The sequence below is a fragment of the Carassius carassius genome, chromosome 34 (assembly GCF_963082965.1).
Source record: "Carassius carassius chromosome 34, fCarCar2.1, whole genome shotgun sequence".
NCBI lineage: Eukaryota > Metazoa > Chordata > Actinopteri > Cypriniformes > Cyprinidae > Carassius > Carassius carassius.
Genome location: NC_081788.1, coordinates 9000747 through 9068370, shown reverse-complemented (window position 1 = coordinate 9068370; position 67624 = coordinate 9000747). Strand labels below are relative to the sequence as shown.

Sequence of the window (67624 nt, the reverse complement as noted above, 5' to 3'; positions counted from 1 at the left end):
TCAAATGTGCTAGCTATTTGGGAAATGATTGCTTTTCAGACCAGAAGTTTTTGGGTATTTTTTTCCCCGGGAGAGAGTCTACATGCTGCTAGTGTTTTTGCCGTTTGGGCGAAAATGAGCGAAGAGCTAACGATGTTTGTCGTGTGTCTCCAAGCCGCCTGTTTGTTTATGCTAGGCCAGTTCTGCCCAGTGCTGCCTGTAAATAATTACCCACCCTAATTATGGCCTGGAGTTAGCAAGCGCGCTAAATGCTTTTCTGATGAGTACTGCCCTGGGTTAGCAGGTGCTGGGTGGCCCTCCTAGGGACTCAGATTGAAGAGGGGGCCCATATTCCTCCCTCGGGACCCACAGGCGAATGGGTCGTGTCGCTTCGACATACCCCCCGAAGAATAATGTGTTTTATGCAGGGGGGGGCGGTTCTCTGCACGGTGGGGGGCGTTACATTGTGTACAGCTGGCCCCTAGTGTGAGATCCATTATGCTGGCCTTAAGATTGCCTTGTTTTTAAGGACCTTTGTCATTAAGACTTGTCTTGCTGATAGAAATCAAATAAATTGCTGAAATTCTCTGGATGAATCTCATCGGCTCCTAAGACTTGGTGGGGATAATCAGATAACTTGACAGACAGTAATCAATATTTACACTTTTCATTATTATTAAATCTCCCATTATTTTACAATTATTTTTATTATTTAAAAAAAAGCTTTGACATTATTATAATAATTCCTTTTGTGTTTCATGGGAGGGTGAATGGATTTGATTCAATTGGATTCGATTCAATTCAGACTGATTAGTTTTGGATTATGATTCATTTGGGAGTACTTCAGTTAAAATGATCATTTTGCTTATAGAGATTAATTCTCTCTCTGTTAATGCTGTTAATTATACAGGGCGGTGTTTCAGATTAATTTAAACTATTTATTAAATGTACTGGCTCTTTAGATTAAGGCTCGTTCACATCATGGATGTAAATTATTAAAGTTAACTATGAATATTAAACATTAATTATTATCAAAAAAGAAAAAGAAAATATTGGGTGGGGACTTAGTCCCATCCATTGGTATCCAATTGGATTTTGAGCTGTGGGTGTTGTGGGACGGGGTTTAACTGGACTAAATGATTGGAGAAGTGCATATTGTTGTGTTATATTGTTGTCTGCTGGAGTAAATGTTTGAGCTTCTAAGAAAGTCAGGTGGATTCTGACTGACTTTTTTCATTATCATTAAAATTGAGGTAATTGCGACTTTTTATCTCACAATTCTGGCCATTTTTCTTTCTTGCAATTGAAGTCAATTCTGAACTGGAGGGTTTTGCTTCAACCCACAGACTAAAAAAGCAACCTGTGGCAGCAGTATAACAGTGTCACAATTGTTTTTTTTTTTTCAGAACTGCAAAACTGTGAGACATAAACGCAGAATTGCAAGGAAAAAGTCAAAATTGTGAGCTAAAAGTCACAATTCATTTTTTAATCCATGACAGAAATGAGCTAATGTTCTAATAGAGCTACAGTATAATGATTATGAAAACTAATTAATCGCTACAGTCAGTACAGTTATGGTTATAGTTATAGTTATTGGTGTAAATGGGCCTTTATAACCTACTGTTTGTGCAAAAATGTAAAAAATTGCTTTTTTTGCCATGGCTAACTCTAAAAATGGGAGGGGGCACTGCATTAACCACTATGACTTATTTTTGCAATTATCCATGTTTTAAGTATTTGGCAAGCTGAATGTATTAAAAGTTTATTCCAAAAACAACTGCACCACAACTGATAAACCCATGCCGTTAAATCTGAAAATAAATCTTGACGCAAAACCCACAATGGTGTCAAGCACTAAAATACTTTTACAAAGACATGCTGAACTCCGTCTTGGTGGAAGGGTTGGACAGGGGGGCAGCTTGTGTGTGCCATCACGAGTGCTGTGTGTGTCTTGTAGCATGTCGCATCAAACTTTTACCCCCCATGGACCCGCTCAGTCTGTCTCCCAAACTTGCGCAGACTTGCATTATGTCAGCTCGCGCTTTGCCACCCCATTTGCTGTAGCTGTACTGCTGTGCGCGCAGACAGACTTATCAATCAAACCCGGCTTGATGGATTCTTCAGAACGATGGAACAATCGCCTCAGAATAGCTGCCGAGTCTCGGAGCACTTTTTTCTTTGACATAAGGGTATGCAAAGAGTGTAAATGGATGAACGGTTGATTGATTCTCGCCAGCGATGCTGTTGACAGCAGGAAATGTGTTTTGCATTGACTGTGTTTGCATGGGAATTTGCACGGGGCATGAGTTATCGAGCAGGAGTTTGGACCTTAGGCGATTCTACATAATGATGGCAGGTCGGAGAAGCCGAAATTCACTGTTTAACAGCCGTTACCTGTGGAGGGCCCACAGAGAGAGAGCGCACAACCACAACAAAACAAAACATTACATATTTAGAAAGGTTATAAGGCAGAATAAAAATATTTTGCTCTTGCAAAAATACAAGTTTTGTCGGTTAATAAAGATTTGTCATTTAAATGGTTTTAAGGGTGGCCTCTCTCACCCTCAGGCCCAACATGTACCATAGTGGGCCCCCACATCACAGGGCCCTATCAGCCTGACGATGGCCCCGCGTTTAGGTGTCATCATTACTAAATAACTCGGAGAGACTTGCACGTTACGTGTTTGGAAGAGTGTTGCTAAGAGGGGTATTAAGACTAGATATTGTCAGAGCTCTCATCAGGGTATCTGTAGTGAAAAACGACCCTGTCCTAGAGATGGTAATAATGCAATGGATGCACACAGTTTCCTGTCAGCTTTACTTTTTTTTACGCGCTCTCTTCCTCACTCCCTGCTTCCTACCAACCTCTCCATTTATCTGTGTCTGTCAGTAGTTCCTGTGGAATGACCTACAAGGACATGAAACTAAATATACAAATGAAATAGTTTCCCCAACATCTCTCAGTAGTATAGATTATCTTAAGATCAATTTTTTAAATAGCACAATATGTGTTTTTTGTGGTTCTCAGTATGAAAGTTACTATTTTTGAGAGCCATTTACCACACAATAAACTTTAAACTATTGTCATGTTTCAGAATGGTTGTAGTTTTTGTCTTGACACTTACAAAAATTATTTATTGCAGATATTTAGGTGACAACATCTCTGTCGTTCTTGTGCCTTCATTGAATGCTAGTTTCACAAATCTACATCTGAAATTAACAAACTGGATGTCACAATAAGAAAGTGTGGTGTAAATCTCTGTATTTTAAGATAAAATAAAAACGATCAAAGTGATCTCTAAAAGGTTAACTGCTAGATTAAAGAATAAACACCACTTTACTTCATCCTGAAACAGGCCTATATGTACGTGCATTTTTAATAAAGAAATGACATAAGCCTTCATTATGATTATGTGAACATAAACTAGATTTGAAATAATGTTACTTTAAGTGCATTTCAAACAAAGTTACTTAAAACTTTGAGAGAATATGGTACATTCAACGATAAACATATAAATAAGAGGTTTTAACAATTGCGCTACACACACACGTCCAAAAACAATCAAATTTTGTTTTTGATCATTTCAAAAGTCATAAAAATGCAATAAACACTAGCATTAAAGAGAAAAAAACAAACACGACGGCATGTGTGATTAGCCTCTCCTTCAAACACGAAATAATCGTTGTAGACACTTTTTCACTTCTATTCAAAACACACATGGGGGTCCCATTACTTCGCTGTAAAGCTTCTTTTAAAAAAAGTGTTCAAAAGCAACCATGAAGAAGAACAAAAAAATCCATTCTCCAGAGACAAACAAAACCATTAATTAAAACAAGCTCTCAAACATCAATCTCGCTGCCTGTCACAAAATTATCATAATCTGGGAATTTTAAGAGTCTGTAGAGTAAACAGTTAATTTAGAAGAGTATTAATCAAAAAGTCTGGCTTTCTGTTCCCCCTCTGTGCTGTGGCACTTGTACTTCTTCATCTAGCGCACTTTGTACACTTTGCACAGAGAGGGGGCAACTTTTTATGCACTTCTTCATGTGTGTACTTAAAGGACGACAATAATATTCACAAATTCAAGTTTACCTTCAGTATTACAGTCTGCAAGTTTTGTATGACCTCCAATATATCTTAATTTCATATTTCATAAATGAGTATATTTCTGAACAGAATGTCAGTATTTACCACCCATGATGTACAGATGATGCATGAAAAAAAACACAACTTACACATCTTAAATCCTAATGTATCTGGGCTGTTTTTTCCAGAACATCATGATGGTGTCATCAAAGCCATAATCATGTCAGAAATGTTGAGCTGTGGTGCCTGTAACCTGTCTTGATCCAATTTCCTTTTATCCTCCTTGATCACTGTCTAATAAAAAAGGCAAAAAAATATATAGTCAGAAACATTCAATGGTCACACTTTAGTTGGGGGACCAATTCTAATCTAAAATAAGAAATTAATATAATAAACAGTAACATGTTTGCTAATAAGCAAGTCTCTAAACTAAAGTGATACCCATTAAACAAATCTACTGAGGACATTCGCCCTGTCTGCACAACCAATCATTTGTGATTTCACATTTTAAAAAAAATATAACAGTATTTTTATATTAATCAAAATATATATCAAATCTCCTGTAAAAACCTTAAATGCTAATGTGTCCACAGAATGAAACAATTTTGAACCTGGCTTTTTCTAACGTTCAGATTTCTGTTTTTTACATGTATGCAAAAGAGTACATAAATATGCAAATAAATATGCGTATTTAAACTTGCAATACAAAACAATTGTCTTAATTTACTGTGATCAATCAGCTGGTGAAAGTACGGTCATTGCTATTTCTTTAAACAAATATCCTATTCACCTTTTATGATCTCGAATTGGTAATAATGGCTTCCCAAATCATTTAACCTCCTTATACCCTGCAAGCTCACATCACATACTGTTTAGTGTTGAGCTTTGGTGCTCTCATGGGTGATACAGGTTCGAATCTGGCATGCAACCTGTCCCAATCTGATTTCCCTTCCTTCTCCATAATCGGTAAAAAAATAAAATAAAAAGGCAAAGGCCTAAAGAAGATGCAGTCAAAACATGAAACAAATCTAGCAAGTATGCTTGCCCTGTCTGTTATCAGCGCGATCAATCGTCTGTGTGTGAGCGTCTAGTAGCCGCGCTGTAGCTGCAGTAAGAGGCGAGCAGGGCAGAGACGAACAGATGGTGAGAGACTATAAACAGTTGAAGGTTTATTCACAGGTGTGTTTGAGCAGTCAGTGCACGTGTATGAGGGGAAACTAAGAGAGAGCTAGAGAGATAGGGTGCACTGCTGTTGTAATAATGTTGGAGTGGGTGAATAATATGAGTATACAAGCTGTTAATCTCTCCTGTGTAGCTGTGTTTAAATGTGTTTATGCTTCATTAAGCATGCATTACCTGCTTCATTACTGCTGCTGCAGCCACTGCCAGTGAGTCTCACGCTCTGAGTGTGGGTGTGTGGAAGTTCATCGCTCTCACAGACTGACCGGCCCTGATAGGATGCTTCCTTTTTGGAGGAATTTATCTTTTTTGGAGTAACTTGCTTTAGTTTCACTTGCGCATTGATGGGGGTGATATGAGGCTGGGTAAATAATGACAGAATTTTCATTTTTGAGTGAACCACTGAGTTGTATCTAAGGGAGGCTTCATCGGTTTGTGGAAAGAGTTGGCCAGATGATGCAGATAATGTCCTGTGGTTTTATCATGCTATATTCAATTCTAAATCATAAAAAATTGTGACCAGAAACACATGTGAACACACATACAGTACATCCATAACTATATCCCCTCCAAAAAGAATTAAGAACACATTTGTAATCCAACTTAAATTTGCACAAATTAAAAATTGTGTATTTTGTAATTGTATATATTTTATAGTGAACAATGCATCCATGTGTGTTTTATTTTTTAAGGCAAGACACGTTTCAGGCACTGGTCCCAAAATGTTGAGATTTTGGGTGGTTTGCTTCCATAACTTGTCTTCTTTCAGAATAGTGGGAAAAAAAGACATCCGAAATACACATTTGAGTGTTTATGTTATGTGTATTACATGTTATCCATTTACATAGATTTAAATTTCAATACATATTTTTAGCCGTTTTTTTTGTTTTCTCAAAATTAGTTTCTTTCTCATGCACTGAGACAGAAATCTCCACTTCAGGAGCGCTTACACCAAACTTTACAGTTTATTTCTATTTATATTCTGAAGTTTGTTTTTTTTCATATAACATTCATTTGATTTATATAACATTTTATTCCCTTAAAAAATATGGTGAAAATTTTTCCTTTTTGATGACAGTATTTTTGAGTGATAAAGAGATATAACCAACAGTATGTAAAAACATTTAACTCTAAGAATTCAATAAAATGAAACAAGAACGTTAAACTTGGTTGGCTTTATCCAGTGTCCATTTCCAATTTCTGTTCTGGAAATGTGCACAGATTGCATATTTGATGAAACAATGCCTCATACACATTTACATTTTGTCATTTAGCAAACACTTCAGTCATAACTCCTAGGCTTCTAGCTGTTTTTGAAGGAGTTATGGTTGATGTGCCTAACTGGATGGAGAAATTGTGATGAAACGATGGGTTTGCTGGGAACACAAATTTGTAAACCAAAACAACTGTTTTAGTGTCCTGTAATTAATCAACTGGGGAAAGTTTGGTGCTCGTTTAAATTCACCTGTTTTGTTCTTGTAATGGTGAAAATGACAGTCTTCTCTCTAGTAACACATGCTGGACTTCTCCAATCATTTAGTTGACCTAAACCCCGCCCCTCCACAATCCACTGCAAGCTCACGGTCATTTTCGAGTGCAACGACTACATCTAAAGATCCAGTCAATAACTGATAAATAAACTCAAATCTAAGGCCTTAAAAATGTAATAAAGATTATTTGCTTTGCTTTTAAGATAAAAATGTAATCATTTAATAAATAATTCATAAAATGTTTCTAGGCTACTTTTTCAAGTTAGCAATAAGAGATGGACATAACTTTTATGTGCAAATTTTCTTCCTTATTATTTCTTTTGACAAAATTTGGCAACAACACTATTAGTGTTAAAACAATGTACTAAGGACTTTGCAACATGAGAACTAAATATAATGCAACTGTATTATTGCTGTAACTTAATTATTCATTCTGCATATATATTCAAGTATAACCAGGTTTTGTGCATTGCATGACAGGTTTTGGGATTGCAACTGTTTTACATTTTTTTTAATTAATAGATAAATTAATCAATTCAAATTAAGATATAATTCAAGGAAATTGTATTCTATAAAAGAACTCGAGACGCAGATGATACTCCACACCTGCAGACAATGGCGACATCTTCTGATTACTGACTGAAGGCATGAGCTTCTCATTGAAAACTACGGACTGTGGATTGGATTAAACCTACCATTAATGTCCACCAAGATCGGACAGTTGCAATTTATTGAGAAATTAAAGAAGTACATTATTTGTTACCTGATGGTGGTTTGGCATAATAATTAATCAAACAGTATATAAACATGAATAAAAACTGTTCACATACAATTATTTCATCATTCGGAGTCATGGAAGAGCTATTTATAAAGTGAGGTAATTAAATAGTTTATAGAATGCAAGCGTGAATGTAATGTAAAGGTATTTAAAATCATATGATCTCTAACCTTTAATACACATTTCGTCACGTGGTGACAGGCAGCAGGAGTACTTTATTATTATCGGACAAAAATATCTACTAATTATTACTTTTGTCTAGTCACTTATATCGTACGAGCTTAATTATTTCTTTTTACACAAAATAATAGTGATTTCGGTAAAATTACATTCAGTTCCATTTGATAACGTTGAAAAAAAAGTAGGACTTTTATTTTGAATGTATGCTGAAGGAAATACGTCAGCGAAGGTCATTGGTGAAAACACTGCTGTATGACGATGAGTTCGACACTTTCGGTTGACCAACCGGTCATATATCACGGTGGAAATCAACTCACCGATCTGCTGTAAACCGGAGGATAGCACTCCTTCATTTCATCTAAAGATTCACAACGGCTGAGACCGAGACCGAAAGGCTCTTCGTAATAAAACGGTTATTCCCCGTGTAAGAGGGCTCATTAGTTAAAGAGAGAAGAGTCTAGAATCAGCAGGCTCTCTGACCGACCCAGCTCTGGATCTCCGGATCACTGTGAACGCGTCGACATGAGGAGTTTGCCGTATTTCTGTCGAGGACAGGTCGTCCGCGGATTCGGCCGGGGAAGCAAAGAGCTGGGCATCCCAACAGGTGAGACTCACACCGTCCGGGTCTACACCGGAGCGACCGTTGAAGAGCATTTGAACTGCGTGCCAGTAACTTCATAAAAAGAACGAGGCATCCGTGTAGATCGCGTCACCGAGTATAATGGGTTCTACTTGTCATATATAGATCGATGGTTCTACTGTATTTTGTCGCGTCGCTCGTAAAGAAATAGCTGATCCAAAGATTCAAATTCTGTCCAATATTTATTGTACCTTTTGCTGCTTTTTGATTTTCTTTACACTCAATATATAAGTATTTTTACTCTTGTAATGAATGTTACCGTTCAGTAAAAGCTCTGATCATATTATTATTATATAACTTAACTTACAGGTTATAGGTCTTACAACTCGCGTCTGTGAAATGTTTGATTGTGATTGGCCAGACACGACAGCGAGCGCAACAGTGCCCGGCCGTCTTTCAGGAGCCCTGGTTCCATATTAATTTTTTCCCGTAGGGATTTTATATAAGTCTTGGAGTTAATAGTAATGAACCAAACTAACCAGCTACGAGGTAAATCACAAATTTACCGTCTTTGGTTTGAACCAAAATATCGTACAAAATGACCAAGGTACAAAACGTTGTACTAAAGAACTACAATCTCACGAAGCATTGTGAATGACAACCCAATTAAAATCGATAAATAATATATTGTAGGTTTATTACAGTATAAGTAAATTACGTAGTTTAAGAGCACTGGGAAATTGACTCCGTTCATGGTACCTAAATGGAGTTTTTATTTTTTTGGCAATATGCTTGTCCTTATTCTCTGATTGGTAGATTTATCTTCAGACTCATGAGAAATGTAGTTTTTCCACCAGATATACAGCTGTTAAACAACTTTTTTTTTTTTTTTTTTTTTTTTTTAATAAGTTGAAATAATGCAGTCTGGGACAAAGGCACATGCCATTAAATAACCTCATGGTAGCTCACACTATGTCTACCTTGAATGGTATAAGATATTGTTGAAAATCAGTTCACCTATTGAGAATTTGAATGGGATTTTTACTTCTGGAACCTGGCAGCTGTACTCTACTACCAGTACCAGTATCACTCTCTGTATATTACAGAGACACCAAATTGAATAATTCACTACTGCCCATGGCAACACTACTTTTGTGTCTCGCATATCATGTTTTATATTGGCACTAGTGATGCCGGAATCATTCTGCTGATTCTGGCATTCATGAACCATTTTCACTTTTAGAAATTCTCATTTTTGTATATTACAGAGACAGTAACAGTATCGTTTTCAAGAACTTGCATTTTAAAACCTGTTTTCAAAATACATAGTTTTCTGTTTGTAGTTGAAAAACAGCATTGTGTAAATGCCCTCATAATTTTGGAAAATGCATTAAAATCATGACTTCATGTGCATGTATTTTTATTTGTCAGGTAGCAAAGTATTCTCCGATAATAAATGGCTGTAATGATCCCTTACTTGTCAAGTTTGTCATGTCTCAAATGTAAACACAGACATAAACAATGATTAAAGAAAATAACATGAAGCCAGTATTTAGTCTTACTAGAGCTTATGTTTTCTTTCCATTCCCATCCCAGCAAACTTCCCAGAGTCGGTTGTGGACAACCTCCCCGCTGACATCAGCACTGGAATCTACTACGGATGGGCACGCGTGGATAACGGAGACATTCACAAGATGGTGATGAGCATCGGCTGGAATCCTTACTACAAAAACACGAAGAAGTCCATGGTATTTCCATGTCATCCTTTCTAGTGTACAGATATCTACAAGCTATGGACCTGTTGATATCTTTGCATTCATTAAATGGTATTATTTAAAAGCAGTATAGATTAAAAGTGCATCTCTTATGTCAGATATAATGTATTTATCTCTCTGTGTAACAGGAAACACATGTGATCCACAAGTTTAAGGAAGATTTCTATGGTCAAACATTGAGTGTGGCCATGGTCGGCTACATTCGTCCTGAGAGAGGATTCGAATCACTCGGTAAGACTCTGAGCTGCTCTCTTGAACTCACTCCCACATCACATGATCTCAGTGATGCCCTGTTCACTCACCCAAACACACTCATTTGGTTACTTTAACTCACGGTCATGTCTTCCTCCCAGACGAGTTGATAGCAGCGATTCATAGTGACATTGAGGAAGCCAATATGAAGCTGGACCTGCCTGAGCACTTGAAACTGAAAAAGAATAATTTCTTCAAGACGGCGGTATTGACAACACCCAATCAGATCTTGAACGGTCATCGACTGTAACATTCACTTTCACCATCGCCTCTATTTAAAAGCCTGTTTATTATATATGCTGTTTATTGTTTTTTTAATGTACAAAATATTTCTGTCCCTATGTGGTGCTTTGCTCAAGTGCAGGCACTATGTGCATTTATGTTCATATGGTGTCATCACATAGCTCTTTTGCTTCTGTATTTATCGCAAAAAGGAGGAATCCGGTTGCTTAATGGTGAATGATCACTGCACAAGGTAAACTTCCCAGACCTCCACGATTACCACAGATGATAGATACTATGTGTAAGTCAGGGAGTCTCAAAATCTCTTCTTCCTGGTGAAATTCACTTTAATTTATTTTTTGTTTGAGGAGGACTCTCTTTACTTGAATAAAACATTTTAACAATTGTCAAAGTTTATGTTCCTCCTCATTGAGATAAAACGAATGCTTATTATGGTTCTCAGAGAACCGTACACATTGGTGGAAGTCCAAGGTTGAGATAAAGAGAGTTAAAGCCTAGAAACTGGGCAGACGGAGAACAAACAGTGACTGAAGACAAAATGAATTAATCTAAATGGCCTTTTAAATATTTAAGTGTGTATAGGAGATCTGTATAGCAAACACTTGCTTGTATGTAACTTACATATGGTTTGCTAAACTTTAACCTAAAACATGTATTTTACTCTTGTTCTATATTAAGAAGTGTTTTACATTTGAGGAGACACTCAAGAGTCAGGTTAGATCTTCGATTTACAAATTATTTACCCGTTTCTCCATGTTGTGTTCCTGTTGAATTAGTTCTTGAAGCGCGTGCTGCTGGCCTTTTCCGGTGCCGTTACGTTATTAGCCGAATTTTACGGGCAAAAAAAATGTGATTCCTTGACAATGGTGTAACGATGTATGAAGCTCACACAGAAATCGGTTTCAAACCAAATTTTCGCTTCTTTCTTTTGCTCAAAGCGTCGAAAATTGTTCGACCTCACGCGGAACTCCCGATCACGTGGACTTGGATTTCGCCCGCGAAAATTCGCTGAAGAGCAGTAAATGTGACTGCACCTTAAAATAATGGAAAACCGATACTCTTAAAACCTGTTTAATACTGTTATCTTCACAATCTGTAAATGTTCAGACACTCAACTCATCTAGACTGGCTCTTTATATCTTGAACCGCTGTTTGGTACTGTGTGCATATGCTTTTTTTCCTTTTCTTTTTCTGTTTTGTTTCCTTTATAGGTCAGGGCAGTGCCTTCAAGAAGTGAAATCTAATATATTAATATACAGTGCACAACCAAGAGTTCCTTCAGTGTTGAAACCTGCTTGTAAGCATTAAACAAATGCCTTAAGTGGTGTTTAACTGCTGTTTTGTGTGCGTGCGTGTGAAAACTTCTGTAATGCTTTCATGATGTCATAAATCATTGAAAAGGGAAATATGTACCAGAAATAAATCATATCTAGTTCAGAATTTGTGTAAATAAACGCTCTGTTCAATATAAATAATATTGTGAGCCATTGGTCATTTAGGAGCTTTACTTTAACAATCACATTCATTTGATTAGAACTATTAAAAATATTAAATAATGAAACTATTAAAAACAGCACCCAACTGAACACTGACTTGTGATTGGGAGAGTTTTTTTTCATACCTGTACGAGTTTCTTTTGTGGAACATAAAAAGAAGATTTGGAAGAATGTTGGCAACTTAAAGCATTTCAGTTCCCATTAAAAAATTACAATGAAAGTCAATGGAACCTGAAACCGTTTGGTCCCTATATCATTCATAATACCTTATTTTGTGTGAAAATAAAACCTGAAGATATAAAAATAAACACTGATTCACAATATATATATAAAAAAAAACTATAACCAAAATATATAGTTTTGTTAAATGAATATTTAAGTAAACCTGACTGGAAAGTGGAAAAGCAGTTTTGGTGAAGTCCCAGTGTCTTAAATTTAAGAAAAGTCAGTGTAGCTAAATATTTGGTCAGCTTGTATGGATGAGGCCACTGTAAAGATAATGTCCTGAAAACAGACACCCTCAAGGCTGAGTGAACCGACTCTTATTTCATTTTGTGCGCCGTCGGTCACGCAGTGCCTAATATCAGCTGACATTTCAGTGAGGGTTTCCCATGCAATCAAACGACTTGGTTTGCTCCAATGGAAATCGGTTACTTGTCTGTAGTTAACCCTTCATCACATATAAACCACCTTTCAAGAGTTTGGAGCAACATAAGATGTTTTCAAAATAAATCTCTCAAGCTGTGCAAAAATATATTAATAGTGTGATATTAAAATACAGCTCAAAATAATGTATAAAAACATTTTTAAACGATACAAAGTTGTTGATCTGGCTTGCGACTGTAGTTTCTGAAGATCAGTTTCTACATATATCTGATGTTTTCAGCACTGTTAATTTAATCAAGTAATCAATCTTAACTGAGATAAACCCATTACAAAGAGCCATCATGTTCAGTTTATCATAACAGACTTTTAATCAGCTAACATTTGAAAAAGCCTGTCAATACACTGTATAAATCACTTACAGGTCTTAAAGGAATTGTTTGCCCGAAAATGACAAATTTACTCACCCCTCAGGCCATCCAAGATATAGATGAGCTTGTAATTTCATCAAAACAAATTTGATAATTATTTTTTATTCCATCAGTTGCTCACTAATGGATCCTCTGCAGTGAATGGGTGTTGTCAGAATAAGCATCCAAACAGCTGATAAAAACATCACAATAACTTCCTCAATTAATGCCATGTGAAATTAAAATCTATGTTTGTAAGAAACAAATCCATCAGTAAGGTCTTTTAACGTTTAACTATCGATTCTGGCCAAAATACGACAGCGTAATCCAGTAAAAAAAAAGTTAAATCCATCCATCCTCTCCTGATTCAGACGAGATCTAGATCTAGATATAGGATTCATATTTTAGCTTGACATAATGTTTTGAAATCAATGATGGATTTCTTACATCATGCAGCTCTTCACTTTAGAAGACGTTAACTGATGGATTGGAGTGGTGTGGGTTACTTGTGGATTATTGTGGTGTTTTTATCAGCCATTTGGACTCATTCTGACGGCACCCATTCACTGCAGAGGCTCCATTTTCTCCAAATTTTCATTTTTGGATAAAATATTGTTTAGCTACAAATATAAAGCAAAAGGCATTACTTGCTGATGAATATTGATGACATCATCACATAATATTTAATATTACGTTACTTACCAAGAGAGTATTATATTTTCATGTGCACTTTTCAAGCTGCTCTCTTCCATTCAATAGAAGTGGATGGAGACCACAAAATACAACAACATACAAATAGTAGTCCGTATAACTTAAGTACTATATTCCCAACGTTTGAGCCAATTTGAATCCACTTTTTTAATACACAAGTCAAAATAACTAAAAATGTATGGTCAACATTCACTTTCATTGTGTGTAAAATAGCAGCTTGAACATTCTGCCAAATATCTACTTTTGTGTTAGAAGAAATAATGCCATAAGGGTTTACAACAACACCATGCTGAGTAAATGACGACAAAAGCGTGATATTTGGATGAACTATTTCTTTAATTGTTGATTGGTGAAGCTTAGTGGGTTTCTGCAAGTCAAAATGTTAATAAATAACAATTATATGCACATATCAAAGAAAAACAAACAAGCTTTTTATGTTTTATGTGAGAGTATACATATCATCATATTCCAGCTCCACCACCTCCTCTTCCTCATCCCCCTCCAACAGGCTGTATTTAAACTTTCGATACACTATCCCGTCCATCCCCATGTAAACGATGTCCTCATCCTCATCCTCCTCTTGGCCCTCTTCTTTATCGCAATAATCCATCGGCATGCTGTCCCTCAGGGTCGCAGAGGTGAAGGGGTCATCTGTGATTTTGGTGTAGCCGTTCAATTTGACGATGGGTTTTGAGGTGATCTTCTGACGAAAATGCAGGAAGAGAAAAATGGCGAGCCACAAGCTCACCAGCACAAATATGACAGTGAAAACAAAAAGGCCAGGGTGAACCGAAGTCACTGGATCGTTACTGAAGAGGTTGTAGCTCAGTGCGACAATGCATTCATCTGAGAAAAGAGAGGTTAAAGGTCAATGGTTTCCTGACTGCAACAGCTCAATGGCTTGGTGTTTTAAAATGTTCAAACTGTAATTTAGTAGCATCTGCCTCTTTGAGTGAGTGCTGTCTAATGATCCAGTACTAAATGAATCTTACATGGATGGTTCAAGCTAAGCATGATGTCATGATGACAGAAAATAGAATTAGAATCAAACAAAAATGCACACAAGATTTGATGTAGTCAGGCTGTTGAGCAGAAGTGTGAGCTTGTATTTTTGTCACATCAATTATTCAGTATATAAATATTCAAATAAATAATTGATATGTAAATCATGTGATCTGTAAAGCAGTTTAAATATATCAGAGTTATTTATTTATTTTTTACTAAAACTGGGTCATTGAAATAAGGTGGAAATAAAATTATAAATATTAAACAAAAACTTGAAATGTAGGCAGCCTTTGCAACTAACTGAAATAAAATAAGCTGAAATACCTAAATTAATAAATCTAAAATTGAAATGAAGATAAATTAAAGATAAATAAATATGTTAACTATTTAAAACTATTTCAAATAACAAAAGCACACAAGATCACTAAAAAATTACATTAAAACCACAAAAATAGAAATAAATATGAATAAATATTGTAATAGTACATTAATAATATGAAAATAACACTGAAATGTATAAATAATTATTTGTAAAGTCTCATAATACTCATCAATAATCAATACTCAAACAAACGGTCTTTATAAAAATTGTTTTAGAGAAAATGTAAACGAAACAAAGATTACTGAAATAATTTTCAGTAGAGAATTAAATTTTCAGGCTTTTAAAAATATATATATATTTTTTGTGTTGCTTGCCGTTTCTTCATGACTGCAAAATGTATTAGCAATTTCGGAGTGAAAATTTTTCATAGTAATTGTAAATAATAATAATAATTCTGTGTAGAATGAATTAATTAATTTAAAGCTCGTACCATTGAGTGCGGGGCACCGGCAGCATTCCGAGTGGAATCTTGAGGAATCCTTGCCTGTGTTTTTTTCTCCACAGCAGTGAAGACACCTCCCATCCTCTGTGAGGCGCTGTAGAACAGGGCATGAGATGCAGCTGTAGGGTCCCGGGCCTTTACATTCTTCACAAGACTGGTCACATTTCGCACATGAGTTATTCTGTGCAAAACACACAGCATGTTAGAAAGAACTTTGTCTAAAATAAGACATTTTTCTACAGTAATCTAAAAAGGTGGGTGTTCACACATTTAACCATTTAATGTATGTTTGAATGAGTCAGAAATGTCAGGAAGTAATTAAATATAAAGATAAACATAAATAATGAAGGGTTAAGAGAGAGAATTAAGTTTAGAAGTTGTCAGTGACAGATTACGGATTTGATAGAACTGTATTAAAAAGTCATTTACCACAATGATGGGATATTCCCCGATTAGACACAAAGATGAGCAGATTCCTCCATACATTTCGAAACCATCGTAACATGATGTACAGGAGACCGCACCAGAGCCTGCCGATCAACACAGACACAAATCATATCATCTGCACGATGATTGTACTAAAAACTGTCCAAGATGGAATTAAAATGCAGGATATCAGACCACTTTCTTAAAGGTCAGAGTAAGATGACAAAAGATGACCTAGTATAATTTTTTTTAAAACACTTAGAAGTTAATAAAGTCATTGCATTAGTATTAAGACACGTTTTCTTGTCAATATATGGTGTAAAAATGTCTGAGTGCTGCCCTCTTCAGGTTGAACAATGGCTACTGCAGTTGATTTTTACTATTGGATGTTTTTACTATTGGATGTACTATTGGATTTATATAGTTATTTAGATTATTTTGTGTAGCCTATGTAGTTAATTAGCATAGTTGTTAGTGTAACGTTAGTATTGTTAGAAGCATAGTTAGTTAGTAACATAGTATTGCATCAGTTAGGAGAGCTTCAAGTTGGCGTAGATTTATTTACAGTGGTCAGGATGGCATGTAGGTGTAGTGTTACTGGTTGCAACAGCACTGCTGGACTGCATAGTTATTCAGCATTCTTGAAAATCAGGCGCCAGTGGTTGCATGCACTTGGCCTGGAAGACCGCGAGTTCCCGCCTAGAGCTGGAGTGTGCTGCATTTTACGCGGGACTGCTTCTCCAACGCAATGGAGGTGGAAATGGGCTTCTCCACACAGCTCGCGCTGAAAAGCGACGTGGTGCGGGAGTTAAGACCGCAGTTTGAGCCAGCGGCTCGAATTGATATGAACAGACACCTCGACATCCTCCACTTCAGGTGAAGGTGGGGGAGAAAAGTCCTCTACTTCAAATAAACGCTCCGTTTCAAAGCTACTTGTGTCACTACAGTCACTCTCCATTCTAGCGACTCTGACAGCAGCTGTCAATCAATCCGTCACTGTCGGTCTCAGGTTCACGCCCCACGCACTCAGCCCCGCCCTCGGTTCATCCCCTCTATCTCCGCTGTGCTCTGCCCACTTTTCAGCATTTTTCAAATATTGCCAGTGGGCGGAGCCAGGCTCTGACCGGGGGTTTAATTACCCTTTAAATGGTTACTCTACCCCAAACTCCATCTTGTCAATCACTTTACCTCTCATGTTTTTCCAAACTTGTAAAACCTTTTTCGTCTTCAGAACACAATTTAAGATATTTTGGATGAAAACCGGGAGGCTTGTGACTGTCCCATAGACTCAAGGTAAATTACACTGTCAAGGTCCAGAAAAGTATGAAAGACATCGTCAGAATAGTCCATCTGCCATCAGTAGTTCAACTGTAACGTTATGAAGCGACGAGAATACTTTTTGTACGCAAAGAAAACAAAAATAACGACTTTATTCAACAATTCATCTCCTCTGTGTCTCTCCGCATCACCGTAGTGCCATTTTGGGGATTATGAGCTGAACGCAGACAGCATACACTCTTCTGTGTCAGCTGCGCCACAAGGATACGTTTCCTACATGTATTCTTCTGGACTTTTCTGAACCTTGACAGTGTAATTTACTTGGCAGTCTATGGGACACTCACAAGTCCAGGTTTTCATCCAAAATATCTTAAATTGTTTTCCGAAGATGAACGAAGCTTTTATGGGTTTGGAACGACATGGGGGTTAAGTGATTGACAAAATGTTCATTTTGGGGTGGAGTATCACTCTAAGTCTTACCCTTGCATGTTTTACAGGTGGGGTGGCATCTCTGGCAATCTCCATCGAAGGTGTGAAGGAAGTAGTTTGGCGGGCATGTACGCAGACACTGTCCGGACTTTCTCAACAGGAAGTATCCATTTCTACAGCTGAGACAGAAACGGCTGCTTCCTGAGCATTCCTCACACGTGTGGTCACACTCTTGACATGCTCTGCTGGTGGCGTTCACAAAGTAACTGCAGGGGAAATACAGACATGTGTTACAATGCTTTCTCATTTTGGGAAACATCGTCTTTGAATAATCACGATTTAGTTGCATCAAAAGCAAGTCAGTTAGCATTATCATTATACTCTAAAACACCTGATTCTCTATAATTCCTGCTAAACTATGCATTAGCAACACATCTGTGCTACTTTCATGTTTCTTGTATCACTCTACAGTTTCTTCCTTCTCCTGTTAATGAATGATTGAAAAGATAATTGTCCCAAATGTAAGCAATTAGCTACTGATTGTAGTAATAATTTCATTTGAGGACGAAAATGAGAAAAATGCTGCATATTCTACCTTAACCTGCTCATGCAGCATCATTTATAAAAAGGTGGAGTAGAAAAACCTCTCTGGTAATCTTGCTGCACAAAATGTATGTATTTTGTTGCCATTTAGACTGAGAATATTCCAACAAGCTGAAATAGTAGATGATTAGTTTCAGTTCGCTCTGGTGAGCAGTCATAATGTTAATGTTAATGTGACAGTCTTATGACACTGGGAAACCCCCTCAGAGGATCCACAACGTCCTTTTGTGGCCATCTGTTCTCTATCCTATAATGAAAGAAATAGATGAGAAATTGAAAATGAAATACTATTTATCTTCCCGTTGTTATAAACCCATGTTGAGTTTCTTTCTTCAGTGACAGGTTTTAATGCACCTCCTGAGGAGGAGTAATTGTGGGAGAATGAACCCTTTAAGATTGTTAATGTTTTTGATTAAAAAAAAAAAAAAAAAAACTCTTGTTTACCAAGGCTGCATTCATCTGATCAAAAATAAACCATAACAGTAGTCTTGTGAAATAGTAAGACAATTACAAAAACTCTTATTTCTATTTAAATATAAAGTGGTGTTTATTATTGTGATGCAAAGCTGAATTTTCAGCATCATTACTCCAGTCTTCGGTGTCACATGATCCTTCAGATATTATTCTAATATACTGATTTGCTGTTCAAGAAACATTTCTAATTATTATGTTCTTAAAAAGTTGAACTGCATAATATTTTTGTAGAAACTGTGATACATTTTTTTCAGGATTCTCTAATGAACAGAAAGGTCAAAATTACAGTATTCAGATGCAATAGAAATCTGTTGTAACATAGTTGTCACTTCTGATCAGTTGAAAACCTGCCTGCTGAATAAAAGTACTCATTCAACATATACGTATATACTTATGAATAAATCAGAAATATAAAAGTTTAGTGCATAAAAAAAGATAAAGAAACGGAAATAAGGCTCCTGGACCACACTGTTGCTTTCGTGTTATTACCCAACATTATAAACACTGAGGAAAATATCTAAAACTTTCAGACCTTTTTGTGGGTGAAATGCTTCATGAATTTTAGTCGAAAGACAATAAAGAACAAAAGAGAGCCATTAGTATTACATTAACAGTAGTGATTTAGCATTTGGCCACTTATTGCCATTGCATAGATCTGAAAAAAATAAGTCAGTGCTTTGTGCTGTATTTCTTTATAATAAATGTTACTCAAGTGCAATACAAAAAAGACTGCACCCTAGATGGGAAAGAGTTAAAAGACATGAATCTTTCTCATTATGTATCCCTTTTTCAAAAACTACATACCTCAATGACACATAGGCTTTCCAAAGTCATGTTTCAATGTGTTTGATTTTATTTTAACTGCAACCAAACTCGATTCTTACTTTAGCAACAAGTGCAAATAAATCTTAATTATCTAAATTTATAAGGATAATAAAAACGACATTTATAAACTAGTAACTAAATTAAATAAAACAATAAAAGTAAATAAATAAAAACATTAAAAAAATAATCAATACGGTAAATCAGCTACCTTGGTGGGCAGGTGGTGAAGCAGCTGTGTCCGAGCAGAAGCAGACCTGGTTTACAGGTTATACAGTCATTACTGTGATGTCCACGGCATGACGCACAGTTCACGTGACACTGAACACACTCCTGCTTGTCCTCGTCCACATAGTAACCATCCGGACACGTGGACACACACATCTGATCTGACAAACGGCAGAAATAATGTGTACAAGACATAAGATCATGCATGCATGCATTTCCATTATTATTATTATTCAGTCCAGCTTTTCAGACAGCTGGCAAGATGACAGCCTTTGTCAAGCTTATTTTTTCAAACTTCACATTACAGTTCACTTAATTTCTGTTATTTATTAAATAACGTGATAATTCATAGGTTCTCAAGTAAATTTTAGAGATGTTTGTAGAGATACTATGGCCAAATGAAATCTGGTAGGCAAGTCAGCTCTTACTGAACAGAAAGCGTTTGGGTTTACAAGCTGAGTAACAAATTAAAGATCTTTCTTTATACTTAATGTCATTAAAGCTCAGTTTCTTAGGGAAATGACATGTGGTGGGCAGGTGGGGGCTCTTACTGAGGAGGAAGTGTTTGGGGTTGCAGCTGAGGCACTGCTCTTTGCCGGCGCCCGAGCAGCGGAGACAACTCTTGTGACAGGACTTGCACTGGCCGTCCTTATCGGCGAACGTGTTTAGAGAGCAGTCACTGAAGAACTGGCAGTGGCCGTTCACGTCCTTCCTCATGTTATCCCTGCAGGTGAGGCAGGAGGACGGATGAGGACCCGAGCACGTCAGGCAGGACTTATCACACTCTAGAAACAGACATATTTGACATCAGTGAAATGTCCTACACTATCCTGCCAATCTGAGGCAATACACCCATAAACAAGGGAGAACATGTATTGTACCTCGACACTCTGCTCCGTCCAGGTATGTTTCTGGCGGGCATCGGATCAGACACTTTCCGTTGTGACGAACATCTCCATAATTCCCACAGGAGGTGCAGTCATCGTCATCAGGTCCATTACATTCTGCACAGTCACTGTGACACAGCATACAGCGCTTCTGCTCCGTGTTTGTGAAGTAGCCCTTGGGACAGTCACCCAGACATTGATCCTCATGCAGGAAGTAGTACTCTTCACACGCTGAGAGAGCAGTAGAAAGAGAAGACAAAGTTTAAAACTTCAGTGCAGAGAGAAGAATAACAAACTTGATAAATATGATTACCAAGGCTGTGTTTATGTGATGAGAAATGAAGTAATATTGTGAAATATTATTACATTTTAAAATAACTGTTTTCTATATCAATATATTTTAAGATGCAATTTATTCCTGTGATGCAAAGATGAATTTTCAGCATCATTACTCCAGTCTTCAGCGTCACATGATCTTTCTGAAATTATTTTATTATCAGCAAATAATATTAGTTACTATCGGCAATCAAATAAAATTTTTGCTTAATATTATAAATTTTAAGACCCTCTGATAAATAAATAAATAAATAAATAAATGTATATAAAGGCATTTATTTGAAATCACTTGCCTGGGAACAGTAAATAATACAGTTTAGTGGTTATTATTACAAAATGTCAGTCTGTGATGAATAAGGTTAAGGACCTCACCACTGCATTTGTTCGTTTGGTCACATTCGGCGCAACCGTTTGGACAGATCTCACATACTCCATCTTTTATAAAGTGCCTGGAAGGGCACTGATGCATACAGGTGTGTTTGAAACGCACATAGTCTTCCTCACAGCTCTGACAAATATCGGATCCCCCCTCACAAGAAGCACATCCCACAGCACAGCTGTGACAAACATCAGCCTCTGGGTAACCCCTGTGAGGATGACAGACATTAGAAGCTCTTTGTTAATGTATAGCGGTGTTCCAGCTTCAACTAAAGGTTGGTACCTTGCTTGAAATTTGAATTTGATCAAGACACTGCACAGGTATTATAGTGCTAGTCAATAAAAGTCTTGATCTTTGAAAAAACTTGACAAGTACCATTTGGGATGCAGCCTGTGTGTGCATGAGATCAAGCGTGTGAACACGTAGCATCCTGTGTGTTTTGAAAGAACATTTTTCACCTTTTACACTCAGCAACACATTTGCCATCCTGCAAGTAGAGCGGACCAAAGCTTTTTTTGCATTTCACACAGTGATGTGCATCCTGACACACCAAACAGCCTTCTGAACAGTCTTCACAGCGTCCACTCGTCTGGTTCCCATGAGTCTCACGTGGACAATCGGACACACACCTCTGGCTGTTGGTGAGAAACATGTCTGCGTAGACATACAAACACGCATGTAGATCCCAGCAACATATGACAAAGATAAGTGTACATGCATACTGAGAAATAAGTAGACTGAAGGCACTACAGAAGTTCACTCACCTTTCTGACAGGAGTCACATTGGTCTTCCCCTTGCCCTGAACACGTCCTGCAGGAGGAGTCACACTGCTCACACTCACCCTGACCTGCACACACACACACACACACACAATCAAGAAACAAAGAATCACGCTTATTTAAAAAGACTTCCAGTGTCTTTAAACTCAATATAACACAAGTTATAGTAAATACGTTTCGTACCGTTTAGGAATTTTCCGTCGGGACACTTGATCTCGCTCTTGCTGATGCATTGACCCTTGTCTAGAAACATGTCATCTTCACAGGAATCACAGTCGTTATTGTCCGGACCGCCACATGATCGACACGTGCGGTGACACGGCTCACACTCCTGCTTCACGTCACCATAGAATCCCTCCTTACAGGTTTCTACACACTTTCCATCTGCAGCAACATGATTTCAGTAAACAGACAGATATTTGGGCAGGTGCAGGCTTCAGTAAGATGACCTGAATGTTGACACAGACTGGCATGTGTGAGATGATCTGACCTGACAGGAAGAAGCCTTCCTCACACAGGTAACATTCAGAGGCATTGCAGGACTCGCAGTGACCGTCACATCGAGAACACCTCATTAGAAACCTGTCCTCAAACGTCCTCTCAGGGCAGAGCTTGTGACAGCTCGATTTCAGCCTGTGGAAATACCCCATCTCTTAATCTTTACACCATTAGCACATGGATTATAACTACTCATGAAGTCAGCAGGTCAGAAAACATGAGACAGACTTACTGATAATAGTCCGGTAAACAAACCAAGCAATTCTCTGGACTCTCTAAGAGAAAAGACATACTGTTAAAACACTCTTCTGATTATTATAACACACTCGTTTAAATTACTAATGATTTAGAAACTTGACTGGAAATGGTTTTTTTTCCTGCAATATTATGTCGACCAGCAGAGGACGACATTTCTGCATTTCACACAGTTTACTGGAGCTCAAAATGCAAAACAATAATGTAATACTGCTGTGTTAATACTAAATTGCCTTATGAATTTATACAAATCAACTACTTTTAGTTTTTTTGGTTTGACTCAATGCGTTTCGCCTGCATGAGAAAAAAAAAACGTTTCTTGTTTATCTGCCTGAGCTGCTGCAGAGAAATAAATTAGATTATGATTTTGTGTTTTCCAAATCTTTTTGTTTAAGGAAAGATGTTAACTTTATTAGTTTATCTGATTTAAATGGGCTGTAAAGCTGCGGGCTGATATGTTAGACACATCTGTGCCTTTATAACTTTAATCTTGACACACTGACTCATCTAGACAGCATTTTGCACATGATTTTGAGCCATGATGTCAAATAATACTGTCTTTAAGTGCAACCTATGCAGGCAGCCTGCTACAGTTTGAGATACAGTCAGACATGCTCTAATTACGAGAATTACAACAGATGAACAAGATACTGGAAGCTGAGGTGAGACACACAACCTATCATTTGTTCAGTAGTAGCCTACACACGACACATACAGAAATCACTGGTGCGTCTAGAGCAGGAACGGGTCCAAATCACAAAAACAATAGTCAAAAGCTTCTATTTTGTAATTTAAAATTTTGTAATAAACTATAAACCTAATAATCCGAGCAAAAAGTAAGAATTACACATGTAAACCCTGACATGAAATACAAGATTTTTTTTTCAGTATCATATTTGATCAGGATTTTATGGCTCATATAGTATGATATAGACAGAACATGAAGTTCACACTCAAGGAGGAAAAACACTTAATTGTTAAAGTTAAAAAAAATAAAATAAAAAAAACCCTGATGCATTATATCTGATACATTTGAACATGATTTTTCAAAGAAATATAATCAAGTAAACCAATCAAGTTACTCAAGTCCAGTAGGTGTTAGTCATTTAGTATTACTGACAATTTAAAATAAAATAAAAAAAGTGAAGTGACATTCAGCCAAGTATGGTGACCCATACTCGGAATTTGTGCTCTGCATTTAACCCATCCGAAATGCACACACACAGAGCAGTGAACACACACACACACACACCCGGAGCAGTGGGCAGCCATTTATGCAGCGGCGCCCGGGAAGCAGTTGGGGGTTCGATGCCTTGCTCAAGGACACCTAAGTCGTGGTATTGAGGGTGGAGAGAGAACTGTACATGCACTCCCCCCACCCACAATTCCTGCCGGCCCGGGACTCGAACTCACAACCTTTCGATTGGGAGTCCGACTCTCTAACCATTAGGCCACGACTTCCCTTGAGGTTAGTCGTGGTACATGGTACATGGTACGTGGTACGTGGTACATGGTAAAATAAGGATTTTACCACAAACAAAAACACCATGAACCACAACCCGAAGGGGGATGTTTTTAAAATTACACTAAAATGCCATTTACTTGCTTAAAATATATAACCTCATCAGTCAGACAACAGTGGATTGTGTGCAAAAGGTTTTCAGCAAAGTTTTGATCATGTTGATAATTTCGAAGCTTTAGAAATTTGTGTATCAAAATACAGGGTTAAAGAGTGAAAGCGCAGGCTTTATAGGGTTAATAACACAAGCACGGAAAATAGTGCAAAATAGTGCATGTGAATAAAATTTTCTAAATGCTAAAACTTTATTTCTGGGTTTAATTACAAATTTAGCCCCTGCTAACGATAAAGAGACTATTAAATTGGACGTTTTCAAGACTTTACGCAAAGGATGGTTTTTGCTTAAGACATGATGCATTTAATTTCTTTAAGAGCAATGCTTGTTGTGTTCACATGGATCCAAATAATGATATACTGACCAGAGAAGCAACGCTGACAGCCCTCCTCACAGGGAACACAGTCTTCATGATCAAGGTCGACGACTTCACCTACAGAAGAACAAGCATCGCACCAGGAGTCAGTACTTTAATACTGTCGCTAACATGGAAAAAGAAAATGCATGATACAGATGTGCATAAAAACTAGATAATGACTGTATTAGCATGTATAATAAGAGTGTGCATGAGTCTAACAGACAGAGTGTGTGGGAGCCCTGGAGGAAAGAGCACAGGATCCGTTTATACATGTCTGCCACTAATGATAAGAATTTCTGTTCCCCCACTGTCTCATTTCTGGTGCTACTTCAGTCTGACTTCTGCAGACAAGCTCTTCCTCCATGCTCAGCTCATCTTTGACTGTGATAACAATTTGTGAAGAAGATTAGATAAACAGCAGTGGGTGTCGTGAGAAGCCAAACAACATCCATAGAGTTAGATTTACAGATAAACATAGGCTAAAGCACTCTAGCACCGTACACAGAACGAGAGAAGAGAACTTGAAATCTCATGAAAACATGTCCTTGTCAAACTGCACTGCAAGATCAAAAGATAAAAAGAACATTTTCTTCTACTTTAAGGCGCATTAGCATGTTGCCACATTATTTTCATGTCAATTGAGTACATTACCCCCTTTTCACTTCCTGTAAGTATTTTACTTTATCAAAATATACATTTAATGTGTTTTACTGTTACTACTAATATTTCTACTGTCACATTAATATTAATCGGCACAACTGTTTACAACATTGATAATAAGACTGGAGTAATGATGCTGAAAATTCAGCTTTGCATCACAGGAATAAATTTAATTTTAAAATATATTCAATTAGAAAACGTGTTTAAATTATACATTTTAATTAAATTGTATATTTTTTACATTTTAATATTTAATATTTCGCAATATTACAGTTTTAACATTCTTTTATCCTTTTTTATTGTTTGTTGATGCAAAAAAGCAGCACGGCAAATGCCATCACGATGTATAAACACATTATACATCATATATCACAAATATTGTATAGTCATTTCTTGGCAGGTTTTGTGAGATTCATCCATTGGAAACATTATGGTGAAAAATACTGGCAAATTAGCATTTTGGCAATGACGATGTGATTTTAACACTGGGCCTACAGCTCAACCACTAATTTGATTTTCAGAAGAATTTTCAAATAAACCTCACTCACATTCCAAAAAGAGTGTTAACATCATAAAAAAGAAACATGGAAAAACATTCTAGAACAGTTATGATGCAACTGACCCACTGCACACTCCAGTTTGGCACATGTCCCGTCTTTGGGGTAGTAGGACGGGGTGCAGTAGAGACAGTGGCCTGATGAAGTGCACACAGTGCAGTTTGGGGGGCAGGGATCACATGTTCCCTTCGAGGAATGGGAATAGCCCTTAGGACAGCTTTCACGACACTCCCCTTCAAAGAGGTACCGCTCCACTCCGAACCTATCTGTGTGAAATCAGAAACAGAGAAAGAATTACATTAAGATTTTGTATTTTTCTCTTATGGGAGGCAGTCATGATGATGATGAGGTTACCTTTGCTACAGCGAGTACATTTGTCAGGCGCCGAATCAGTACATTCGAGGCATGTGTGGTGGCAAAGATGACACTGTCCATCCCTTTCATACTTCCCAAGATCACAATGGATCACGCATGTCCCATTATCAAAAAGCCTGCCAAAGAATAAAAACTGAAATCTCTCCCCACACAGTGCATATCTGGTCTCACTGTGACTTTGACTGTGGCGCTGTGAGAAACAAGTGATTTGTTCACACTTCACCTGGTGTAAGGGCAGCTGATGCAGTCTTTACTCTTGGGTCCAGTGCACTTCGAGCAGGTTGAGGAACACAGTGCACATTTTTCAGCTTTGCTTAAATACTCCCCTGACAAAAAAAAAAAAAAAATACAGATAACACATAAGCTACATCAATATCCATAACTAGAATATCCCACTTCATCTAGTGTAGGTATCGTTCATTATATTGGTATATTTATGCATGTAGCATCAGAAATAACTCAAATTTCCCTGAAGGCAGTTAGAAAAAAGTAGGAAAATACAAACAATTAAGTAAAACAAACAAGGTGGTAAACAAGCTAAATAAATATAAATAAACAAACAAAACAAGTAAACATTCAGCATGCAAGCAAACAAAAACACATCCAAGCAAGCAGATGCAACAAGCAAAGAAACAAGGAAATTATAAAATACACAAAAGAAAATCAAACAAGCTAACAAAACAAGCAAATGAAACAAAATATACAAACAGCAGATGAAACAAGCAAACAAAACAAGCAGATTAAACAAATACACGTAAAAAAGCAAACAAAACAGCCATACAAAAAAGAAAAGCAAACAAAAAGAAAACAAAACAAGCAAACCAACAAAAAGCAGATTAAACAAATACGTGCAAACAAACAAACAAAATATACATACGAACAAACAAACGAAACAAGAAAAACAAAACAAGCAAACAGACAACAAGTAGATTAAACAAATACATGAAAGAACACACACACACACAAAGGAGATGGAAATCAAGGTGCTTACCTGTTCAGCTTCAGCATTAATAAAAAAAGGCTTCTGGTTGAAGAACTGACCAGCTGACGTTTATGATTGTGGACAATTCAAAGGCCATGAACATGCAGGATTCATGAATCACTCTCAAAAGAAGCAAGAAAGCTCATGAAGAATGCTCTCATTCAATCAGCAGGCCTTAGAAAAAAAGAACTGAAAGCTGAATTTAAAAAAAGTGATTTTGTATAGATGCAAAAAAAAAAAAAAAGTCGAGTCGAGTCACTTTAACCAAGCCTCATATACATACATACATACATACATATATATTTGTTTTTTTTTGTTTTTTTTCACTCTCTAAGTAGGACCAAAATTGATCAAAACTATCCCAAAGTGATGCTATGGGAATGTGGGAAGAGCTAAATACATCTAGCTAACCTTTAACCCCAGGCTAAGCAATGCATTTGTGAGATTTCCTTTAGGGTGAGCTGGACGTCTATGGCCGACTGACCCTTCAGATGACCTCAGGCTTACGCTCTGATACACTCCATTCACTCAATTCTGACAGTCCCGAAGCAAACCCGCATGACCCTATGTGACCGTAACTGAGACATCAATCACTAGACTTAAAGAAACACTGGTCCGAATCCAGTGTCAGTTAAAGGAGTTTTCTCAACTGCTAAAATGCTTAATCACTTTGATATTTGACACAGGACAGTAAGATGTAAAACAGCATGTGTCAGTAATAATGGCTTTATTATGTTATTCATCATTGGTTGTGTGGGAGCTGCAACTATTTTAGAAATGTTCGTTCTAAAGGAAACGGCCACAGGTCAGAACAAGGGGCTGCGCAGATATTGTCTCTTTTAAAGTTAGTGTGACCACTGCACATTTGAGTTGATTTTCTCTCGCTCAAATGCCGAATTGTTCTCTTCGAAACAAAAAGGGGCTTTTGTAAAGAAAACAAGGAGAGGTTGAACCATTCTCACACCAGTTCAGCGCTAGAATTTAACTCTTCTTAAAAGGCAAAATAAACGAGCATAGATAATTATGATGAAAATGTGAGCGCTGCTTCTCACTTCTTTTTTATTTTAAAGTTCATTAATAAAAAGATCAGTAAACCATTCGTTTCGTCCATTCTTCTCTACATGATAAAATCGTTTTCTTGGCCCTGACTACAACACATCTTCATCATCTAGACTAACGGTTCATGGCGGTTGGCTAAAAAAAGAAATATAAAATAATTTTAGAAAACGTTTAGAATCCATTTCCCTTATTTCAGTTGAATGTGGGTGCAAAATATATTTAAGATTAATAGTGATAAAAATACATATATACATTAAGAAACAACGTTGCCAGAACAGAGTAAATGTAAAACATCTGAACATTCTCGTAATCCTATATTACATTAGTTACGTAACCTTGAATAAAGTTCAACAGAAAACGTACAATCATACAACAACTTTTGTGTGTGTGTGTGTCATGAACACACAAGTAGCATGAAGTGGTTGGACAATCCCATCCATGGTCCATTTATAAATCTTTTTCATAAATAAAAGGCTACGTCATCTTAAACCACATCATTCATAAATAAAAGACATAGAAATCCCCTTAACATTGCGCAAAAGTGGATTGGTCAAACATGTCCTCAATGAATGCAGAAGTCTATTTTGTGGGGTGTAGTACTATTAGTAGAATTAAACATTTCACCTCGTTCCTGACCTTCAGTAAAATGTTACATACTCCCCTAGAGTATTTTATTTTTTTCGTTTCCCAAGATACTGCAATAGGGACATACAGTTAACATGGGCAAATATGATCAAATAAAAATCTAGACTTGATTTGAATTCACAAATCCTTTTCACAAATGTGAATTCAAAAACAGTCTTGAATACCTCCATTATGTCAATAGCACCAGTTAAGTATGTGAATCACAAACTTTTTACTTTCATAAAGACCTGGAATAATGAACTATTTGAGGTGGCCAAGTCAATTAAAAACGGAGCAGTTCAACTTTTCATTTCCATAATGAATTAATAAATTATAAATAGTTATGGGGAAAGCATCTGAAAGGGATGCTGCGGTGCACAACCCGACACATGAAACCATCGTAACACTAAACGCATTTATGTCAGGCTGTTGACCCTGATCTACCCTGACACACACTTTAAAGTTCCTTATTTCACAAATCATTTAGGATTACAATTTTGGAGTTGTTTTTTTGAAGTGGTGAGATATAAAAATGCATGTTTAAGGATTTATTTAACAAATATATCACAAAGGCCTGATCATATCAAATAATATGTTCAGCTACCATGAATAAAACCTGTACTCCAGCCCAGTCAATGATTCTTCAGGGCTCACTAACTTACATTTAGGTTCATGCACGCACGCAAAACAAGTATGAAATATGAGCCTGAGGTGAAGAATGTCAGAACAGTGAGACCACCTGACGACATTCATCTCATTGCGAGGCAAAACGGCAGGTCGTTAGTGGTAGTACAATACTTATCGCTTCAGGAAGTACTTCTTGTACCTTGTACCTCCAGAGTCAGCTATTGATTTGACTGCGGTCATGAAGGTCAGTGGATGAACCTGTGCTATGGTTCAGACAGAGGTCTTTGCTGCAAATCGTAGAGGTTCTCTGAGTGCGCTTTATTTCAGAATATGCACAAACTGGCTTTGATCATTGTTGTCATCATCATCATCATGCGTGAAACTGCGGTAAAATACAGAACCGCCGCTTCAACGCTTAGCATGTCGCTCCAAATTCTTCTCTCGGACCCAAAACGGAGAAAAAGGTACAAAAATTTGGCATCCATGCTTTGGTCACAAAATACTGACATGTATGATTTGCTGTTTATTACTGATCCCGGTCGCACCACCCTGACAGCTTCTGTCGACACACTCACACACACACACACACTCAGACACACAGAGATAAAGGTAGGTTTGTTGTAGTTCTGGCATCGGGAAACCTCACGATGTAGTCCCATATTTGAGGTTCCTGACTGGAATATAAATTAGCAGAACGGCAAGTGGGGCCGGAAAAGTTCCTTCAGCCCTTTTGAGAACATGTTCTACAGCACAGCTGCTGCAGAACCTTCCTCTGGCACAGATTGTTCTTTTTCACTAGCACACAGAAACTTCCCTCCGCCCATGATTCTTCATTTGCTTTCCAGAGAGCAGGAAGAGGAAAGAGCAGAGAGACAGCACACAGATGGGCGGCGGACAGGAAATGATGCAGATCAGGTCACAGTGAGAGATGACGGGCAAATGTTGGTTTTTATTTGTATTTTTTATAATCCAGTTGATTGTTCGACGGAGGAGGATATCCAGGTGCGATTGGAATCCAGGATGAAAAGATTTGAAGGAAAGATCATCAGGAAGAAAAGGAGAACATACATTTAGAAAGTGATAAAAAAAAATCATTTTTACAGTGTCACAGGTTGACAGTGTAACTTTGTATTTGACAATACGCTCCACCGTAAATTTTTAAAAAAAAAAATTATATTATAATAAATAATAATAAAAATAATAAATTATAATAAATATATATATAAAAATATAAATATAAATGGTTTGCCAAATTCACAAGCATTCTTTGAAAATAAATTAGCCTGAAATATTTGAGCACATCTCACCACAAAATCAGAGCAAAGTTTTCTAAAAAAAAATATTTTTTATAATATTTTCTAGATTACTTCCTTTTTTATATACATTTCAATGAATTTAAACATCATGATTCAGTGTATTCTTTGTTGTTCCTTTAAAAAATATAAAAATATATATATATTACAATAATCAAGATATAATGAGAATCACTACTGAGAATTATGGCAATTATATTACGGTTCAAAAATTCAGGGGAATCAATGCAAGAAATTAATGCTTTTATTCCCCGTGGATGCATTAAATTGATCAAACATGATAGAATATATTTTGTAATATTGTAAACATCTTTCAAATATTTCAAAATAAATGCTTTCGAATTAATTCAAAAATCCTGAATTTTTTTTCACGGTTTTCACAAAAATATAAGGTGGCACAACTGTTTTCTATAGAACTTTTAGTTCTTTTAAACTAATAATATTTCACAATATTACGTTTTTTCTGTTCAAATAAATGCATCCTTGATAAGCATAAGAGACTTCCTTAAAAAAAAAAGATTGTACTGATTCCAAACTTGGTAAACTAATTAAATACAAAGTAATAAGAATTGGAGGTTAATGTACTTGCTTGTGGAAATTTTGAAAAGAAACAAAAACGTATTTGTGAAATATAGTTTTCTTTTTATTTTGGGGTGAAATGTGACCTGGACACATTTTTCCAAAAAAGCAATATCAGAAAAAATAAATAAACAGACCATGATTCTACCCCATGCAAAATCTACTATATTTAGTAGCACAAAGGAATCAGATCAGAATCTGGAAAGAAAAGAAAACACTGCAATAAGGAGCAAACAAAAAGCTAGCATGGCTGCATCAACAGTACTCACCATCTTTGCAGATGGTGCTGACGACACACACGCCGTTTTCCAGGTTGTAGCCGCTCACGCAGGTGCTGCAGTTCCTGTCCCCCGGCCCGGCGCAGGCGTAGCAGTTGGGGTCACACCTGCAGGCAGATCACAGACGTGACCGTCATTACTGCTTTAAACGTAAACACTCAGATGCCATGCTTAGCAGTGACATACTGACTTTTGACAAAACTTCTGGACATCTCCGTTGTCTGTTGTTTGTTCTGCCAAGTAATATCCCACACTGCAGCTGGAGACGCAGCGCCAGTCCTCAAAGTAATAGCCCGGAGCGCACTCATTACACGCTTCCATGCCAGTTCCTGTGCACAGGGAATACCATCATGTTCCCCAAAAGCCAGACTGCAATTAATTTGAAATGCACTTTGGAATGTACACACTTAGAGAAGTTCTTCCTGAAAGGCCTTCCTCTGAGAATGCTTGGAAGCCACTGGGAATAGCGAATGAGTTACAAAAACACAAATAACTTATCGCTTGTAGGGAAACTAATCTTAAAAGGCACATATCATTACAAATGGGAGCTGATACCAAAAATAATTGATTGTCTGAGCTGTTGACAAATGTATGGAAGCCCATTTCTGCCATATACAAACATAATCAGTATGAGATACTCATTTAAAATTATGAGATAAAGTTGAAAATGACAATGTCAAAATGATGACATAACACTAGCATAACTCAAAACTATCATAATTCTGACTTAGTATGACAAAGTTAAAATAGAAAAGTCAAAATTATGACAAAAACTGACAAGTCACAATTATGAGATAAAGTTGAAATTATGACAAAAATTGACATAAATCTAAATTATGACATACTAAGTCGCGATTATGGGTTAAAGCTTAAAGGAACAAGTCAAAAATAAGACTAAAACTGACAACTCAAAATTATGAGCTACTAAGTCAATTATGAGATAAAGTTTTAAATACAGTTTTCTGTAATTATCAAACTATTACACATCCAAGAAGAACTTTAATTCGCCCTGATGACTTGAACAAGAAAGGCTTTTTGTGACGAGTAATTGTTTGACAATTGGAAGTGTGTCATTGCAATAAAGAGTTTGAACAAATGTGATCATCATAAGTGTACACGTGTGCAAACATCAACTGTTGTTAAAATCTAGGGCAGATTCTGAGCTAGCAACAGTAATTGTGCTGCATAAACTATATTCAGCAGCTACAGCTGAGGTCAAAAGATTACATACACCTTGCACTATTATTTTCTTTTGTGGACTATTTGAAAACACCTTTTATTTGAAACTTAATCTATTTAATCTGAATCTTATTCAGTTCAGTATAAAGAAAATAAAAAAAATGACATGCATTTTGCACGATCCCTTGTATTTTGGTAAAATACTTAACATTTAGCAGATTCTGCAAGGTGTATGTAAACTTTTGACCTCAACTGTAAGCATTGGTTGTTCTGCGAAGCCTTAGTAATTTGTTGCAATTTCTGGACACTGGAGAGAACAGCTTTGATGCAATAGTCTCAGAAGGCACTTCACAGTCTTGTTAAGTCTAGAACTTCAAAATGACATCATACTCTGCATCTTTTTTATGCCTGGGATGGTTATATTCTCTTGACATTTTTAGAAGAAAAAAAAAGAACAGAGTAGCCAATCAAAAAAACAACTACTGGAAGTTATATTTTATAAATTGATTTTAAGCCAAAGATCATGATCAAAGCCTACTGCAAACCTAAATGGAAAATAAAGTACTATAGTAAAGTGCGTACCTGCACAGGTGGCACAAGTCAAGTGGCACTTTTCACATGCTCGTCGGTGCCCATTATAATAGGTGCCAGGTTCACAGCTCAGCTGACACTTATTCCCCTGTAGACTAGAGGGAAAAGACAGACAGGAGCCAAGAAAGAGGAATTATTCAAAGGGGTTCAACGCTGAGACTGAGCCACAACACACTTTCTTACACACTCATGTTTCACGTCACTGTTTTAAAACTGTGAGATGAGCATCAAAAGCATATAAGCGAAAAAAGGATAGTAAATTTACGAAGTAAAAACTCATGAAAAATAATATTATCATTGTTGTGCAAAATAATAAAAATGATGACAGCAGGAGCAGGTAAAAACTAAACATTTAGCCATTGTCTCTCACACGAGGGCCCGGGACCCACTGGGAGCCTCAGCAAAACTTCCCACAGGGCCATAAGATGACTTCATTTTTTAATAAGACAAAAGCAATAAAATATTAAATATTAAATACTTAATATTTACATAATTAAATATTAATGTATTTAAAGTATTAATGTAAAGTATTTTATCTAGTTATATTAAGCTCTAAAATATTTTAATGTGTAGTAACTGCTATTTGTGATTAAAATAATAATAATAATAATAATAAAGAAAACTTTAACAGCTAACAGAATTTATGCAAATTTATTATAAACTTTATTGAATCAACATGTAAAAAACCTTATTATGGAATTTCATGTGGGTAAATGAACATATTCATTATGATGCAAAATAAATATTTGATAAAATAATATGCGAGTATATACCTCTCAGAATGGTTGGTGTGCAATATTGTAGATCTGCTGTTTTTTTAATCACAATTTTTATAAAATTGTGTTAGTTCGTTTTTTTTTCTCTCAGAGGGAAGTCCCACCTTCTAAACTCATGCAGTAGACTACTAAGTTTCCCCCGAAAAGAGCAATGAATGACAAGTCAAATTAATAATTACAAAGACTGTAATTGCAACCTTAAACAGAGAGAAACTGCGGGCAGAAAAATGCATCTCATCTGCACTCTAGCCCTGCCATCCTTCTTCATACCTTCTGTAGTCTAAACAAGTCTAAAAAGATCAACAACGACGGATTAAAGTCCAGATGAGTGGGTGAAAAAACCTTTACGTATATTCAGAGAATATTTCAAAACCATTCACAGAACAGCTGCTGCGCATTACGCCAGATTTTGTGCCATGACCTGTTTGTCTTTTCTCTCTCTGTTTTTCCACCACTCTCTCTCTCCCTCTTTATCTAACGTCAGAGAGGAGTAGGAAAAGCCCGAGCAAACCCGCTCACTAGAGACAGTATTTCAACATACATCTAAACTCAACTCAACTCAAGAGCTACGATGTGTGTAACAGGATGTTTCCAGTGATAATTCAGCGTTTAGCCAGCGTGGCTTCATTCTGACAGCTCTCAATGTAGATCATAGGAACGTTTTAGGCCAAGCTTCTGACTATATTTCATATACTGGCTCTAAAAATACCATGTAGGAGGTGGAGTACTGTATTTGCAGTGAGCTGAATTACCTGAGACCAGTCTGACATTCTGTGCAGATGTTTGCAGACGTGCATTTCTGGCAGTTCTCTCTGCATTTCCGGCACATGGTGAAGTCTGTGAGAGAACAGCCACATGAGGTCTCAAATTCAATAGCCAATCACTATGTGGGGTTTTTTTGGAGCGAGATGAAGTGTGACTTGCCCAGGTCCAGGTAGAAGCCGTCAGGACAGGAGCTGACGCAGTTGTTTCCTCCCTCCACGAGATACAGACCCGAGCGGCAGGTCGAACACTGATCACTGCGGCTGCCCATGCAGGTCTCGCACAGCGGAGAGCACTTCTTACAGCGCTTCTTATCGTCCTGGAAAAACCCAGTCGGACACTCGGGTACACACATCCTGAGAGACAGACAGACACAGACAGGAAGAGCCTCATGAGACCAGAAAAACCAACATCTGGCAGCCGTGAGGAAAGACTTTCACCAGGAAACAAAGGCAAAAGTCAGATTCTGAGAAAGCCATCAGCTCCAGATGTGAGCGTGGCTTGTGTAACCTGGGATATGCCGGAGAACACAAACTCTATAAATGTAATCATGACACGTGCGCGCGCACACACACACACACACACACACACACACACACACACACACACACACACACACACACACACACACACACACAGAGAGAGTGTCTGGATAGATGTGAGATGTTAGCAGGGGCACACAGACACACAGCTGTTGTCAGCATGTGCTTTGGAGTTAATTAATCTTTTGACTCCCAAGTAATATTATTTTCACTAATAAAAAGAGTACTTTCAGTAATACATACACAACATTCTGGAAATGTATTAAAAACTTTCTCAATTCTTTAGTAGCTCTAATTATGTTACGCAATGCACATGCTTCATGTTGGGGTATTGTATCGCTCTGTAGCTAGGGAGTTTATTTTGCAATGACTGACTGGATGTACAGCCGGTTCATTATAAGGCTACATACCAAACAAATGAAAACATGGACATTTAATACTGATTTGAGTTTCACAGAAAATGGAAGTGGGTCAATGACACATGCGCCCAGGTCTTAGAAATGTCCTCATGTATTCATGCTGCTTTCATACACTACAATTCAAAAAATTTTGGGGGTCGGCGAGATTCTCTTTTCACATTTATTTGATCCAAAAAAAAACAAAAAAATGATAAAAACAGTAATATTGTGAAATATTGTCACAATTTAAAATAAGCTTTCTATTTGAATATATATTAAAATATAATTTATACCTGTGATGCATATCTGTATTTTCAGCATCATTACTCCAGCCTTCAGAGTCACATGATCCTTCAGAAATCATTCTAATATGATGATTAGATTTCTTATCATCATCAATGTTGAACACGTGTTTTTTTTTTTTTTGTAGAAACAGTAATCCAACTCAAAAATCACCAATCAAAAGAACAGAATTTCTTTGAAATGGAAATCTTTTGTAACATTTTAAATGGTAAACATTATAACTATCACTTACGATGATGCATCTTTGCTAAATAAAATAATTATTGAAATGTAAAAATTTTACTGCCTCTAAACTTTTTAACATTAGTGTATGTTTTAAAAACAAATTAGATTTTCATATAAAAAGTTCAAATTGAATGACTAAAAATATCTTATTACTCATCTTATTACATAAATAAACAATGATTAAATATAGGTTTCTAAATTATTATTATTTTTTTTTTTTTACAAATGGCATTTTCACAAATAAGTTAATTAATTCTAGTTCAACCTGAACTAACCATGTCATAAAAATGTGAAATAATCTGATATTTTAAGAGACCTACAGTCATGAGGGTCTGCATGGATAAGTGATATCATTTCATGTTATATTTTTGTTTCATGCAAATGTCTGCTCACTTGTTCTACGCTGAGATAACTTTTAATGAATCCAGAAAACAAAAAGTGGGCATTACGTTATTGAACCAAGTACCAACATTTTTAAAAAAGCATTTTAAAAAAGTGTGTAGTGATGTTGTGAAAAGCTGTGTACCTGGTGTTGTTCTTGAACTTGAGGAAGTAGTGGAGGCAAGTGATGCACTGCTGGGGTCCTGGACCCTCACAGCCGTTCTCACACTCAGGGTGACACAAGCCTTATGTGAGGAAACAGAAGATGAGCAGACTCCCCAGATACACTGAGATCCATAGTATAATTACTTACCCACATACTCCTCAGTGTACTCGTCATCAGGCTGCGGCTCCGCCAGAGAGCGAGGCTTTTCACTGCGGAATGAGTACGGATGCACAGAGGTGCCATAAAGTACCAGAGACCACTCTTTCAGCTTGCCTGGAATGAATAACAAGTCAGTCGGTGTGCAATGAAATCAAACCCTCATTTACAGAGCTAATATTTCTCTGCCTTCCCAATTGGAAGAGGTTATTCACAAGTATGTCAATATCAGTACTTAAACTAAACAAAGACTTATAAAATGAGATAAGACTGCTAATAGACTCAATATAAATAATTTACAATTAGTATAATTTTTTTTATAGTTTTTATAGTAATTCATTATATATATTATATATATATATATATATATATATATATATATCCTCTCAATTTTGTCATAGCAATTAGATGTTTTTTTTTTATTACACATTTTATCGTAATAACGAGATGCCATGTCATTAAAATAATGTTCTTTAAAAATAATGAGATTATGGCTCAATAAATGATGTATTTTCTTGTAATAACAGCATATGTCATAAAAGCAACATGGTTTTTCCATTAAAACTAGATATTATATCATTAAAACTACATATTTTGTATTTGACCTAACAGGAGAAATAGACGTCAATCCAGTTCGATATTCTGGCTGTCTTACGGTTAATGGACGATTGAAAATTTTGACCAAAAAAAAAATGTATCAAACCTGAATCTCAAACATCAGTTATATTTCAGGTCACACTACCTGAACTGTTCAACTGTAATCAATGTAATCACCGCAGTAAAGGTTGGCACTGTGGTAGTTTTTAATAGCGGAATAAACCACACAGCCTAAGTTTATATGCATTTGTCAAATCGCCTCTGTGTAAGACCGTGTGGTGTATCAAACGTGAAGGAATGGCTGAAGGAACAGGAAGTGTGTTTTACTTGGAGAAAGTACCTGGTGCTTTCTGGCTCCTGAGTTGGGAAGGAGAGTCATAGATCTCTAGTATCCAGTCTCCAGCAGCTTTCTCTCCCCAGCAATGAGTTGTCATGAATTCCCAGTTCTTAAAGCCCTCCATTGAGTGATCAAAAAGCCTGCAGTAACAATAAACAGATGCTACACCAATGCACTTAAAAAAATACTGGACCAATTCATTGGAAATCTGGGAATTCTTCCACTGAAATTCAGCAGAAAGAACAAACCACAATATGGAGTAATTCTACCAAAGTAGAGTAGTGTAGTGAGTGGTCTGTGCACTGTACCTGTTGGCGAGCAGCTGTGACTTTGTCCCTGATGGTGACGTTAGGTTGATTGACAGGTCTCCTCGCCGCGGGTGTGTAATTGTTATACGTACGACCACATGCTCCAGATAAATAACATGATGGTTTGCATTATCGGTGCAGCCTGTTGCCTTGTACACCGAACGAACGACATGCTCTGAGCGGATGGTTCTACGGGAAACAAATATACATTTACTATGACTCATATGACATTATAAATGTGACGTACTGTGGCGTGTTTAAGAGCTATAGCATATACCGGATTTGTTTATCAGCATTCTCCACACAGATGTGTTGTGGGGGAACCTGTTTCCAGCACTCTGCCTCTTTCACCATGGCCTCCGCGTCCATCAGCCCAAAGCCATACAAGTGACTGACTGGAAGAAGATTTACAAAATTACCATCAATCATAAAGCAGATCAGGGCTAGTTTAGTATCGAGACTATATTAGTTTTTATTCTTATACTGAATTTCATCATTTCCCTCTCCATTTTTAGGAATTTTGTTGTGTTTTTGCTTTTTTTATTATTTTATTTTTTTTAGATTATATTTATCTTTTACAATTTTATTATTATGGTTTTAATTTTGGTTATTTTAGTACATTGTTAAACTAAAAGAAAATGAGAAACGATGACTTGCCTACTACAAAAAAACAAATAATTCATATTGAATTTTTTTTCTATTTTATTTCAAGGAAATGTTTATCACATTTCAAGTCATGACACTTTTTTATGGTTTTAGTTTACCATTATAACCCTGATGTATATTGATGTTGTAAAATTAATTGTCTTTATCTGCGTTATGCACACGTGATGTCACTGCGCCATCATGAAAGCTTGTCACTTAAATGCAGTTTTAAAAAAACTAGCGATTTTAAACCCTCGGAGCACAAGAGGCAGCAAAATTTTGATATGTGTGAGCACTGCCTGAGAGACGGTCTGAGTGCACTCACTTGAAACCCAAACGTACATAAAGCTGCCTCTCAGACAGCACACAAGTACTGAACGGAGTTCTTTCTGGCAGCTTATTGGGCTTGAACGGTCAAATACACACACTTACGTTTCAAAATGCCCATCTTTGAGAGTATCCTCATAAATACAGTCATTTATGTCTTAAGAGAACCTAAACAGTTGAGAAAAAAATGCATGTATATCACTATATTAGAGTCGTTCATTCAGTCTTAAAGTGACAGCAGCCTAATAAACCTGCCGTGTGTCATTAATGAGTAATCTCACACTGCTTTCAACTGAATAACTTTAGTAACTTTAATAGGAATAAATCTTTATTTAATTTACACAAGTGAAGATAACATACATTTTAAGTAGTTATTTCTACTACATGAACTTTTTTCACATAGGTCTATTTTTTTAAAGCCTTTGTTCTGGTGCGGTTTTTTGGTCCTGTAACATGTAATTAGTTTCTTTGTTCTTATTGTATCATTAATTGTTTATTTGCATTCAGTAAGCTTAAGTAAGCTTTTTGTTGTTGTTAGGCTAGTATTCGATTCTTGTGATACTGAAATAGATTATGTTAATTATGAAAAAAAAAAAAAAAAAAGTGTACAAAAATGAAATCAGTGTCTGAATATTCCTGGGTATGAAGTTTCTCACAAGCATCACTTCCCATCGGGTTGTTAAAAGGAGACAGGGCAGTTTAAAGAAATTAAAAAGCCTGTTACCGTTATAACCAGCGGCATTGGTTTTCCAGTCAGGAGCACTGAGATGACCAGCACGAGATGTCTTCACTATTATGTGCTGTACATCTCGCCACGTCAGGAAAGGACTGCAACAGAGAGTCAAACATAAGATGAATGGACATCTGCATCTACGTGACCAATTGCGTGACTAAATAATATCTCCAAACTGGATTCAGTATCTTCAAATCCAATTATTAGAATCCAAACAATCACACTGGCCACAGTTTCAGCTGTACTTCCCAAAGTCTTATTGCCTAGAGATGTGTGTTTGAAGCGTTCACTCCCATAATTCACCATGCACAGTGAGCTCAAACATCAAACCAAAAGAAAGCTGGATGCCATGTGTCCCCGACTATCCCCCTTAAATATCTAAACAATCTAACTCTGTTTGGTTCACTGCATTGTGCTGGGAATATACAGTCACATGGAAGCCATATGTCAAGATACTCCTCAATTTCCTGTGTGAAATCAGACACAGTTCAAACTTACAGAAAACACGCCACTTGCCTCACGCTGTTAAGAAACCCAGCATTTGCTGATGTGTTTACCTGTTTTAGCTTATCCTTATTGTGTGCACAAAATAGACACTTAATGCATTTAAACCATGTGGGAAAGATCATATTTATGATTTGAAAGACACCACAATGTCATATTGATGAGAGGGAAAATCAGGGTTATCTTATCAGAGGAAACATGGTGGATGCAATAAATGTGGCATCTTTTTTTATTGTTTAATTTTATATATAAATTGTATACTTTTTATTTCCAAAAATAGCTAAATAGCATGTACAAAATATGATAGTATTGCACAATTATAACATAATATATGGCGATCCATTTTACAGGACCTTTATAAATATAATAAAAACCAAATAGTGAGAAAAAAAGGCACTCAATGCACATTTTTATTCATTATTTTGTAAAAGTATTTAAAAACATGGAAGCTGGAAAAAAGGTATCTGCAATCTTGCTCCAGCCAAAGTGGCTTGAATGCACCTTAAGTCATAATTATGACTTGCCAATTCACAAATATACATTTCCCAAAGGCACACAGTCAAAACATATCAGAAGCGTTAATTAAAAGTCACTGTTTCAGTCACTGATTTTGTGTAACCTGCATGAGTTTATTTCTTGTGTTGAACACAAAAGCTATTTTGAAAATGTTGGTAACTGAACAGCTGACGGTGGCCAGTGATTCCATAATACTACAGAAGTCAACGGCTAAGGTCAACTGTTTGGTTAACCTCATTCTTCAAAAGATCTTCTTTTGTGTTCAAAAGTAAGAAACTCATACAGGTTTAATAGAGGAATTTTTGGATGAACGATTCAGAGGGTCATCGAGAGTGAAAAGCATAACACCTTCATGGTTACTGGCTAAATTAGTAATGCTAATTCCACTGAAGTGGCCTGGAACAGACACTTCCACTACACAAGTGTTAGAGAAATGAGAGTACACAGTAGTTTGCTTCCACTTACTTTGCTTCCAGAGCAAGAGCAATGATCCCTGCTGCCATCGGCGCTGACGCGGATGTTCCAGTGTGACTGTCTGTACAGCGCTGCCTTAGATCAGTCGTGATCTAACAAGAGAGACAGAGAAATTCAGGTTATTCTTTCACATTGGGTTTCCATGTGTTAATCGGTAAACAGACTGAATGTGTATTGACACTACAAGTGAGCAACCTGACGTGAAGTAACAATACTTGACCACTCCTGTTATAATACACAACACAGTCTCCACTGAGAGTATGTGATAGGCAGCTTCGTTTATTTGAACAAGTGTGTTCTTGTTTTCTTGCATTGCTTTTTTTATTTTGTTATTGGAGTTTAGACTTCGTTAACTATTTATTTTTCATTTGCTTTTTTGAAAATTACTATTTATGATTTTAGTATGGTTTAGATTTATATACATTTTCATCCCGTCTCATACAGGGCCACGAATTGTTCCATCTGCTGCTTAAATCACTCACACTAAACTTAACTCAAAAAGAAACCTTGCCAAAGTTTAATTTTTATTCGTTAAATGCAAACTGCAGTACTTACGGCCAATGAAATGTGCTATAAATGTGCCATTGTGCTATACTTAGCTGTAAATTACCACCACTTTGGCACATTTGTGATTCAGCATGGACTGGATGCACTCAGATACTGTGTCAGCATCAGTTTGAAGTTTCATGCAATAAAATCTTTGAAATATATTCAAGAGTTTAGTTTAAGGCCATTTGGATCATCTAAATGAGACTAATTTCAGCTGTGAGACATCTGCATGATGGATTTCAGATTTACTCTGCTCTAAACGTCACATCCACAAAAAACAAAGTGTGGCTGTTTGGTTTCAACAGCCCTTCATGTCTAATTGAATAGATAGGTTTTATTTTTTTTATAGAAAAAACATATTGGAGTCAGTTTGTTACTTTATTTTATTAGTGTTCTTTTATTTTATTAAACTGGATTTAAATTGTTACACCTTTTTATATTTTATGTGGTGTCATGATTTACTTTTGATATAAGCTTTATTATTGTATATTCGTTTTGCATTTTATTTATTTTATACCCTTTAAATATCTTACAGAAAGAACAATAACAGCAACAGCAACAGCAGTATGGTGTAACATTTATTAGAAACACATGTATTGCATGGCTTTGGAAACTTCTCTCTGATGTTTCTCTGCTTTTTGCATAACTCCGGGTCATCAGCACCAAGCTTCGTTGCAATTTCTTTCTAGGAATTAAATGCTTTCTCTAAATCTTTAAAGTTTCTCCGTGAGCGTTCGTACAGGTGTGGATATATTTGTGCAGCTCGGCTATTCGACACTCCAGTGTATTCAGGAGAATGAGGAATGAACCACAGCGTTTAGACTGTGGCTGTCATAAACTGTAAAATGCGATAGCTTTGGCTAAACTGTGATTCAAATTAAATGCTATAGGCTATTTTTTCAAAAGGGTGGGGCTGCTCAATATATATCCCACCCTGACTTCAGTTTCAGTTCCTGTTTCAGCTCAAATTCTGTCAACGCATTCAATAACGCTATATTATGCATGCCAGGCCAGTAGTTGGCGATATCACTTTTAAAGAAACACCATGTGCATGCGCTCATACCTATTTACTGAACACATAAAATGCATGCACGTGATGTCACCACTTTGACAACTGCACATTTTTGTAGTTTCCACAAACACTTGCATGTTGAAAGTGGTTTTAAAAGTTTGCATTTTCAATCCCCCAAAACACTATCAATACTTTTAATGCTAGTATGTGTCTTTGTAGCAGTTGCCTTTAAATGACAATAACCCTGGATGGGTTGATAATAACCCTGTGTAAATATAAGTAATCTAGAAAATGGACAAAGTTGCGAAAACTTGGAGAAAACTGAGATTCAGTGAACTATAACTTCAGCTGTATTACCAGAAAACAGCAGGAGACCACAACAAAGAGAAGTGCTAATGTCTGTAACACTGGGCTTCAGAATCTAAACATATATTGCAAAAGGAGTTTGAAAGCCAGTGTGGAATTTCACACGTCACTCTGAGACGAGCTGAGAGACAGGGAAGCTCTGACGCTCGGTAACTCTCAGAGGAGTGTGTGTGTGTGTGTGGGCTGTAAACCGCAGCGGTTAACACCAGGACGCTCTCATGACACTGTGACCAAAAGCAGATCAAACACACGTGTGTGGCCAAAGAAATACATGAAAATGCATTAGACGCATTTAAACGGCAATGAATTGAAAAAACATGGCGAGACGCTTCTCTACTTTTGAAGATATTGTGCAGTTTACTGGTGCTAAACTTCCAAAAGGTTTCCATAAATATTGGAACGAGTAAATGTTTCTTTCAGATCATTTTAAGCACAGATTAATATCAAGTTTTCATCCATTTTGAAACAACAAAAGTCATTTTTATTTACTCATCAAAACGTCATTCCAAACCCATATGAATAAAAACGTGAAATCTGTCATGTTTTATGCACCTTGTTGGAGTTGTTCCAAACCTTTAGGAGTTTCTTTCTTCTGTTGAACACGAAGAAGTATTTTAAATAATATTTGTAATCAAACAGTTGACGGTAGCCATTGACTTCCATAGTATGGGAAAAAAAATACAATGGAAGTCAATGGCTACTATCAACTGTTTGATCTTCTTTTAATTCAGTGGAAGAAAGAAACTCATACATGTTTGGTACAACATGTGTGTGAGTAAATCATGAAAGACTTCTCATTTCTGGCTGAGCTATGCCTTTAAACTAGAAACGTGGTGGCCTTAAAGCCAATTCAGCAGCAGGCCTATTTAATGAAAAGCAAGTTATCTCTGTGCTGAAGATCTAGATTAGGTCTCTTCTTACGATTTTGCGGTCGTAGTTCTCTCCGCTGCTGTAGGTGGTGCTGAGGGTGGAGGCGCACTCTTCCAGATACCAGGGCTTGCGGCCGCTCTCTGCCGTGCTGCTGATGGATATCGTGTAGATGCTGTTGGTGTAGCCATCACATGAACAGTGATCGCGACTCCGACCGCCATTTCCTGACGCCCAAACAAAGATTGAACCCCGTCCTTTCCTGCCCTGTGAAGAAAAAAAAAAGTTTTACATGAACATGTATTGTTTACGGTGAAATGTGCTTGTTAAAAATAACTATTATAACTAAAAATAACTATTCACAGAACAGTTTTAGTAATCGAGTCATTTTTATATTTCTATTTAGCGTATATTTATATTTTCTTCAGTTTTAGTAAGTTTAGTACATAAAACGACAAATGTTGCTTTGGCAAATAAAATACATTTAAATGGTTTAAGTTTAGATTAAATTCCTTTTTTTAAATGTAATAGTTTTAAAAGCAATAACAACATGGCTGGTTCAGATTAACTACATTAATTCAATTTAATAAAAAAAATTCAAAAAGTAAATTGTTTCCAGACAATGATTTTGATTGATTCAAGCATTTGAATGATTTTCAATGCTTTATTACTGTAAAAAATAATCTAATGGATGCATTATGGTAATGAGCATTTGTCTCAATTCCAAACAAACAAACAAATAAATAAATAGAAACTGTTGTAACTGATTGACAGCCCTTGAAAGACTTCAAAGCAGGAACTAACATCAGCAGGACCACATAATTTCCAAGCATTAATATCCCCCAGCCTTTTCCGATGAGAGGAGACCAGTATCACCTGATGTCTATGAGTCTCACATACCTCAAACATGCCTAAACCACTCCGAACACACCTTTGGCACAGGATACATGCCAATTACTGACTGAGACTCATGACTCAGGGAAGATAAACTAAAATCACGTTTAAAGTTCACTGGCGTAGCAGGTGGTGAGTGTGAGAAGGAAAGGAAAACACCCTCGGTGGGCCAGACTGCTGGAGAGACCAGACCTGAACATTACACTTATGATTTATGAACGCCACATCATATGGAAAAATGGAAAAGCATAACACACTTTTCATATAAACTTGAAAAATCCTTCTATACATGCTGAGATGGCTCTTACCAGTCGGATGCCGTTTTCAAAGGCCTGTCTGGCGAGGGAAGCAGGCCCATCCACAGTTTTGCCATCATCATCTGGACCCCAACTGGCACTGTAAATGTCTATGTGTTGAGGGTGCAGACTCAGTGATTTGGCCTCTACCATGTCTGTCACATCTCCGTCCAACATGCGGACACCTACCGGACAAGCCCAAAGAAAACACTGTAGATCAGCGTGCCAATGACATCCAACAGACATGAAAACTAACTCATTTCCAAAATGAATCAGTCAGAGGAATGTTGACTAAATGTCTAGTCAACTGATCTACAAACCCGATTCCACTGTACAAATTGTGAATAAAAACAGAATTCAAATTTCAATGTTTTATTCAGAACACAACATAAATGACATATCAAATGTTTAAACTGAGAAAATGTATCATTCTAAGGGAAAAATATATTGATTTTAAATTTCATGGCATCAACACTTCTCAAAAAAGTTGGGACAAGGCCATGTTTACCACTGTGTGGCATCCCCTCTTCTTTTTATAACAGTCTGCAAATGTCTGGGAACTGAGGAGACAAGTTGCTCAAGTTTAGGAATAGGAATGTTGTCCCATTCTTGTCTAATACAGGCTTCTAGTTGCTCAGCTGTCTTAGGTCTTCTTAGGTCATCTTCCTCTTTATGATGCGCCAAATGTTTTCTAAGGGTGAAAGATCTAGACGGCAAGCTGGCCATTTCAGTACCTGGATCCTTCTTCTACGCAGCCATGATGTTGTAATTGATGCAGTTTGTGGTCTGGCATTGTCATGTTGGAAAATGCAAGGTCTTCCCTGAAAGAGACGACGTCTGGATGAGAGCATATGTTGTTCTAGAACTTGGAAATAACTTTCAGCATTGATGGTGCCTTTCCAGATGTGTAATCTGCCCATGCCACACGCACTCATGCAACCCCAAACCATCAGAGATGCAGGCTTCTGAACTGAGCGCTGATAACAACTTGGGTTGTCCCTGTCCTCTTTAGTCTGGATGACATGGCATCCCAGTTTTCCAAATAGAAATAGAAACAGTTTTCCACTTTGCCACAGTCCATTTTAAATGAGCCTTGCCCCAGAGAAAACACCTGCGCTTCTGGATCATGTTTAGATATGGCTTCTTTTTTGACCTACAGAGTTTTAGCCGCCAACGGCGAATGGCACGGTGGATTGTGTTCACCAACAATGTTTTCTGGAAGTATTCCTGAGCCAATGTTGTGATTTCCATTACAGTAGCATTTCTGTATGTGATGCAGTGCAGTCTAAGGGCCTGAAGATCACGGGCATCCAGTATGGTTTTCCGGCCTTGAAACTTACTTTCTGATATTGCTTCACTATTTTTCGCCGCAGCATTGGGAAAATTGGTGATCCTCTGCCCATCTTGACTTCTGAGAGACACTGCCACTCAGAGTTTTTTCTTCTGCACAATCTGACTTTGCTGCAGTCTGGAATTGAACTACTGGTTTCGTCTGGTCAGAGGAGAACTGGCCCCCCAACTGAGCCTGGTTTCTTCCAAGGTTTTTTTCTCCATTCTGTCACCGATGGAGTTTCGGTTCCTTGCCGCTGTCGCCTCTGGCTTGCTTAGTTGGGGACACTTCATCTACAGCGATATCGTTGACTTGATTGCAAATAAATGCACAGACACTATTTAACTGAACAGAGATGACATAACTGAATCCAATGATGAACTGCCTTTAACTATCATTTTTGCATTATTGACACTGTTTTCCTAATGAATGTTGTTCAGTTGCTTTGACGCAATGTATTTTGTTTAAAGCGCTATATAAATAAAGGTGACATTGACATTGAGAGGCTCTTTTAATACCCAATCATGTTGCCAATTGACCTAATAAGTTGCAAATTGGTCCTCCAGCTGTTCCTTATATGTACATTTAACTTTTCCGGCCTCTTATTGCTACCTGTCCCAACTTTTTTGGAATGTGTAGCTCCCATGAAATCCAAAATGAGCCAATATTTGGCATGACATCCAAAATGTCTCACTTTCAACATTTGATATGTTATCTATATTCTACTGTGAATAAAATATAAGTTTATGAGATTTGTAAATTATTCCATTCCTTTTTTACTCACAATTTGTACAGTGTCCCAACTTTTTTGGAGTTGGGTTTGTATCTTAAGGAAGCCTGAATAATTCAGCTTGGATGTATTACAGTGTGTGTGTATATATATATATATATATATATATATATATATATATATACACCGTACAGACCAAAAGTTTGGACACACCTTTTCATTCAAAGAGTTTTCTTTATTTTCATGACTATGAAAATTGTAGATTCACACTGAAGGCATCAAAACTATGAGTTAACACATGTGAAATTATATACATAACAAAAAAGTGTGAAACAACTGAAAATATGTCATATTGTAGGTTCTTCAAAGTAGCCACCTTTTGCTTTGATTACTGCTTTGCACACTCTTGGCATTCTCTTGATGAGCTTCAAGAGGTAGTCACCTGAAATGGTTTTCACTTCACAGGTGTGCCCTGTCAGGTTTAATAAGTGTGATTTCTTGCCTTAAAAATGGGGTTAGGACCATCAGTTGTGTTGTGCAGAAGTCAGGTGGATACACAGCTGATAGTCCTACTGAATAGACTGTTAGAATTTGTATTATGGCAAGAAAAAAGCAGCTAAGTACAGGAAAACGAGTGGCCATCATTACTTTAAGAAATGAAGGTCAGTCAGTCCGAAAAATTGGGAAAACTTTGAAAGTGTCCCCAAGTGCAGTCACAAAAACCATCAAGCACTACAAAGAAACTGGCTCACATGCAGACCGCCCCAGGAAAGGAAGACCAAGAGTCACCTCTGCTGCGGAGGATAAGTTCATCCGAGTCACCAGCCTCAGAAATCGCAGGTTAACAGCAGCTCAGATTAGAGACCTGGTCAATGGCACACGGAGTTCTAGCAGCAGACACATCTCTAGAACAACTGTTAAGAGGAGACTGTGTGAATCAGGCCTTCATGGTAGAATATCTGCTAGGAAACCACTGCTAAAGAAAGGCAACAAGCAGAAGAGACTTGTTTGGGCTAAAGAACACAAGGAATGGACATTAGACCAGTGGAAATCTGTGCTTTGGTCTGATGAGTCCAAATTTGAGATCTTTGGTTCCAACCACCATGTCTTTGTGCGATGCAGAAAATGTGAACGGATGGACTCTACATGCCTGGTTCCCACCGTGAAGCATGGAGGAGGAGGTGTGATGGTGTGGGGGTGCTGTGCTGGTGACACTGTTGGGGATTTATTCAAAATTGAAGGCATACTGAACCAGCACGGCTACCACAGCATCTTGCAGCGGCATGCTATTCCATCCAGTTTGCGTTTAGTTGGACCATCATTTATTTTTCAACAGGACAATGACCCCAAACAAACCTCCAGGCTGTGTAAGGGCTATTTGACCAAGAAGGAGAATGATAGGGGTGCTGCGCCAGATGACCTGGCCTCCAGAGTCACCGGACCTGAACCCAATCGAGATGGTTTAGGGGTGAGCTGGACCGCAGACAGAAGGCAAAATGGCCAACAAGTGCTAAGCATCTCTCAGGGAACTCCTTCAAGACTGTTGGAAAACCATTTCAGGTGACTACCTCTTGAAGCTCATCAAGAGACTGCCAAGAGTGTGCAAAGCAGTAATCAAAGCAAAAGGTGGCTACTTTGAAGAACCTAGAATATGACATTTTCAGTTGTTTCACACTTTTTTGTTATGTATATAATTCCACATGTGTTAATTCATAGTTTTGATGCCTTCAGTGTGAATCTACAATTTTCATAGTCATGAAAAAAAACTCTTTGAATGAGAAGGTGTGTCCAAACATTTGGTCTGTACCGTTTTTAAAAATAAACCAGTCTTAAGTCACTGGGGTATGTTTTTAGCAATAGCCAAAAAAAACTGTATGGGTCAAAATTATCGATTTTTCTTTTATGCCAAAAATCATTAGGATTTGTAAAGATCATGTTCCATGAAGATATTTTGTAAATTTCCTACTGTTAATATATCAAAATTTAATTTTTTATTAGTAATGTGCATTGCTAAGAATTCATTTGGACAAATTCAAAGACGATTTTCTCAGTATATAGATTTTTTTTGCACCCTCAGATTCCAGATTTTAAAATAGTTCCAAATAGGCCAGATATTGTCCTATCCTAACAAACCATGCATCAATGGAAAGCTTATTTATTCAACTCTCAGATGTTTAAATTTCAATTTCAAAAAATTGACACTTAAGACTGGTTATGTGGTCCAAGGTCACTATTTATTTATTTATTTTATTTTTATATATATATATATATATATATATATATATATATATATATATACACACACACACACAACATTTTTAGTCTCTAAAATGTACATAGGTGACTATCTTTACTATTGTGGGGTACTGGGCGCATACAGGTGTATGCATCCGAGTACGAGCAAAAGGCAGAATTCCCAGGTACAGCAGTAGGTCCAAATCAGACAGTGACCATCAGCCACACTCACCCCCAATCTTGGCGTTGTAAGCGATGCCCACCGTGCAGTGAGAGTTGTTGGCGGACGCCGCTACTTCACCAGCACACCTCGTGCCATGCCTGAACACAACACATCAGACGTTAGTGTTAGTAATGACACACGCACTGCTGCTGACCTACTACACACAGAAGGAACGCAGAAGTGGACAGGAAACAGAGAGAGACTGAAACAGCTGGGCTGAAACTAAACATGTGCTTCCACGGCCAGCAGAGCTTAAACACAGCGGCTAAATATTTAAGATATTGAAGGAAAACATTTGAGCGGTTCCTCCGCCTCAGACGCAACGTGCATACATTCCTGACCCAAACTAAAGCCACATAAATCTAATACAAGTCATCCCCAAACAACGCACCCTAACGACACAGACAGACAGATGGAGACAGATTTGGCGCTGGAACCTCCAGCAGTGAACAGCTGCATAGAACAACTCACACTACCATGGTAACCACCATCTCCAATCTGAGCCATTGAAAAAAGAAAGAGAAACAAAGATTGTAAAGATCCATAGCAGCACTATAGCAGATCTAGGATGAGACCAGGGTTCGGTCGCCATCGCAACCATAAACATTTACAAGGTCAAAAGGCCAGAGGAACCCCAGGTGGTCCGAGGACTCGATCCCGATCCGGTGACTCCAGACTGAAACTATTCCAATGGTTATCCAACACTAAAACATGTCAGAGAAAATACATCCAAAAAGAATGACCACTTCACACGTCTACATTACTGTTCAAAGGTTTTTTTTTTTTAAAGAAGTAATTGTTTTCTATTTCAATATGGTTTCAAATGTTATTTACTCCTGTGATCAATTCTGAATTTTTAGTGTTCAGTATCACATGATCCTTCAGAAATAACTCTAATATGCAGATTTATTGCTCAAGAAACCTTTCTTCTATTATCAGTGTTGAAAACAGATTAATACTTCTGTAAAAACGTGAAACATTCTTTGATATAAAAAAAAAAAGTTCAAGGCTTTGCTGTCACTTTCGATAAATGTATTGCATGTTGAATAAAGAAATTAATTATTACCCCATACTTTTAAATGGGACTGTTTAAATTCAGGGGGAAAAAACAATGATGTCAACATTTTTGTTGAGATATATATATATATATATATATGGTAGCTTTCTAGTAAGCCTTAGCTTGTTCAGGTGTGTTTGATTAGGGTCAGAGTGAAACTTTGCAGGACTGAGGCTCTCCAGGACTAACGTTGGCCTCCCCTGATTTAGGCCTAAAAGCATAAAGTGGTTGGTCACTCTACATGTCATTCAGACTTTTCCTGTCTAACTGACTATCAGTCCAAACCCTGCTATGTGAGGCTAAGCCACATCTGCTAGCAGAATACAGGTCAATGTGAAAACCAGAAACACAAACCACACCGGAACAGAACCTTTCCGCATTTCCAGAACCGCACAAGACACTGAAATGTTTCCTTCGTTCCCTAAACAAACCTGATAATCATGTTATATGTGACATACAGATCTGTCCACAGCCACACACACTCAGGATGAGGGAAACCCCACTTGTGCTGCACATTTGACAAACAGCTTGAAGGTCAGACTGGGTCAGTAACTGCATTTCCAGTCTGAGAGACCAGTGCAAAGCCCATGTTCATCTGTGAGATATATGAACTCCCAATATTTACAATACAGCCGCTCGGTCACTCAGAACGACCCCCGGCGGTGAAGCTCACGGTCAAAACCCACCGCAGGGAAATAAAGACTCACATTACACAAACTATCAGTAGAAGGAACCAACACAAAACATTCCAGCACATAAAAGATGGACAGCTTGTGCAGGATAGTGGCCAAAAGACGGGAGACTTTACTGAATCACTGAACAACCCCCGCCCCCCCAAAAAACTATTAGCACCCTTGTAAATATGAGCAAAGGCGGCTGTGAAAATAAATCTGCATTGTTGATCCTTTTGATCTTTCATTCAAATAAATTCACAAAATTCAAACCAGTTCTTGAAGTAAATCAAGACACATTTGCCACAATTATTAGCACCCTTACAAATTATTATGGAGTAAAATATCTCCCATTCATATTTACATTTTTTGCATAATGGCCATAACTAAATTTTGTTAATTGCAAATAATCTTGACTTGCATTATAAGCAGACTAAGGAAATAAAATGCTACAAAAATGTAGTATATGCCCAATTTAAAGGAGTTCTCTATATTTCCTTTACAGGGTGAGAACTTTTGAACCTTCTTCACTGGAAGCTCACAGAGACAGGAGCAGGACAGGAGGGGTATGGTTTTCTATAGAGCGGGTCTATACATGCAGACCTGAACCTCCCTCTCCGTCTCCAACACACACTTCCTCCTGAAAACAGTGACAGCGTCAAACACTCCCCTTTTCCTTGGGCCGCGGAAATACTTCTAAAGGGGCTCCTGAAAGTGTCAATTAAGAGGGGGAATAGTGGTCACGACAGCAAAACACTCAAGTGTACGTGCACTCACATACAGAGACCTCCAGATGGGGGCTTGAGCAGCATTTAGAGTAGGGATGCACGATCATGATTTTTTTATAAGCAAACTGGCCGATTCCGATACCGATTTCTGAATATTTTTTTTTTATCTTTAAGCAACAAACAAGAAAGAAGGAAAGTGTGCGTAAACAAGATGTTTATTTGGTATTTAATAGGCCAACCTGACTTTTGGCTATTAACTAACAATAACTGCAACCATCTGAAATTAACAGCAGTAACTGCACAGTAAGTAGCCTACATTCAATACAAACATAGATGGTACAGACATCAGCATTTATCTTTTGTTTTTGAATTGGGTTGAAACTACAGAGAACTGGCCTTAAATTAAAAGATTAACTGTAACCATGTGAAATTAAAGGCAACAACTGCATAGTTCTACAATCCAATCAACACACATTCAATAAGATGTTTCTTAATCAGCATTCAGTATTTTAGTTTTTACATTTGCTTTTAAATTAAAAAAAGGTCTTTACCAGTGAGACTAAATAAAAGTATGCTATATAAATAATTGATTCCAAAATGTTAAAATAAAATAATGTTGGTGCGAATAAAACAAAGATGTAAAGTGTTTCATTCATCCAATTAAAAAAAATATATATTAATTAGGGTGATGATTCACACCTATGTTTTTTTACTTGAGCCAATGAAAAATAAATAACTATTGACTCAAGTTAAAAAATATAAATGTGAATCATTACCCTAAAATTTTTCAATTGGATAAATGATTCGCTTCCTGGATTAGCTGTTCACTTCCTGCTATCTGTGCCTGAGACGTATAGCTCTGCACTTCCAGTGCTGATCGGCTGCCCGTGTCCCGCGCACAGATTTTGAAATACTTCCACACAAATTGCATAGCGAATGATTACAATGTAGTCTGTGCATGAGGGTGTACTTCCGGAAAAATCAGGCCAGAAAAAGACCAAAAACCGGCCGATTGCCGATCGAGTATTTTAAGCATAAACCGGCCGGTTCCGATTTATGGCCGGTCAACTGTTGCATCCCTAATTTAGAGGCATCTGAATCAGGCAAGACAAGAATCACTACTACTATTGCTCATTCTTAGGGAAAAGTATTAAGCTTTGGCACATAGCTCACCCCACATTTTGTGAGCTTTGGGCATGAATCATACCAAAAAAAAAATGAGGAACTTGAGAAGAGGTGTGCAAAGGGGACAAAAAAATATTCTTTAAATTATGGTAATGAGAACTGGTACAGGTAGATGGAAATGAGCCTTTTTGTCCTGAAAATGGTCCTAAAAATGTTTTATTTACACAAAAACAGGGGTAACATTGTTAAATAAAAACTAAAGTGATCAAAAAAGCTGAAATTAAAGTAAACATTTAAAATAAAGAAAAATGCCTCTACTTAAACTAACAGGACATAACTAAAACTGAACCAAGAAAAAATGAATCCGTAATAGCAATATATTAAAAATACAAATCAAAAAGCTCAAGAATATAAATATTAGATGAAAAAAAATCTCTCACTGGAAATAACTAAAACTAAAATAAATTAAATCTTAATATTAATATATAAAGAAAATAATAAAATAAATTAAATCTTAATATTAATATATAAAGAAAATAATAATAATAAAAAAAGACAAAATAATTAAAAATGAAAACTGAAAAAATGAAAGCCAATTAAAAAAAAAAAAACATTACTAGAAAACAAAATAGTATATAAATATAACTAAAAAAATCACTGCGCCAAAACTTAATTTCTTTGTCTTGATTTGAGGACCGAATGTGACCATTTGGGGGAAAGTTAACTTTAAAATATAGCACACTAGAATAAAGATTATTATCAGTAATTTTATGGTGTTTTTTTTTTTTTTCATCCGTTCATATTTTGAAAGCTATCTGCTACAGTAGACAGCTTTGTGAACATTCTTGAAAATGTATCCTTTTGTGTTCCACGAGATAAAGAAAAAAATGAACATCTGGAATGGCATGAGAGTGCGTAAATGATTGCAAAACTCCATGAAGGGAGCAGATGAGGTTCGGTTGTCACTCATCAGTTGCAGAATTGCATTGCAGTTGAGCTCCTTGCAGAAACGACAACGGCACGGAGGATCAGAGCCCGGGCCAAGCTTCAGTCTGAACGGTCCAAGAAAGCTTCAGAGCCATCTGGCAAAGGCTCACACACACTGACAGAGTGGCAGCCACAAAAACACATGGGGCCTCCACCCACTCACAAAACACACCCATACACACACACACACACACAAATCAAATCTCAACATTCACCAAACACTTCCAAATACACACTGATCCTGTGCCAACATTTCCACACACACGCATAATCTCTCACAGAAAGCTAATTCCGAAAATCCCATTTTGCCAAGCAAACATGCCAAATACACTTACTTCTACACACACTGATTGCAAGCCAAGAGCCATATTTACTCATACACCTAAGAAACCCTCAGACGCACAAAAAGCAAACTCCAAAAACCCACATTCACCAAACAAACATGCCAAACACTCTTATTAACGCACAGATCAGAAGCCAAATACCCACATTCACACACACACACCACAGAGAGGACTGTATAAACGAAGCCTTTCCAGGGTTTTAATGACTTGATATGCTCAAAGTGTGTAATGAACTTCACTCTTACTTGTTCTCATTACTGGCATCATATCGGGGCATGGGATCCATGTCATTACCGTTCACATCATAACTGGCCTCATTATCCTGCGAACAGATCAAAGGGAGAAAAAGACACATGAGAACACGGTCAAATCTGGATTTTTCCATCCATTATAGGAATGTGCCAGATAGGACACTTCATTTTTAAAAGTGAACAACGCTTTTAGACTTATGCATGTGAACATGTGAATCTGGACGTGTACTTTCAGGACTGAGCTTATATAAACACAAAAGGATCAGTCAGTTTACGAACAGTCTCAGTCTGGCTGCTTTTGTTTTATTCAATTGCTCGGATCCAAGACTTAGTTTTAAGTTCTTAATGAATGAATCAGAATGAGCTTTTTACATTTTTATTTATTATTTGGTCAAAATGCAGTTTTTTTTAAACCAAATGTGACTAAAAATGTAACCACTAATAAGTATATAATGCAGAGTATGCAGCATGCAAGAAATTACTTTCCTAAAAACACACACACACACACACACACACACACACACAGAGATACACTTACATAGTTCTGGATGAGATCTGGGTGGTTCCTCTCGATACCGTCATCCAGAATGGTAACCACCACATCCTTCCCCGTGTAGCCTCTCTTCCACGCGCCCACGATATTCATATCAGACTGACAGTTATGGATGTTATCATTACAGTTCTGCAAAGACAGAGATAAAAGAGGACATAAAACAATCGAATTAGGTGAAGAGTCTCACTGTGACACTCACACTGCTGATCAAAAGTCAACAGTCAATGAGGGTTTTTTGTTGTTGTAAAAAACTAATACTTTTATTCAGTAAAGATGCATTAAATTATTCAAAAGTGACAGTAAAGACATTTATAATGTTACAAAATACTTAAATTTCAAATAAATGCTGTTCTTTTGAACTTTATATTAATCAAATGATCCTTAAAAAAAATTTAATAGTTTTCACAAAATAATAAACTTTTTTCAACATTTATAATAAATATTTCTTAAATCAGCATATCAGAATGATTTCTGAACGATCATGTGACACTGAAGACTGGAGTAATGATACTGAAAATTAAGTTTTGCATCACAGGAATACATTAACCTAATATATATACAGTATATATAAATATAAAACCATTATTAAATTATACAAATATTTCACAATATTACTACACTTTTGATCGAATAAATGCAGCTTTGTGAACATCAAAAACCTTTTAAAAAATCTTACAGATCCCCAAACCGTTGAACAGAAATGTACATTGAAGCATTAAGAAGGACTACCATAAACCCATTGTGTTCATGTTTGCAGATGCAAATAAAATGTGGGTTTTCTAGTTATTATATAAAAAGAATTACTGAGATAAAGGGTGGATTCAATCCCACATCTCCCACGATTACTATAGCTCAATGTGTCTGTAAAATCCTGCCTATTTTTGGTGCTTTAAAAAAATCCCAAGTACGTAGTAACAACCTAACATTATTTTTAAAACACATCTCTGTAAATTACTGCATCTCTCCTCGTCTATCTCAGACACTGTTATTACATGCGTCACATGGAACCAAATGTTCACTTTCATTGGGCCTTGTGTTGGAATTAGACCCCATCCTGGAAAGTCAAGTTTATATGCTCCCAAAGTATAACTCACAGGTCAACATGAGAAACCTGAGCCAAATGGATGCATTCAGGTCAAAGTATTAATGTTATCTGAGCGATATTAACCATTGACAGAGCTGTAACAACCCATTAGAGAACAAGCGCTTAGTTCACGCTCGCCGTTTTGGTAGAGGCTATAAATACGTTCAAAGACAGAAAGTAATGACAACAATTGCTATGTGTGCAATGACTCAAGGTTTCAGCCCCAGCCAAAGTGCAACCTTTCGAACATTCTGGGAAATCTGAAAGGCTGTTTACAGTCTAAAAAAGCGCAAGGATGTCCACAGCACGATGAACCACACCATTTTCTCTCCTCTCTTGTGAGTTGAGGAACATGACAGCTATGAAAACAAAAGCCTGTTTTTACAGTTACCTCACAGAAAATGTCTCCGCTAGACGTTATGTTAGAGCTTACGAAAGCTCGGTTTATCTCTCTGGGTGGTTTTCACATGTAGAAACTCAGCTAATCTGGTGTGACAGGCATCGTTTCCGTTGAGCAAGATTCAATCTGACCAATTAGTTTTAGTTAAAAACACTGAAGTTTTACTACCTGCCATTACGTTTTAGTGAAAGCCGTCTTGAAAAGCAGAAGATTGGCTTTGTTTTGCATTCAACCAAACACAACGTGATACATTGTCTTTAATGAAAGCATTCGCAATGCATTTCAATTCAATAATGGGCTGTATTGCTGATTTAAACAGAATGAGACGTGACTTGATTTTATCCGTCTGGATTTGGAGCTAGTCTATGATTTTCTTGGATAATTATATCATAGGCTTTATCTCAAAGTTTCTTCCTTGCTGGTATAACCTTTCCATTTATCACTGTGGGATCTGTAAGGTGTAAGGAATAAGGAATGCTTTACAAATAAAGTAAACAATGATTTTCCCATATCCATATGCCTTTTCTAACATCAGCAAGTTTTTTTATGAAGAGAAAGGAAATCCAATTTGATGATGGAATTTTTTTCCCTTTCAGAATAAGATGTGCTTGATGATTCATTCACTCAAGATCTTGGTTAATGACGGAAGAGTTGAACCGTTCATTAGTGCCCCATATTTTCTGCAGTAGAGTAAGAAATGATGAAAACCATGACAATGATCAAGACTTCGGTGTTTTTCAATGTTAGCAACTCACTAGAACAATGTCCAGTTAATTAAGAAGTGAAGTGACATTCAGCCAAGTATGGTGACCCAAACCCAGAATTCATGCTCTGCATTTAACACATCCAAAGTGCACACACACAGAGCAGTGAACACACACACACACACACACACTGTGAACACACACCCGGAGCAGTGGGCAGCCATTTATGCTGCGGCACTCAGGGAGCAGTTGGGGGTTCGATGCCTTGCTCAAGGGCACCCAAGTCGTATTATTGTCGGCCCAAGATTCGAACCCACAACCCTAGGGTTAGGAGTCAAACTCTCTAACCACTAGGCCACAACTTCCCCTTAAATATATATATAAAGTATAATACATAATATATAATATGAATACTCACGATGTACCACATACTGCTCCATTTAGCATCATTGAAGTAAATGGAGCTGGGCTGGACCATACTGTATTGTACAGGACCAGGATATGAGGGATTATAATCTCGCTTTATTCTCCTCTTAACCACCTGCTGTTGCACCCACTCCACCTGAGAAAGAATGAGAAGAGATCCTTAAGGAACTGACAAAGTAACACCAACATCTTTTCATGCCTTATTAAATGAATGATGGCTACTGGAACACAGTAATCAGAAACTATCCGATGATGTTTTTTATTTATACAAGTCAACGGCATAAACACTTTGATGATATAAACATACTTTCTTTGTAGTAATACAAAAATTTGAATGATGCCAATGAATTTTTTTGGTAATGAGAATTATGGAGGAAAATACCCCTAATTATAAAAAAGATAATGTCACAATAGAAAAATGTGTGATAATATATAGTGCTAACTTTCCTCATGCACAATATTATACCTTCAATCTTGAAATATACATAGAGAGGCTTCATTCATGCAGCTCGCAAACATGTTTGACTTCAATTATACAGCTACAAAAAGTCCATGAATTGGTTATTTGGTAGAAATTAATATAAGGTCATTATTTATTGACCCTCATATATTTTCAAACCTGTGTGATTTAGGTCTCCGCCGAATTAAAAATGCAAATGGTTACGAGACACTAGTGGTTTCTGGCATCACTGATGTCAAACTTGAAAAGACTCATTTCAGATTTCTAAATATAGAAATGCAAATGAGATTTGAAAAAATAAAATAAAATCTAATTCACAGTTTTTGCTTTAAAGGTGCTTTTTGACATTTTTAGAGATTGATGGACATTGGTCACAATTCACTTTACATGCATAGAAAAGAGCAGCATGAACATTCTACTAAATATTTCATTTTTTCCCACAGAAGAAAGGCAATCCAACATGTTTTCAATGACACTGTTAGTAAAAGATGACAATTTAAATTTTTAGATAGATAAAACAACACGGTGAGCTTTCCAACATGTTAACCCAACCGTCCTTTTTAAGATTATACACAAGGCGTTGTTCATGAACAGAACTTTGCATGTGCATTGCGCAACAGTTGTTTTGAATACATGGTGAATTCGAGTCATTGATGATCAAGATCAGGAGTCCATATAGACCATAGAACACAGGTGTGGGGTTGTCATAGTGACAGCCTGACCTTTGGCTCCATGGAGATGAAGCTGTGTATGCCTCTGCTGAAAAGCGTCGACCTTTTTATCGTCCGACTGTGGAAGAAATGGTAGTAGTCCTTCAGATCACCAATCTAGAGGAACAACACACAAAACTGTCATTTAATGCATTGCAACATCTCAAGCATATCACAAAATAACATGTTGCAAAACATGCAGCTATACTAAAACTAAGTAATAAAAAAAAAGCAGCATATCATCAGGGCAGGCACATCTAATATGTAACAATATTGGTATGAATAAATAGGAAAGAGTTACAGCAACATTCACCGCAGGCACATTGAAACCGGCATGAATCATTATTTATTTAGGATGTCATTGACTGGAAGATTGGTTACTCAAGAAGCTGTATCACTTTCCACAGAACAGATTCATTTGGCAAGTGTAAGAACACCAGGCAGCAATGAAACATTCTCCACAGACTACTGTACTCCAAAGAGATACATAAGTCTGCCATAAAAACAATAAAATAATGACTCTTGAAGCCAATGATAAGCTTTGCAGTCAATCAAATGGGCTTACGCTGTTTATAAAGCAACTGCTTTGAAATTAACTTGACGTTTCTTTTTGTTCATGAACACATAGGCTACAGCTGGCTCCTAAGGAAACCTCACGTTCCGGGATCCTATAGCAGATTCCCACAAGAGGACACGAGTCCGATGAGCTGCAAAGTCCAAGAGGAGTGCTTAAACCTTCATAGTTACTCTGGATGAGACCAGCTTGCAGTTAAGGAAGGACCTCTTCACTGGCACAATAAGCACAGATGAGCGATAAGATAGCACATTGTGAAATCAGACCGTGAACACGGTTGCAGTGAAATCTCTCACCACATGGCAGGTCTGAGATCCGACATACAGACTGAGCGAAGGTTAAGGCTCCACCATAAACTTACATTAACCTATTATTATTTAAATGCACCAGCATTTTTTACCACCAAAGTACTAACTGGATAACGAAACATATGATTAAACTAAACTATACACATTATACACACACACACACACACACACACACATATATATATATATATATATACAGTATATATAAGGAAGATGAATCTGAGACCAGGGCAGTTTATGATGCCACATAATGCAGTTCTTTCCATATACAAAACTTGATTTGACAAATTAAAAAAAAACAGCTGCATTATATGTAATTTTAATATAAAGCATTCTAAATACTCAATTAGAACATATGAAACGTGAAAGATGTAACACTTTCAGAATGTGTAACATTTTCAGCATGTTACGGTGAAGTTTACATGAATCCTGCTGAAGCTGGATGTCATGCTTGACTTCAGTTTCTAACTTCTCATTTAAGAATTCAGATGTACACCTACAATGATCTGCTAGCGTTCATTACTAAAAGAAAACAGTAAATAGATCCACCAACTCGCAGGAAAGTTTCAGAAACACCTGTTGTTGTGGTTGTTGTTGGGAGACAGTGGAGACCAGTTTGTTCACTGGGTTACACTCCGAGAACTGGATTTTAAAAGAGTCTTCAGGCAGACTGGTGAAGATTCAAGTCCTAAAACGTGGATTTATCAGTCTGAATGATCAAAACACAACTCTGGGAAACTTGTGTGCAAAGCTTCCATCCCTGACGTTTGAACTTCAATCAAAGTGAAAACACACTTCCACTGAGGAGAAAGAGCACTGGACAGCAAACACGATGAAATAACACCCGTGACACGCTTCAGAGCATGTTAGCGCAGGGCACACTTACCTGGCCCAGGTTTCTGTACCCGTATTTATTGGCGACATGGTCCGCTTGCTCGGGTCCGCCGGCAATCCGAACAGCCCAGTGGTTGGTGTAAATCCGAGCTTTGCACGGAGAAGACGAGAAAAAAACCAAGCACATCGAAGCGAGGACGCACGGGAGGCTGTTCAAACCCATCTTTCGTTATCTCTCTCTCGCCTCGACTCTCCCCAGCACCCCCGGTTTAGGAAAACAACCAAACTTCGTCTCGCCGTTCAGCGGGGTTTCTCATAGAAGTGTCGCTTGAGCTCCACATATACTGAAGAGAGGGAGAGCGCAGGGTTTACACGGGATACGAGCCTCGGAACGCTTCAGCCTGCAGCGCATCGGCCGCGGAGAGAGAGATGCGAGAGTCTGTGTGCACGGCTTCGGCTTGATTTGTCCTCTCAAGACAGTGCCGTTACTTCCAAGTGGATATATGTCTCTAGCGCCTCCCTCAAATAACTATAGAGAGAGTCGGTAGAGTACGGAGAGTTACCGGGGCTCCGCAGGGTCTTAAAGACACACCGCGTTCCGCCAACACAGTTCCGGCGGCGGCGTCGCATTTATCACAGCGATGAGATTCCCGGAGCCTTCTGTGCAGAATAAGGTTGACAAAGTATACCGTTTTGTCTTATTTTTATACTTATGGCCAATCATGTGGTCAATTTGAGCAGCAGAGACCAGTCAAGTATTAACAGCAGTTTGTTTTGGTCGTGAAATTAGATTGACCATGGAGTGCTTAAATTTAATATAATGGCACTCGAGGTTTGTTTTATCCCCATTATCAAAGAATTCAGAGAGAGAGAAAAAACATAATTGTGAGATGTATAATTCTGATTAAAAAAATGATAGTGTTGGAATGGCTTTTTAGGATGATCTTGTTTTCCTGTTGATGAAAGATAAAAACGTTAACAGCCAATCAGAATCAACCTGACTTTAAAGATGTCAAGCATTTAAAATGGCAAAAGACTTAACTGCAGTGCATGTTTACAAAGAACACAGGCCTAATTTTATTGTGTCGATGCTAATATAGTTATCATTATTTATACCAAAGATGATATTGATATCTATAAAGTTTTAATAATCGTTCTAATTGTATGAGAACAGGAAGTTCACACCACAGCGTTACCCATAATGACACAGAGGAACAAAAGGAATCACTTTCAGGATGATTTTTTTCTTTCTTTTTTTCCAGTTGATAAAACTATAAACCCGATTCCAAAAAAGTTGGGACACTGTACCAATTGTGAATACAAACTGAATGCAACATAGATGACTTATCAAATGTTTAAACTGAGAAAATTTATAATTTTAAGGGAAAAATAAGTTGATTTTAAATATTAGTCTTCAAATGTCTGGGGACTGAGGAGACAAGTTGCTCAAGATTAGGAATAGGAATGTTGTCCCATTCTTGTCTAATACAGGCTTCTAGTTGCTCAGCTGTCTTAGGTCTTCTTTGTTGCATCTTCCTCTTTATGATGCGCCAAATGTTTTCTATGGGTGAAAGATCTGGACGGCAAGCTGGCCATTTCAGTACCCAGATCCTTCTTCTACGCAGCCATGATGTTGTAATTGATGCAGTATGTGGTCTGGCATTGTCATGTTGTAAAATGCAAGGTCTTCCCTGAAAGAGACGACGTCTGGATGAGAGCATATGTTGTTCTAGAACTTGGAAATACCTTTCAGCATTGATGGTGCCTTTCCAGATGTGTAAGCTGCTCATGCCACACGCACTCATGCAACCCCAAACCATCAGAGATGCAGGCTTCTGAACTGAGCGCTGATAACAACTTGGGTTGTCCTTGTCCTCTTTAGTCTGGATGACATAGCGTCCCAGTTTTCCAAAAAGAACTTCAAATTTTGATTCGTCTGACCACAGAACAGTTTTCCACTTTGCTACAGTCCATTTTAAATGAACCTTGGCCCAGAGAAAACGCCTGCGCTTCTGGATCATGTTTAGATATGGCTTATTTTTTGACCTACAGAGTCTTAGCCGGCAGCGGTGAATGGCACGGTGAATTGTGTTCACCAACAATGTTTTCTGGAAGTATTCCTGAGCCGATGTTGTGATTTTCATTACAGTAGCATTCCTGAAGATCACGGGCATCCAGTATGGTTTTCCGGCCTTGACCCTTACGCACAGAGATTGTTCCAGATTCCAGATTCTCTGAATCTTTGGATGATATTATGCACTGTAAATGATGATAACTTCAAACTCTTTTCAATTTTTTCTCTAAGAAGCTCCTTTCTGATGTTGCTCCACTTTTTTTTCACCGCAGCATTGTGGGAATTGGTGATCCTCTGCCCATCTTGACTTCTGAGACACACTGCCACTCTGAGAGGCTCTTTTTAAACCCAGTCATGTTGCCAGTTGACCTAATAAGTTGCAAATTGATCCTCCAGCTGTGCCTTATATGTACATTTAACTTTTCCAGCCTCTTATTGCTACCTGTCCCAACTTTTTTGGAATGTGTAGCTCCCATGAAATCCAAAATGAGCCAATATTTGGCATAACATTTCAAAATGTCTCACTTTCAACATTTGATATGGTATCTATATTCTATTGTGAATAAAATGTTTATGAGATTTGTAAATTATTCCATTCCTTTTCTACTCACGAAAAGTGAGTACAGTGTCTATGTACAGTGTCTAAACTTTTTTGGAATCGGGTTTGTATAAACACTGACAATTAAGCACACTTATAATAATAATAATATACTGTAATATAATATAATATACAATATAGTTGTTGTTGTTGTTGTTGTTGTTGTTATACAGGCCTGTCTGTTCCAGTTCATGCATTGCTTTATTGACATTCATCTTAATTGATGGAACAGGCCGAGATTTTGATCTCAAATATTAAACAAGTTTATTATTAAGAGCAACTTAACATGTACACAATATCAGCACGACTGCCCGCAGCTTAATCACCATCAATCATTCACTAAATAAAAATGGTTTTTCTGCACATTTGGAAATAACTTGTTCTTGAGTAATCACCTTGTGTGCCTTGTTGTGTAGTTCGAGTTCATAGCATTCTGTCCATAAACTTGTGACGTCTAGATCTAAGGTGCTTAGAATGGTTCCTCTCACAGCCGCATCCCCTCGTCACCAGACACACTCTTGATGGCATCATTATGAGGCGAGCGTTGATTGATTGATCTTTGTTTTGTTTTTTTCCCTCGCGCTCGGTTCCGTTTGCAGCACAAGTGCGAATCAGCATAATTGCACTAATCACGGCCAATTTCTCTGTGAATGGAGCCGCTGTCAAATCCAACAACAGACGAGGGACAAGAATATCTCACGGTCCTTATAAACGAGATGAAAGGGGATGAAAACACGCCGTGAACACGCCATTGAGTGTGAGAGCAGGATTGTAATTTAAAGCACCGAGGGAGGAGGAGAAGAGAAGGGAAGATGCGGAGATTTGAGAGCGGAATCAAGTACCCAGATCACGGAGGGAGCGGACAACCCATTCAGCGCGACGCATCTCTACCGAGGGGCGCAAATCCCGCCTGACAGCCATTACCCCGCGAGCCCGAGCGTCCCCTTCAAGAGTCCTCCTCTGAGAACAGATACCAGCGCGCATTCCACCTGCTGCAATTAAGCCTTTATTTATGGGGTTAGAATTGTTGCATTATTCCAAATAAATAGATTATGATCCACAAATAAATGTAACGAGATTCACAAAAATATATCAAATTCACAAATTAATATAAAGAGTTTCACAAAAAAATTTAAAACTCACAAATAAATAAAATCAGATTTGCAAATAAAAATATATATATTTACAAATGTGTTTAATGTCACAAACACAACTCTACCTGGTATTTATTTGTGAACCGCTGTCTGTGCATTTGTAAATCACTGCACGCATTTGTGGATCGGTTCCTGTGCATTTGTGGATTTGAAACACTTCTAGCGTCGACATGCAGATAAATCCACAAATAAGTGGACTCCACCCACCGTTTACTCAAGCCAATCAAATAACGGCCACATTGAGCTGACCAATCGTAGCACGTTATCGCTTCAACCAATCACGTTTTGGCTTACAGCCAGGGGAACTGCGGGAATAGACACCGAACTTGAGACCAACAACAGACAGTCAGGGCATTTCTCAATACCAAGTTCGCAGAGTCTGGACTTCCGTCCTTCCGAGTTTGGACATGCCAAGTTGGACTCAGAAGAACGAACTCTCGAGGACGGGAGGACGCGAGTCCAGTCATTCTACAAATGGAACGGCAGCGTACTTGATAGCATCACTCAGCATGCATGTTTTACTTGAATTAACTTCTTTTTTATTTTCAATATATTAAATATATTAGTATTAAAAAACTAATATGTACCTACTCTGATTATTTTCACTTTATATTTATAATGAAATTGAATATAATATTAAACGACTGTCTCTTTTTTATTTTAAAAACTATTAAACATTAATATGTGGTTCAGGTAACATCAATACTGTGATTATATTTACGTCGTTCAAAATAAATAAAATATGTGGAAACAACTGCCTCTTTTCATTAAGAACAATCTAGCAATAAACCCACTCAGCTACAATTTAAATAAAAAAGCGGGAAAAACGGTTGAAAGGTGTAAATCAATTGTAAATAAGTGTAAATCAAAATGGAACAGCTTAGGATTGCCATTGCAATTGCTATTTATCAAGATGCTGAAGAGGAGGCTGCCGAACGGAGGAGACGAATCCTTCAAAGAAAAGCCAGGATGCAGCGGAGGATGGCGAAGAGACGTGCCATATTAGCATGTCTCTCTAGCATTGTATGTTTTTCTAATTATTCTTTCTTCATAAACTGCCCATATACTTATGTGGACTTAGTTAGGTATATCCAAATGAAAAGTCATAATAAAAATGTATTATAATGTATCATATAGGCACCCTATTTACAGACTACAAAGTACTATCTCACAAAAAGTTATGTAAACTATTGCAGGGATGTAATGAGACTACATTAGATTTTTCAGTATACCAAATAAACTGACAAGTACAATAGGTTTGACAGTTGATAACATTTAAATTAACTAGCTTACACTTCACACACCTTTTATTTGTCTTTGTGGTGCTCAAATAAGTTTATAGTTTATCATCTTTATATAGCTAGGTGCACATCATATTACTGCATTAACACAAACAGGACAATTTAATATCTATAATAATCATATAGGCTACAACTTTTAGACTCTGGGATGAATGTTGTGCTAGAGCTTATCAATAAATGAATGAAACCGAAATAGAGTATAAAGAAATACTTCACGAAAAGAGCAAATGTTAGAGGGAGATTTAATTATGGCAGATTTTAGTAAATTTTAGACAAAATCCTTAAAACAACTGAGTATATAGCTTATATTAAATCCAAAAATATAATAAATACAATGCAACGACAGTACATATAGTAACAACTTTTTAAAAGCAATACATATAACAAATACATAATACAACAAAAGTAAAAACATTCTTAATATATTATCTATATATTTTAACAGGAACAAAGTCCCACTCGCAGGTATTCACAGATCAATGACCAGGTACCAATCCTGGTCAAGTTTTTTTCTGGAGAGGATTTAAAGCCAGCTTTCAGGCTCTCCAGGAACAGCATCAACATGCTGGTACAGATGCTGCCCCGTCAAAAAGCCCATGGATGGAGCCGTGAAATTGAAGTACTTGTTACGGTTTATTGGCTTGCCTGTGGAGCATCCTACAGGGTCACATCAGATGACTTCAGCATGCCACTTTCAACAGTTTGTAGGACTGTTCACAATGTTGTGGAGGAGATGATGACCATCCTCCACAAAATTATTCATTTTCCAAAAGCAGAGGAAATGGATGAGGTGGGGGGTGGCTTGCTCACCTTGCTGGCCATGAGG

At 37.2% G+C, this 67624-nt stretch overlaps 2 protein-coding genes across 3 annotated transcripts; one reads left to right on the top strand and one right to left on the bottom strand.

Annotated features, from left to right (window-relative positions):
- The first annotated feature begins 7916 nt into the window (after positions 1 to 7916).
- LOC132115444 (riboflavin kinase-like) lies at positions 7917 to 10593 on the top strand. Its single transcript, XM_059523928.1, has 4 exons — positions 7917 to 8297; positions 9870 to 10021; positions 10177 to 10279; positions 10402 to 10593. Exons 1-4 carry the CDS (start codon positions 8216 to 8218, stop codon positions 10548 to 10550), a joined length of 486 nt encoding a protein of 161 aa, XP_059379911.1. The 5' UTR covers positions 7917 to 8215; the 3' UTR covers positions 10551 to 10593.
- A 3482-nt stretch (positions 10594 to 14075) lies between these two features.
- On the bottom strand, positions 14076 to 62218 carry LOC132115443 (proprotein convertase subtilisin/kexin type 5-like). Of its 2 annotated transcripts, XM_059523925.1 has the most exons (37): positions 61724 to 62218; positions 59968 to 60072; positions 58778 to 58921; positions 56157 to 56300; positions 55613 to 55689; positions 50465 to 50553; positions 45950 to 46122; positions 44802 to 45014; positions 41945 to 42045; positions 40451 to 40554; positions 39032 to 39149; positions 38755 to 38943; positions 38450 to 38586; positions 37504 to 37629; positions 37336 to 37435; positions 35504 to 35697; positions 35332 to 35416; positions 33795 to 33898; positions 32224 to 32362; positions 32025 to 32140; positions 26795 to 26897; positions 26551 to 26687; positions 26262 to 26462; positions 24986 to 25054; positions 22965 to 23007; positions 22725 to 22867; positions 22418 to 22618; positions 22219 to 22302; positions 21913 to 22108; positions 21448 to 21662; positions 20734 to 20970; positions 20404 to 20637; positions 19836 to 20013; positions 17777 to 17991; positions 16022 to 16122; positions 15581 to 15773; positions 14076 to 14609 (listed from the first exon to the last, which is right to left on the bottom strand). In XM_059523925.1, the coding sequence occupies exons 1-37, from the start codon at positions 61892 to 61894 to the stop codon at positions 14203 to 14205; spliced, it is 5586 nt and encodes a 1861-aa protein (XP_059379908.1). In that variant the 5' UTR covers positions 61895 to 62218; the 3' UTR covers positions 14076 to 14202. The 2 variants fall into 2 exon arrangements, with proteins under 2 accessions (XP_059379908.1, XP_059379910.1); XM_059523927.1 differs by lacking the exons at positions 14076 to 14609; positions 15581 to 15773; positions 16022 to 16122; ... (12 more) ...; positions 26551 to 26687; positions 26795 to 26897 and adding an exon at positions 30374 to 30700 and having other exon boundaries at positions 61724 to 62203.
- Positions 62219 to 67624: the final 5406 nt, after the last annotated feature.

Bases quoted from the DNA above. Each gene is read 5' to 3' on its own strand.
- LOC132115444 (XM_059523928.1), top strand. From the start codon at position 8,216: ATGAGGAGTTTGCCGTATTTCTGTCGAGGACAGGTCGTCCGCGGATTC. The intron at 10,022-10,176 runs GTATTTCCATGT...TCTGTGTAACAG, and splicing joins AAAACACGAAGAAGTCCATG to GAAACACATGTGATCCACAA. The intron at 10,280-10,401 runs GTAAGACTCTGA...TCTTCCTCCCAG, and splicing joins GAGAGGATTCGAATCACTCG to ACGAGTTGATAGCAGCGATT.
- LOC132115443 (XM_059523925.1), bottom strand. From the start codon at position 61,894: ATGGGTTTGAACAGCCTCCCGTGCGTCCTCGCTTCGATGTGCTTGGTT. The intron at 56,301-58,777 runs GTGAGTATTCAT...CTGTCTTTGCAG, and splicing joins GGAGCAGTATGTGGTACATC to AACTGTAATGATAACATCCA. The intron at 50,554-55,612 runs GTAAGAGTGAAG...TGTTGTGTTCAG, and splicing joins GATGCCAGTAATGAGAACAA to GCATGGCACGAGGTGTGCTG.